The sequence below is a fragment of the Fistularia commersonii genome, chromosome 5, assembly GCF_037954325.1.
Source record: "Fistularia commersonii isolate RoL2024-O1a breed Wild chromosome 5, RoL_Fcom_v1.0, whole genome shotgun sequence".
Classification (NCBI taxonomy): Eukaryota; Metazoa; Chordata; class Actinopteri; order Syngnathiformes; family Fistulariidae; genus Fistularia; species Fistularia commersonii.
In genome coordinates this window covers 1,234,743-1,302,889 of record NC_141288.1, presented here as the reverse complement: position 1 = coordinate 1,302,889, position 68,147 = coordinate 1,234,743, and the positions used below count along the sequence as shown (strand labels likewise).

The 68,147-nt window shown below is 47.5% G+C and overlaps 5 protein-coding genes across 10 annotated transcripts; 3 read left to right on the top strand and 2 right to left on the bottom strand.

Annotated features, from left to right (window-relative positions):
- Positions 1 to 15,501: 15,501 nt before the first annotated feature.
- On the bottom strand, positions 15,502 to 20,875 carry mettl25 (methyltransferase like 25). Its single transcript, XM_086146310.1, has 12 exons — positions 20,596 to 20,875; positions 19,225 to 19,392; positions 19,042 to 19,148; positions 18,404 to 18,964; positions 18,084 to 18,231; positions 17,898 to 17,992; positions 17,782 to 17,811; positions 17,626 to 17,699; positions 16,758 to 16,851; positions 16,587 to 16,661; positions 15,909 to 15,980; positions 15,502 to 15,736 (listed from the first exon to the last, which is right to left on the bottom strand). The coding sequence occupies exons 1-12, from the start codon at positions 20,810 to 20,812 to the stop codon at positions 15,626 to 15,628; spliced, it is 1,752 nt and encodes a 583-aa protein (XP_086002436.1). The 5' UTR covers positions 20,813 to 20,875; the 3' UTR covers positions 15,502 to 15,625.
- A 292-nt stretch (positions 20,876 to 21,167) lies between these two features.
- On the top strand, positions 21,168 to 23,693 carry ccdc59 (coiled-coil domain containing 59). The gene is made up of 4 exons (XM_086146312.1): positions 21,168 to 21,328; positions 21,780 to 22,137; positions 22,844 to 22,952; positions 23,043 to 23,693. The coding sequence occupies exons 1-4, from the start codon at positions 21,181 to 21,183 to the stop codon at positions 23,205 to 23,207; spliced, it is 780 nt and encodes a 259-aa protein (XP_086002438.1). The 5' UTR covers positions 21,168 to 21,180; the 3' UTR covers positions 23,208 to 23,693.
- Positions 23,694 to 24,018: 325 nt separating this feature from the next.
- Positions 24,019 to 31,670, top strand: cracr2ab (calcium release activated channel regulator 2Ab). 3 transcript variants are annotated; one of them, XM_086146309.1, is made up of 18 exons: positions 24,019 to 24,048; positions 24,573 to 24,854; positions 26,058 to 26,169; positions 26,245 to 26,416; positions 26,499 to 26,645; positions 27,256 to 27,346; positions 27,416 to 27,511; positions 27,604 to 27,791; positions 28,113 to 28,184; positions 28,260 to 28,308; positions 28,382 to 28,464; positions 28,693 to 29,212; positions 29,549 to 29,687; positions 30,196 to 30,277; positions 30,352 to 30,466; positions 30,533 to 30,634; positions 30,715 to 30,791; positions 30,865 to 31,670. In XM_086146309.1, the coding sequence occupies exons 2-18, from the start codon at positions 24,645 to 24,647 to the stop codon at positions 30,950 to 30,952; spliced, it is 2,343 nt and encodes a 780-aa protein (XP_086002435.1). In that variant the 5' UTR covers positions 24,019 to 24,048; positions 24,573 to 24,644; the 3' UTR covers positions 30,953 to 31,670. The 3 variants fall into 3 exon arrangements, with proteins under 3 accessions (XP_086002435.1, XP_086002434.1, XP_086002433.1); XM_086146308.1 differs by having other exon boundaries at positions 28,600 to 29,212; positions 29,552 to 29,687; XM_086146307.1 differs by having other exon boundaries at positions 28,600 to 29,212.
- prmt8b (protein arginine methyltransferase 8b) lies at positions 31,664 to 44,209 on the bottom strand. Its single transcript, XM_086146311.1, has 10 exons — positions 43,637 to 44,209; positions 41,950 to 42,174; positions 39,551 to 39,706; positions 38,849 to 38,912; positions 37,235 to 37,377; positions 36,938 to 37,025; positions 35,742 to 35,857; positions 34,171 to 34,321; positions 32,248 to 32,369; positions 31,664 to 32,159 (listed from the first exon to the last, which is right to left on the bottom strand). Exons 1-10 carry the CDS (start codon positions 43,703 to 43,705, stop codon positions 32,076 to 32,078), a joined length of 1,218 nt encoding a protein of 405 aa, XP_086002437.1. The 5' UTR covers positions 43,706 to 44,209; the 3' UTR covers positions 31,664 to 32,075.
- A 5,129-nt stretch (positions 44,210 to 49,338) lies between these two features.
- On the top strand, positions 49,339 to 64,302 carry tspan11 (tetraspanin 11). 4 transcript variants are annotated; one of them, XR_015106118.1, is made up of 10 exons: positions 49,341 to 49,480; positions 50,722 to 50,838; positions 53,481 to 53,589; positions 55,374 to 55,565; positions 57,291 to 57,365; positions 58,513 to 58,617; positions 58,738 to 58,896; positions 58,988 to 59,074; positions 60,043 to 60,171; positions 62,001 to 64,302. XR_015106118.1 is itself a non-coding variant. In XM_086146306.1 (9 exons), the coding sequence occupies exons 2-9, from the start codon at positions 50,804 to 50,806 to the stop codon at positions 62,058 to 62,060; spliced, it is 822 nt and encodes a 273-aa protein (XP_086002432.1). In that variant the 5' UTR covers positions 49,341 to 49,480; positions 50,722 to 50,803; the 3' UTR covers positions 62,061 to 64,302. The 4 variants fall into 4 exon arrangements, 3 of the variants coding, with proteins under 3 accessions (XP_086002431.1, XP_086002432.1, XP_086002430.1); XM_086146306.1 differs by lacking the exon at positions 60,043 to 60,171; XM_086146304.1 differs by lacking the exons at positions 60,043 to 60,171; positions 62,001 to 64,302 and adding an exon at positions 59,163 to 60,036.
- Positions 64,303 to 68,147: the final 3,845 nt, after the last annotated feature.

Genomic DNA, 68,147 nt, shown 5'->3' with positions numbered 1-68,147 from the left:
GCGGCCCGTTTGTGCTAAAATGAGAAAACACCTTTTTAAGCACTTTTGGAAACAACCTGGCGTTTTGCATTTTGATTTCAATTTAGATACAGAAAGTTTACAACTTCTGCAAAACAGTAATTAGTCTGTCGATGTTTCTCTTATGCATTCAACGCTTGTAGACTCATCACATCAACACATTATATTCTAAACATTTGCTTTCCTTTAAACTTACTCCTCAGTGTAAAGAAAACATTGCATAAATCACACAATAAAACATACTTTTTAACTTAAGAAACAAAGTGCTTTGTGAAAACCATTACCGCTCGCTAACCGGCTTAAACCGAGCGGCGTAAAGTAAATAAAATCAGCGCAACATTTCTTGTAATGCTTGTTCAGCAGGCTACGCCTCCGGACGCGGCTAAAGCTAATCAGACAAACACAATAATAGAGGATAAACCAAGGTGGATTAAACATTAACGCTAAGTGCATTTGTAACTTGTAATAACTCCTAATACAATTCTCAACATCTACTCCGACCGGTTTTACGGGAATCCTTACTTTTCCCAGGCCGAGAGATTCTTAAACAACGGAAGAGTCAGGACGCCCGAGAAATAGCGCAACTTTATCTCGCGCGCAAGAGGGGAAAAGCATGGTCAGGGCGCCGTGACATTATCTTGCGTGCCGCTGGGTACAGGATGTTTTCAAAACATTCTGCGGTTTCTCCTTCGCACGTACGCCGCAATGAGACGCACCAACAATTCGGCCGTCCGTCGGCAAATGGTTGTCGGCTCCGTACGTCACTAGGAGATATCCGAATGAAAATTGCGAAGGATTCAACGGTCCATCAGTAAACAGATTTCCGTTACGCGCGTCATAAAGGAAGATATTCGAATGAGAAATAAAAACAATTTAGCAGTGAATAATTTTTCCACTACATCAGTGTTAATCTCCCTGCGTGGCTAGCAAGGTCTGATTTAGCGAAGGACAAAAACGCAAGTTTGATACGACAAAACTCCATATCGCAGTCTTGCTTTCGTGCGTCAACCTTTGTGGAAAGGTAACTTAAAACCTGAGTGGATGGGAAATAATCGTGTTTTAAATTATTATTTATCCTTTTTCATCCCGGATCCATCACAGGGTCACACATGGAAACCTACAACCTTCTCCCATCTGGAAGATGTAGGACCTCCAGCATGTTTTAGAACTGCAAGGAGAACCTGGAGAACCCCGGTCGACTAACTAACTACCGTAATTTCCAGGACGATAAACCGCGACTTTTTTCACGTAAACAACGATGCGGCTAATATATGGACTTTTTGGGGGGGGGGGGGGGGGCTAACGAGCTTCACGCCGCTAAAACATTTATCCTCGTCACATTGGACGAAATTCTGAGTCCGTTCAACTCCGACACCGAAGAAGACGACTTTGACAGTTTTGGTGCGCAGGAGGAAGACCGAGATAGCGATCGGCTAGCCGGTGCGGCTTATATAGAGGTGCGCCCAATAGTCAGGAAATTACGGTAACTATAGATGGTTTAAATCTGATCGTTTTCTAAGGAAACCAGGGGAATGCGATGGAAGAAGGTGTTTGTGTTGAACATCCGCAAGCTACGAGGAGAACCCAGAATACCCGACATCTTCATCGCACCTCCGGCCCGATAGATGAAACCTACCCTCCCCTCGTCCGTGTCTGTCAAAGCCCTCGACCCGGCCGACCTCCCTGTTCCAACGCTGCAGAACTTAATTTATGGCTGACAATTAATCAGAAGGAGCCCAAACACTCCGGCGTGACCGCCGGAGCGTGACAGCACCGGCAGAACAGGGAAAAAAAAAAAAAAAAACGCTCTCGCCCCGATTCGTCTCCCGGTCGACAATCTGGCGCCGTCACCCAGCATTTATCTGTCCCCGTACGCTTCCCCCCCAAAACCTCATTAATCTCTAATGGCTTATTTCTGTGTTCCCGGTCCGGCCTGTGTATGTTACCATTAATGGCTTTTCAATCTTACGCTATGGAGCGAAGCCCCCTGTTCTCAAACATCTTTTTTTTTTTTTTGGGTTAAAAGAAAATATATAGGATTCGATTTGAAATGGAAACCGCGCGATCGCTCTTGTAGCTATTTGATGTTGGACGCCGCGGATAATCGAGTACCAGATCTCCGGGGCGGGATGATGATGACAGAAAATGAAAACCAGAAAAAAAGAAAGATAATGGGACTCCACCAGAGGCGCTGGAGGAGCTCGTGTTGTTTTTTTTTTTTGGTTCGGGGGAAAAAAATCGACCTTGAAGAACATCGCCGTCCTCTCCCAACTCGTGTCGGGATTATCGGGATTTGCCTTCCGGTATTTAATCCCGCCGTTTCTCCTCCAGGGTCGGCTTGACGGGATCTCAAGCGAGGACTTCATCGTCCCGATCGACGAGGGAGTTCGCCGCCGATGTCGGAGACGAGAGGTGCGGGAGAGACCGGGTTCCGTCTGGTGAGTTTCTCCGGAAGTTCATCCCCGTGTTCCCGCCAGTCACCTTTCAACAATAGGATTAGCGGCGAGCCGGCCGGAAGAAAAGGCAGGGGAGCGGCGGATGAAAACTGCCCGGGATCGCCGCTATCGGCGCCGGAGCCTGAGCCCCGGAGATAGCCGCCGTCTTTCTGTTTGATTTGTTCTCTCTCATCCGGTCTGCGGCCCGCCGGCTCGGGGATGTTCACCCCGGCGCCGCCCCGACCCTTTTATCCGCCGTCTGAGAAGGGAAATAACTCCGTGACCACGAGCTGAACCGTCGTCTTCCCGCTCAGACGGCGAGGGCAAAGGAGGAGACGGCGGCGACCCGCCTACCTGAGGTTCCCCGTCTGGGGTCTGATGGCGGCGTGACCCGCGGCGCCGAAGTGAGCGGAGACAGAGACGTCGCTTTCCCGGCGAGACGCCACCGGATCCCGCGTGTTCGGAAAGGTTCGATCGATAAAGTAAATTACCGCCGCTGACCCGAAGACCTGATTGAGAAACACTTCCTGAAAAGCGACGGCGGGCGTCGGCTTCCCTCCGGGTCGGCCTGTAAACACGACTCGGCCCTTCGCAGGTGCTCGCTGTCGGTCCAGGAAGCGGTAAAGCAAATAAAAGCCCTGTCCGACAACACCAGCTGCAGTCCTGGGGTCTGCGATCGGGCGACACGCCGGGCGCCTCGATGTAAACACCAAGCAGCTGGACTCTGAGTTCGACACGTGGTCTTTAAAATGCAATCGATCATCGTCGAACGGGAGTCGGTTTGCGAGCAACAGACGGACGATCTGTGATTTCTTCGTAGCATCTGAGCCACTTCAGATTCGTTTGCAAACCCCGGCAGCTTCTCGAGCGGTGACCATCGAGGGTCGGGTTTCCCGCAGCGGACGATCGGAAATGTTTTGACGCCGCTAACGTTCATAGAAAGATGATTCACAGTCATGCTAGGTCACGTTCGCGCCCGCTAGAAACGCTTTGTGGCGTTTTTCATGTTCGGCGCCGGTTATCTCCACGCACATGCAGTAGGTTCATTGATTTTGTGTCAGCCGGGATTGGCTACAAAAACACGCTCGCTCACGTGAGGGCTAATGTGCTAGCAATTCGGACAAATTAAACGCAATATTTCCCGCGAAGGGCCGCGTTAGCAGTTTAGCCGCCCGACCGAAAGCGCTGGATGGAAAACAAACAGTTTGAGCGGGGCTTTAGCTTTGAGGGCTAATGTGCTAGCAAGTATCCGCGTAGCATGCATAGATGCACGATGACCAACCTAGCTGGGTAATTCGGACAAATTAAACTCAATATTTCCCGCGAAGGGCCGCCTTAGCAGTTTAGCCGCCCGACCGAAAGCGCTGGATGGAAAACAAACAGTTTGAGCGGGGCTTTAGCTTTGAGGGCTAATGTGCTAGCAAGTATCCGCTTTGCATGCATAGATGCACGATGACCAACCTAGCTGGGTAATTCGGACAAATTAAACTCAATATTTCCCGCGAAGGGCCGCCTTAGCAGTTTAGCCGCCCGACCGAAAGCGCTGGATGGAAAACAAACAGTCGCTTTGAGCAGGGCTTTAGCTTTAATCGCCGTCCTCCCGCCGCTACGTGATTAGCATCCATTTGCAATGCAGCCGCCGCTGCCTCCTCAGCAGAACCTCGGCGGGGGGGCCGTTCGTCACCCCTGTTTTTGGGCATCTATGCGTACAGATCAGCCTCGCCGTGGCCGTTCCCCCTTTGTTAATGGCCGCTGATGACTTTGCATCCTCTCCCAAAAGGTACCGCCGCTTTGTTATCATTAGCGGCCATTAAACGGGGTGCATTACTACCCCGCCTCTCAGTGGTCTCCATTATTCTAATTGGATGAATGTTGTTGTTTTTTTTGGTGGGTTTTTTTTTTTTTGGAGTACTGCAAAAGCGAGGGTTCTTTTCCGCCTCCCCTTTTTCTACTCGCCTGATGATTCGAATGTTGATCGCAGCTTCAGGAAACCACGCAGGAAAATCAGAGCGGCGAAGCAGCTGCGACGATATATGTTTCGTTTGCCTTTTATTTGGGTCAATTTGGTCGGAGCTGCCGGAGCGCCGGCCACATCGATGTCTGTATCGGAGTCTGCCGGCATACAGATGAGGAGGCGTCTGGTCTGAGAGGAGCTCTGTGATTTCCACTTAATGAGGTGGAGAATAGACCCCCGCTCCGAGCAGGTAAAGCCAGACCGCCTTGACCTTTAGCACCCCATAACCATCAGTCACGGGAAGTCGACAGGCCGCAAACAACTGGCGAGCCTTTAGCCCGGGGGTCGCGCAGGACGGGCGGGGGTGAAGGCAGAGTCAATTCTGACTTAATCTCAATTCAACGTCGGGCTTTAGAGCCGCTAAACCTTATTAACCACCATTTATTCACGTGTTTTTACTCCGTGTATTTCAAGCATTCATGATGGGTTGACATTCATTACATGACTTTACAATCATTTGGACGCTTTTAGCTAAAGCGACTCACAGTGGAGATGCCGGGGATGAACCTTCATGATCTCGCTCATCTCACACTCAGGGGCGCTGAGAAGAAGAAGTCCTTTTCTTGTCGCATTCAGTTCTACATAAAACGCAACATTAGCGAAATTCGTCGAACCGGTCGTGGATGAACCAGGAGCAGGAAGCTGCTCTCAGGTTCACTTACCTGGACATTCGTGATCTTGTGCTTATGGTTGGACTTTGGGAGGAACCTTGAGGAACCTGGAGACTCCGCCCGGAAAGGCTCCGACCATGCTAGCTTCCTGCTGTGAAGCAGTAGCGCTAACGTTGCACCGCAGACGGGCGAAATCTAAGTTCACTCCTACCCTCAAGAAGAAGAGGAGGAGGCCGGTGTCGGAGCGGGAGGGAGGATGGAACGACCGTGAGGAAAAAATAAAAAATAAAACAGGGCTGTAATTGAAATGGCACATCAAGACGGAGGCCGGCGGTCAGAAGATCAGATAAACAGAGACACGCCGGGCTAATGACGCCGCCAGAGACAGAAGTGACACAGGAAGCCAATAGGACGGACGCCGGAGGGCACGGGAGGTAATTACAAAGTAGTTAGCAGATTCTGGAAATGGAGTCAGACGCCGGGATTTTCCTTCATCCCTGTAAAAAGCAGCTTGGTAGCAAATCGTGCAGAAAGACAGAGAAGACTTTTTGGCAAACACCCGTGGTTTTTAAGCCATTTGCCCAGGAGAGCCTGTTAGATTCCCGGTAGCAGACGCCAAACTCGCAACTCGAGGGGCGTTCGCACCGACGTCACTTCTACCGATACTTCATCTGCTTTACATCGAGTCCAAAAAGCAGATCCCCCGCAGGTCCTCCTACAGGTGGGAGTTCTGTGAAGGCGTAGCCTGAAGCGCCGCATGTATCCCGCTTCTCTTTTGGCTCGGACGACCGAGCGTTAGCACCTCAGGACGGATTCATCCGTTCATTATCTACAACGCTGCACCTCTTCTGGAGCCGATTGGGCGAGATGCCTACTCTACAAGCATCCACCCTCGCATTCACGTGCCTGGAAATTTGGGGTCTCCAATTGCATGTTTTGGACCGCAAAGAGCCGGGAAAAACCCTTGGAGATACCGGGAGAACATGGAGGAGTGGATTACGTCTCATGGATTACAATTCTTGGACGATGAGCCGACAGGTAACCCTGCGTCAGGCGGTCGCCGGGACGACCCAACCGGGTTATGGTTTGTTTGTTTGTTTGTTTAGAAGTTTATTAAGACAGTGTACAAATACATTAAGCACAGAGGCAGAGATGTTTGTACCAGATTATAGCTCATAGCTCATTTCCATCTGTAGTCCTGGACAATACAAATATAAAACTGTATAAAATAGACAATATATATAAAATATACAGATAGGCAATAAAATAACTATACAATATATAAACAGGCAATAAAATATGTATTTTGCAAGTTGAAAGTGCTATTGTAGTGATATTGTTACTTTGGTCATCTGGGGGCCATCAGATGTTACCCAGAAGGGTAAAATACCCGTCTGGCATCGTTAGCGTTAGCATGTTTGGCGCTCCAGAATCCAATTTTTAACGGCCCGTGTAAAGGTGTGAAAATCAGTCATGTTCTTAAGATTGTCTGGAAGCCCATTCCATTCTTTTATGGCTTTACAGGAAAAGGCAGACTTTCTTTGAGGAACGTCGCAGTCTCCTCTAGACACCGACCTCAGCACTGGACTTGTGAGTTGGGAGCGAGGCTTGATGGAGGTCTTTAGAGGAGGTGGGGCGGCGTTATGGAAGATTTTGTGGACCAGACGGATATCAGAGAACCTGATCGAGTTGTCACGGTGACGTTGAAGCAGCGGGACGAAAAACGGGGAGGAGAAGGGAAAACAAAAGGCACGGGACGATGGATGGTGTGCATCCGTGTGGAGGAACCGGCGCCGCGACGCCTTTTCGCGGGAACTTTCACCCGACGCGATTTATGATCTTCCCGTCTCTCTCAACGCGACGTAGCTCATCGATCACACACACACACACACACACACACACCCAACTATCCGCCGGCCTTATGATAATGAGACGGATCTACCGCAGGATTCCACAGAGCGGCGTGGAAATCTCACACACTCGTTTGCAGCCGCTTCAATATTTCATTAGATTCCTGTTGTTGTTGTTTTTTTTTCCATTGGATGGTTGTATAATATGTTATTTGAAAGCCACAAACAGCGGTTGATCAATAGCACTATTTCATGTGACTGCACCGTTATGGTTCACAAGTGCCGGCGAACGCTCAATAAGACGCGACCTTCACCGAGGGCGCGGCGTGGTCAGGAGAGGAACGACGGCAAAACAATTATCCCGGCTCGTTTCCCCGACCGCCCGCCCGCCATACATCATTGTTTTATCAAAATCGAAAAAGGCCTTGCGGAGGCCGCCCGCCGAGCGCTCCTATGTCCGCAGATCGAAGGCTGATTATGGTTCCTGCCGCGGTTTAAGCGCCTCCCGTCCCCTCGCCGCGTCCCGTCCGACAGCAGCGCGAGTCGATACGAATAGAAACATCACGGCCTCCGCGCTCGGCTTTTTTATTGACGCAAGCCGACGCCGACGCGTTCAAATGTCCAGCGCGGACGACGCGTCAGGAATATCCTAGCATGAGTTGAAGCTCAGATCCGACAGTCGAACGTAGCATGACGGTTAGCGGTCCGGCTATGAATCGACTCTGGATCAGAAGAGAGAAGCCGAAAGAGAACGGACTCCCAAAAATTCTAAAATGTAACTGCTCTGGAGCTGGAGTTGGCATCGACCGAGTGGCAATCAAACGTAGCATGACTTAGCTTAGCTTGATGTATCTGGGTTCACTGTTTGAGGGTGGAGTGGAGCTGAACCCTGACCCCGATTGGAGCTACCGCTCCCAAATAGTCCGACTTGAGGTCGGTGAGTTTGGTTTGAGCTGGAGTTGTGGTTTGGATCGGGTTCAGGCTTTGGGTTCATGTGGGCTAATTAGCAAGTTTGTCCTCCATTCACAAAGAGATTGGATTTAGAAGACAAAAAAACAATCATGGTCATCGAGGTTAAGTTAGGTCAGGGTGTTACAGGCACCATCACCAGGTGGTGATACTCAATATCGTCTGTCTGAAGAACCGTATGAGATACAGTGATGGAAATCGGAGCCACCCCAACATTGTCTTGAGTGGGCTTTCCGACGGCACCAAACTTGTACAACTTTAGGTTCGGGTCGAGGGTTTGGCTGGAGCTCGGGTCAGAACTCTGGAACATTTAGGCTCTCCATTGGTAACAAGTTTGGGCGTCATTAACTCGATGATGTTTAGCCGCAAACCATCACGGTTGAGGTTAGCACGGGGCTATCTGAAGAACCGTATGACATACAGTGATTGAAATTGGACCTACTCCCACATGGTCAGGGACGGGCTTCCCGACGCCACCGCTGCCAAGTTCGTCCAGCTTTCTTTTGCAGAGTTGGGTTTAGGCCGGAGCTAGGGTGAGGGTCAGAGCTCCGGTCAACGGGAGCTTCCCGTTGGTACCGGCACCAAGTTTGTGCTCCATGAACTAGATGACTTGGTTACTTTTGACGGATTTAATAGAAAAATCATGTTCTTCAGGTGTGGAAGGCGTCTTATAGTCACCAAAGTTGGGACGCTTAAAGTTGTTTATCTGAACCGTAACAAATGGACAGATGAAAACTCGACCTGCCGCCACATCGTCCCCGGTCGGCTTTCCGAACCGTACCACTCCCGAGCTGGTCCAACCTTCAGTCGGAGAGTCGGGTTCAGGTTCGGCTATGTTTGGGTTCGTACGGACTTCCTCCGGGACCAAATTTGTGGTCATTTTTGGACCAAAAACCTTTACGACGCCTCCCTCCCAGATCGTTCTTGGCATTCATACACAATGCTAACATGCTAAGAAGCCACTTGTTGAAGCGGAGCGTCAAACGCCGGCAGCCCGCCTTCTAACTGGGTCGGGTCGAGGTCCGGATCAATCTTCCTTTCCCATTTCGGGGAAACACAAAGAGCTCAGAGCGTCTTCCCCCGGACTGGATGTGACAGTCATTAGATTGAAGCCGACGCGCCGCTATTAATATTTGAAAAGACGCCCTTCCACAAAGACTTCAAACATGGCGTTGTCCCGGCTCGCCCACACCAGACCGGTGAGCCCGCCCGGCTCCGGGAGGGACGCGTTACGTAATCATCAAATGTCGTGAAAGGAACGGGAGCGAAAGAGAAAGAAGGTCCGCTAGCCTTCGACTCTTTGTTTTCCACTTTGTCATCAGTAGCCTCCACGCGTAGACCAGCTGCCGTCACTCCCAGACGTTCGAAAGCCGGCGATTTTTGACGTCGTTGGAAGGGAATTTCGTTTCAGATGAGTTTGGTTGTTGGGTATCTTGATATCTCGATTTTTTTTTTTTTTTTTATTTATTTATTTATCTTTCTTTATTGTTTTTCATCTTGATTTTGAAACAAATTATTTTCATTGTATTTAATCATTTTTATTTTGGATTCAGCTGGAAGTGATGTTGAGGATCACGTGACATTTTGCAAATATTCAAAAGTGGGCAATTTGATCCGGTATTGATTTATTTGTTTAGATGCTGAACAGTCTTTTTCTCAATTTCATGCTGTTTTGCAGAACAGATTTATTAATTTCTAAGTAACTGCTCCATTACTTTATTCATGTTGTTTTTTATTATTATTTGTAGTCTTTCTTTAGAATTATATTTTGACAAAGCAATTTTTTGTCAAATTTTGAGCAATCTCTCACTTCAAGATTTTGAAGTGTTCTTGAATGTTTTTGACCTTTCTTGGATTTGTTTTTCCCCATTGTAATTTTTTTTTTTGCTGAGACTATTGGAAAAAGATAATTGATTTTCAATTTATTTCTTTATTTTCAATTTTGTCTACTTTTAAAGTTAAAAACCATGGTCAGTTTTCAGGTTGATTTGAATAATAACAATAATTAACAAATAATAATTATCATCATTTTGTCATTTTATTCAAACTGACAAATGACTTGGCAAATTCAAAAAATCTCTTTATTCACTGCAATTTTTTTTCTATCTCTTCTGTGTGTGTGTGTGTGTGTGTGTGTGTGTGTGTGTGTGTGTGTGTGGGAGGCTGGCTGGCTGCAGTGACTGCTGACTGTCTCACATTCCTGGATTCTTGCAGCCACAGCCAGTTTGACACCTTTAAATCAGGCAGAAGCAGCACAACGATGAAGATTGTTATGGGTCCGGTCCTCCCACAGGCCCATATATAAAAATAATCTCCAGGATTGTCGGCTAGAATCTGTGAGTGTGTTTGTGTGTGTGTGTGTGTGTGTGTGTGTGTGTGTGCGCGTCCAAGCAGCAGCCCTCATGTATCTTATAAAGTGGGCTTTGTGTTCAGCCACTGTTTGTCCAGGTCGAGACAATCAGGTCGTTTATCAAGCTGAATTATGGGCATTTCACAAACACACACACACACACACACACACTCACACTCTCACACACGCACAGGCACTCAGGTAAAAACACACTCGGAGGACTTTTAGGGGTCAGCAAGAGAAGATACTCCACCCACTGATCCATATCTTGAATTTGCAGGAATCATATGATCTGGATCATGTGACCGGATCCTTACTTTCTTTGCTCCTTTTAAATATATATATATATAATATTTTATGTTATTAATAATATAATACTTGTTTTATATATATTTTTATATATTTATATATTGTTTTTGTTTGAGTTTTTTTACTTAATTGGATTTCTTGATTAGCTTTCATCTGGATATATTTTAGTTTATCTTTTATATATCTATGATTGTAATTATTATTATCATCGTTATTATTGTTTTTTTTAATTATTATGTATAAGATGGTTTTAAAATTCAAGAAATCCCTTCCTGATTGATTTATTTCAAAAAATACATTCTCAAAATTCTCCAGAAAAATGCTGCAGCTCGGTGACATTTTCAATGTTTTGATTGAATAAAACTGCCAAATATTCATATTTTTCTTTAGTTCTTGGAAGAATGAGAATCCGTTGCTTTTATAAATGCATTAAATCATATTATTAGAAGGATTTGTAAAATCCGAAAGTCATAAATTGGTATGTAGATTAAACGATTATTGTGGGAAAATCAAAATAAATATTTATGAGACAAAAACTGCCTTGAATCTCAAACATGAAAAGACGGATCAACAAATATGGTGGAAGCTTTTACTGTTTAAATTTTAATTATTAATGCTTTTAAGCTGAAGACTGTAAATAAATCATTTGAGAAAATAGCTTATTTGAAATAACACAGAGACCAAAATGAAAGGAAAGATAAATAAATAACCAAAAGTAAATGAGGAAAAAAAGTCATATTAAAACAAATAAATAGATAAAGGAATGACAAATAAATGAAGATATTGAAAGGTTGTGATATAAATTTGTCAATAAATGAGTAAATACATTTATTAAATAATCCAACATCAGTAAAAAGGATATATGTCTGTTTAAAACGTGACAGACTGAGTTCATTTTATTTACTTGTTTTAAGTAAGTCTTGTATTCATGTACCTGAATTCAAACATAAATTAATATTTATAAGATATAGCTGGGTATAAACAATATCCAAGTACTTTGATTATTCAAAACTAAAAACAAAAATAGTTTTACAAAAAACTCAGATCATCTGCCCAAAAAAGTAGAAACATTTAAACAGAACATAAATATTTGAAAAGAAAAGCTAATCAGAAAAAAAAAAATCAGTAAATATTTGTCACTGAATTAATTATAAAAAGATATTGATTCTCAGGAAGGAGGGCAGGCAATAAAAATTAAATCAAACAAAGGATTTAAATAAAGGATAAATTAAAAGTTAGAAATCAGAGGACATGTTATGATAAAGAAAGTAAATAAAGAAAAATAAACAAGGTCATTTCAATAAATGAATGAAATAGTTTATTCATTTGTTTTTGTATTTGTCTATCAATTGATCAATTGAATTATTTCTTTCAAGTAATGAAAAATGGTAAATTAATAAACAAAAAAAACAAAACGTATGTGTAGTAATTTAAATGAATAAAATGATAAAGTGTTCAATAAATAAAGATAACAAATGAATCATTTAACAAAGCTGTTTGAATAAATTAGTAAATAAATAAACGAACAAAGTCAAATGTTTCCTTTGGTATTTTCTCTTCACTTGGAGAAAAAACAAAAACAAATAATAACATTCTTAAATAAATTATTAAGAAAATAAATGAAATGATCGGCTCATTTAAGTTTGATTTCTGTGACGGAGGATGAAAAGTCCCCGTCATCTCGGGGGTTTTTTGTCCTTTTTTGACACTTTTATGAAGCCCAATCTTTGCATTTTATTATTCTATTTCATTTTTAAATGAAAACAAAAAATGTTTATTTGTTTTCCATTTTATCGATGAATGTATTTGTTTGTCTGTCAATCCTTTATTACTTTACCTATAATGATCATGTGTATAGTTTTTTTTTTAATGTGTTTGTTTATTTTTGTTTATCAATTCATTTAAGCATTTATTCCTTTTTCTCTTCTGGAGATTCTATAGTTTGTCAATCAACCTGCCGGTAATTCTCACATTTCTTTGGGGAAATTTGATGAGAAATGTTCAAATTTTTTTTTTGTTCAAATTACTTTATGAATTTGAATGTGATTATTTCTGAAGAAATTTCACATCGTTTCAACTATTTTAAATTTTCTATATAAATATGAATGCATTATAAACATAAACAATAAACAAACATTTTTTAATTGAATATTGTTATGGAAAAAAATGCAATGTGTATTACTTATTATCTCACGCACACACACACACACACACACACACACACACACACTCACACACTAAGGTCTTTTCCGTCAAGATTTCTCGTCATATTTTCGTAATTTTTTATTCTTTTATTTTTGATTTTTCTTTTTCCTTTTTTTAATCTCTTACTTCCCGGAAGACAACATAAAGTACTGACATTATTTTGGGGGAAAAAAAATGATTGATGAAACTTTTGTATTTTATTCACACTTGTATTTTAAGTACTTCTATTTCAATGTTATTTTATTCTATTCAAGAAATGTCCCTATCGAATTTTCTGGGACGACAAAACTTACATAAAAAGTAAATGTTTTATTTATGTAATATTTCAAAAAATCTTTTTTTTTCCTTTTTACATATTTTCAAAAATGTATTTATTGATTGAAATATTTATGTTTTATTGTGCTGTTACTATTATGCATCACCCGTCAACAACACAGAATTCAGGTTTTCCAGGAAAAATACATTTGTTTTAATGTATTTTATTTCTTTTCAAAAGCAGCCAAACTATGATGTTTTGTTGTTGTTTTTTTCCTGAAACAAACAAACAAACAATATATTGTTTTAAAAGGATCACGTGATGATGTTTTTCTTCATCACATTTATTTTTCACACATTTGTATTTTTACGTCTCGTAACAAAAAAGATTCAACACTTTTTCATTGAAGTTGTTTTTTGATGTATTTATTATTTATTCTAATTTATCTTTCTGCTTGTTTCGTTTCATTTATTTTTATCTATGTATTTATTTTTGTTTAAATACGTGCTTGTTTCAATTTCATTCGTCATTTATTTGATTTAACTTGTTTTATAAATTCCCCGTCCTTTTTGAGGCTGACACACACACACACACACACACACACACACACACACACACACACACACACACACACACACACACACACACACTCGCCCCCCTCGAAACAGACTCTCCCCTCCGCACACACACCACACACATACTCAATCTCCCCTCTACTCCACACACACACACACACACATACTCAATCTCCCCTTCACACTCAAACACACACACACAAGCACACACATACTCAATCTCCCCTACACACACTCTCCCGTCCACACACACACACACTCACACACTCCCCTCCATATGCACACGCACACTCCCCTCCATATGCACACGCACACACACTCCCGTCCACACACACACACACTCCCCTCCACATACACGCACACACACTCCCCTCCAGACACACACACTCAATCTCCCCTCCACACACACACACACACACGCACACTCCCCTCCACATGCACACACACACACTCAACCCCCCCCCACACACACACGCACACACACACACACACACACACACACACACACACACACACACACACACTCCTCTCAAGCTCCAGTGAAGCAGCGTGAACCCCGACCGTGCGTGCGAACAGCCATGAATCACTATTAGTGGGTCGGAGGAGGAGGGACGACGGCGTCCACGTGCACGTGAGTGACCGAAAACGCGAACGTGTACGCGCCTCGGCTGGAAAAAATGAGGCCTGGCCGTGCGCGGATAAACAGCGACACCCAGCGGCCACATGCGGTACTGCAGGTCCGGCAAAAGGAAGATTAGACGGAATTTATGGGAAATAAAACGGGAAGATAAATAAAAGTTCGTCTGAGAATCGGAAAATTCATTAAAAAATTGATGAATTAATTGATACATGAATAAATAAATAAAGTGTCAACTTTCGACAATATAATTTCTTACCCATTCCAATAAAATCATTTATATTTTGCATTTCATCATCTTTTTCCAATTAGAGATCAATTTGCTAATCCGATTCCAGATTTACATTCTATCGTATCCTGCTTTTAACCGACTTCACGTCTATTTTTTGCCACTAGATGACGACATTAGCCGGTATTTGCAGCTTACGGTCCTCGTGGTATCGGGTCAGGATACATAGTTTGAAGACACAAGATAAATATATGAATAATATATTTGTATGGCGGCAACTTTGTGAGATAAATATTTATAAGGAATAATTCAAAGAAACATGTATTTATATCAATATAAGGCGTTCATCGTGTCCGAATTATAATGAACTCGTTGGGTTTTGGGTTTTTTCAAACATCTTTTCAATTCATTTTCTTAGTTTGAGAAGCCACACATCTCCAGGCAGACCTGGATGAAGGTGCTGAGGAGGAGAGGGTGCAGAAGATGGAAGAAACCGTCCTCATCCTGCTCCACGTTCGTGCACTTCTGCAAAGATCCGACCCACGCTGGACTCCGGGTGCCCAGATGGTCGAAGCAAATCCTCCCGTGCGTTATTCGATTATTTTGTTCGGTGCGATCGAAAAGGTGCGGAAGCGCCACGGACGGAGCGGATCGACCGAGGAAGCCGTCTTCATGTTTTCCTTCCCCTGCAGACTCGCTCCAGAAGGCCAAAGTCGGTCTCAACTAAGATAAAAAAGTAGCATCATCGGCAAAGACCTTGGAGCCACAACGTCCGAAGGACTGAAATTTCTGAAGGTCCAAGCAGAAATCAGTGAGAACGGAGGGGAAAGTGCCTGAGGAGGATCTGAGAGGACCTCCAGAGGAGACCAAACGTATCTCTGGTGTTCCAGAGATCAAGACAAAGACTCAGACGCAGAGCTGGACGCTGAAGAACAGCTCTCCAAGATGACCGGTCAGGACTCAAGAAGGTCCTCTGGCTTCCAAACTCCAGAAGGTCCCACAGACCCTGAATCCCGGGAGAAGAACGTCCGAGACGGGCACCATTCAGTGGAACGTGAGGCTTTTATTTTCAGTCGTGCAGAGAATAAAACCTGATTTAAAAAAAAAAAAAAGATCCCGCAGCTAAATGACGATAAAACCAAACATCAGATCGTCCTTGGAAGACTTTCACCGCTCGCAGGATCTCCGTCCGTGACTTTTGGTTCCCACGAGGGCGAAGCACCTTGGCGACAGCAGGGGGTCGAAGAGCTGCACCAGCGCGGCGAAAGACAGGTCCTCCTGCAGGACATGAAAACGTCCTCTGCTGAATCCCCTCGGAGACGGAACATCTGGACCGCGATCGTCGCCAGGTGTTTGCGCGGAGGACGAGCCCGTCCCCCTCGACGGAGGGAGAAGGTCAGGAGCCACCGGCCCGCTTTAACGCTTTCCGAGAACGGCGAGAAGGTTTTACCTGCTCTTTCAGGAAACACAGGCGGTCCAGGAGAATCAGGCCTTCGATGCACGGAGCCAGAGACACCTTCAGCTGCACAGACACACAGGGAGTACTTACAAGTGTGTGTGTGTGTGTGTGTGTGTGTGTGAGTGTGTGTCAGTGTGTGTGTGTTTGTGTGTGTGTGTGTGTGTGAGAGTGTGTGAGTGTGTGAGTGAGTGTGAGAGTGTATGAGTGTGTGAATGTGTGTGTGTGTGTGTGAGTGAGTGAGTGAGTGAGTGAGAGTGTGTGTTTGTGAGTGAGTGAGTGTCTGTGTTTGAGTGAGTGTGTGTGTGTGTGTTTGTGTGTGTTCACGGCAAACCGTTTGACCTCTAACTGTATCATTGTTTTTTTTTTTGGTCGGTTTATTTCTAACATTTTTTCAACTCGTTGAATCAAATAAACGTAAGATTTAAACCTAAAGAAACAAGAAAACTATAAAAGTCATAAAAATTTGGAAACATTTGGAAATGAAGAATTAAACGTTAGTTTTATATTTATCCATCACACTATTTTTAAATGCATTTTGGATTTTTTTTTTGAAAACGTGTTTAATGTTTCAATTTGTTTTTGTTTTTTTTTGAATTATTGATTGATGGATTGACCCCCAGGCCCGTCATCAATACAGCCGCCTCCTGGCCGACCCTCCAGCGCTCTCACCATGTTGAAAGCGTGCATCTGGCCCCGCCGGGGGCCGTAGGCGTCGAGGTAGCGCTGGATGTCGCCGTCGGAGAGCTGGAGGAGAGAGAACGGTGTCAATGCGTGAGAAAAGCACAGATTCCCATCGAGGGCTTATTCTCGTAACGTATTCCGGATTCTAGGTTTGTGGACCTTGGATCCGTCCAGCTCCAGCCTCCGCAGAGCCCGACGAACGTAGTCCACGAAGGACGTGGCCTTGGAGTAGACGTTCCCCACACGCTTTTCACTGCGAAGCAAACAGAAACTTACAAATGGTGTATTTTTGGAAATCTACCGTCATTTCCCGACTGTAAGCCGCTCCTTTTTTCCCACGCTTTCAACACGGTGGCTTAAACGAAGATGCGGCTAATTTATGGACTTTTTGGGCTGACGAGCTTCACGCCGCCAAAACATGTAGCCTCGTCGATTTTAACAGTTTTAACGCGCAGGAAGAAGACCAAGACAGCCATCAGCTGGCGGAGGACAAATGATTGGACTTTTCCCTGTGTTGTTTATTATTTGTACTTTGCTTCAGCCGTCTTACAGCCGCTGTTCCAAAAACAGCATTTCCAGTAAATATCTGTGGATGTTACCGGTATTTATTTAATTCACACTTTGGAAAAAAAAAAAATCTGCATAAATATCTCGTGTTACAACGCAGACAAGTGCGGCTTGTTTATGTACACATTTATGTATTTAATTTTAGCCGGTGCGGCTTATATTCAGGTGCGCTCAACAGAAAGTAGTAGTAAATTAGTTGAAAAAAAACTGTTTTGTCTCATTTTAAGGTGATTTTGTGTTAAATTTCTGATAGACTTTTTTTTTTCCTTTTTCAGGTCATTTAAAAAAAATAAGAAAATTCCATACGACATATTGGAAGTACCCTCCGCTTATATGGCCCTCCATTAATAACAATGACAATGAATGTATATAATCAATATTGATATTTCCTAATATTCATGACACGTGTCATATTTCAGGATGAGTCTACGCTTGGAGATGGAAAGCTCGTGAGTGTGACCTTCTGAAGGAGGCGTAGTGGTCCCTCAGGACAAGGTGGAGGACGGCCCTGTAGAACAGAGACTCCATCTGGATCTGCGAGATGAGACCAGGACGGCTGTTTTCAGCGACGCCGCTCAGACCAGCCAGCGTCCACAGAGCAGCGAATGTGACTCACCCCTTGGCCGACGGACACTCTGTCCAGCGCCTGTTTTTTTTTTAATTCAAAAACATCGAGCCAAATTATAAAGTGCAAACGAGAAAAATCCATTCTCGGAAATCTCACAAACTCACCAAACAAGCCGACATCCTGGCGTTCCGGCCGCAGAACCAGGAGCGCTGACGGAGGTACCGGCTCAGAGGGAACCCAAACACACCCTGAGGACACGCTAGCAGAAACAATAAGGGTGTTTTACGATCCCAGTGCGTGTGTGTGTGTGTGTGTGTGTGTGTGTGTGTGTGTGTGTGTGTGTGTGTTACCCTGTCCGGCAGGGTCAAACTCCTCGGACAGCTGGTGGTAGCAGCAGCCCACGCTGCAGACGGCGACCAGCTCTGGTTTGTCCACAAACATCCTGAGGGTGCTGGAGGCCAGGTCTCCACACGTGTGCAGCCCGACCACGACCGCGTCCTGGAGTTTGGATGGAGAGAAAGAGCCGCACGTCAATCGATGATGATCGATCCGAACGTTCGCCACAGCCGTGACGTCCCGCGCTCGGCTCGCTAATGCAAACTCCAGCTGTCGGGCCTCTGGATGTCTAGACTCCACGCAGAATTCCACACAACACTTCATCTCTGCTGACCTCCAGCTCGTCGATGAGCTCCCGGAGCTCTGTCTGCGCCGTGACGTAAGACGTGAGGGGCGAGAAGACGACCCCGGCGTTGCCCGCCGTGTTCCGAGCCTTCCTCTCCAGGTTCTCCCTCTTCCTCCTTTCCCTCTGCTCATGGCTCAGCGCAGTCGGGGGAACTCTGGAAGACGCCGTCTGCACCGCGTCCACTGACAGGGAACGGAGGAAGAGCTCCTCCACCTCAGCGTTTAGCTTTGAGCTCTGGTCAGGTAACTGCGTTACCCCTTCTTCTTCCTCTTCCTCCTCCTGAAAAACCGATTCTTCCCGCACGTCAGGTGATGAGCCATCTCCTGCGCTTTCTCCAGCCTCCATCATCTCCCTGCGTGCCAGCGGGGCTTCGCCTTGTGCCCCCGCCTTGTGTTTCTGATAGGCCTTGGAGAACTTCTTCAGCTTCCTGTTCCTCTCCTGAGCGCTGTGGGTGTTGGCGCTGGACGAGTCTATGCCGTAGACCCGGAGGCCGTGCCGCAGAGACAGGAAGGAGCTCAGGTAACCCTTCCCCGAGCCCACGTCGATCACCTGCGGGGCACAGACGCAAATCCGGTCACTCAAAAAGCCTCCGAGGCCTTCGGAACGATCGGATGCGTGTCGCTCGCCTGTTTGACACCGCAGCGTCGGGCCAGACAAGACACCACCTCCGACATGGACTGGACCTCGTGGGATTTCTTCGCATTCATGAACTCATCGGGCTCCAGCTCCACTCCTGGGTGTCGACAACACAAAGGTGATTATGGTCGAAGCGGACCGGGTTCAGGTTCCGTTCAGGTCGCCGTTCCTACCTGTGTCCGCAGGAGGACCGTGGCGTCCGAGGGCCAGCAGCAGCTCGTCCCTGCTCACCGAGGCCCCGAGGCCGGGCAGAGAGTGAGCCTTGGCGGCCCGGAGCAGCTCCTGGGGATCCACCAGCCGGTGAGTGTCGTTGCAGAACCCAAAGGTGGTCCCAGAAGGTTCTGTTCGGGCACACGCATCAGAATCAAGTTAAACTACATAAACCGAGTTTGCCCTCTAGCGGAACTAAGATAATTATGTGGAAAACGAATTCGTTATGATGGGATATTTATGCCCAAGCACTGAGTACATATCGCAACAACAACTGCATCATCAAACTATAAGACCTCCTTTATTTCCTTGTCTCCCACCGCGGCGGGCAGATGGTTCGAGTTTCACCCCAAAGCAACGGTTTCTGTTGAGAGGTGCCTTCGGCGCTGGAAAATTGCATTTTAAGAAACAGAAAACTATCTTTCTTCACCGCACATATGTTTGCTTTACCGCAGTTTTCATTTCAACGGTTCATAGGAAAACTGCTGACTTTGGACAAAAGTTCTTGGATAAAATCCTGAGTAAAAAAACAAAACAAAACAAATAATCATTGAGACCAATAGAAATAACTCCAAACTGTCGACGTCGGCTCGTTTCCCTGAAATGAAGGATCGGCGTAATTATCGTCGTGGCAACAAGAGGGTGCTTTTTGAAACAGAGTTTAAAGATAAACATCAAGTTCCCTCTGACTGTCAATTCGTATCCTTGTTTTTTGCGGTTTTTATTTCAAACAATGTTAAGAATAACAACGCTCTTTGTATTTATCACTGATAAAACAATGTGTAGTGACAAAAAAAAAATACTTTTAGACGTTACTTGCTAATATTCGGGTAATTGAAAGCAACTTTATAAAGATAATGACTTCATCATTTTCAGGTAATTCCTTTCCAATAGGAAATAAAAATACAAAGAAAAAGGAGTGGGATATTTGTTTTATTTCATTATTGCCCTATTTAGCGGAGACCAAATAAGCTAGGCTAACTATGACTAGGCTAACTCTTAGCTTGATGGATGTTATTTATCTTTCTGAATGTAAGCGTACGGCAGCACAGAACAGTCGACACCGTCATATTTAGGGAACAAGCAACACTGACGAGAAATGTGACGGTGAAACAAAATAAAATAAAGTTCATTAAGTGAAAGGGGTTCGAAAGAAACAACAGGGTTCTGTTGGACGAATAGTCGACCTTTGGTTACAGCCCTATTTGTAGTCGCAGCAAAATGAAGATGTTTAATTTAAGAGTACATCTCTGTAAAAAAGACTTTTCCAGTTTTGTACCTATAGTGTTTGGTTTATATTTATGAATTATTCAGAGTTGTCGTTCTTTTTTCACCTGGTCCTTTGCCCTCTGGCTCCCTCTGCTGTTCGTCGTTGGAGCCGAACGTCGACAGCACCTCTTCGGCTGTCACGGCCACGAAGCGCTCCCATACGTCGTGGGTATAAAACTCCACCGTGTGGGCGTTTGCGATGCTCAGAGTTTTAGACAGAAACCGCGTTACTTTGTCGATCAGTTGCTGGACGTCCGAGAGGCCGATCGGGGAGGATGTCATGTTTGAAAGCTCTCCGGAGCCGAGCGAAAGAATATCATGCTAGCGCAACCACGTCTGTAGGATGCCAGACCCTAAGAGACGATCACAGAGTCATCGATCGTACCCGGGAGTTATAAAAACGTTATGAATGTAGATTTGTGTTACTTTGAATGCTCTATATACGGATAATAATACTTTTCTGTCAAAAAAATCTAGCCCTGTGACTTATGGAGACAAATCCGAGCAGAAAACAACAGTTGTTCGCTCTGTGCTCGATATTTGCTGCCTTGTTTTGCTAGCTCTGACGTCATAATCCTGCGACCGCCCCGACTGACACGCGTGATCCGGGACGTAAACATTTTGATTCTCCCGGTGGAAAATCCACGCAAATGGCTCCGACCGAGCAACAAGCGAAGAAATACGCGTTCAAGTCGGAAGCAGGCAAATGGGGGAAAGCGAAGGGCGTCCCGTCTGGTGTCAAAAAGAAGAGGAAATGGGTCCCGGACAACAAAGTGTTTCAAGGAAGTATCAAAGAAGGTACGTCCTGCTAGCATGTGGTCAACAGGTACACTTCATTTCACTGTCATAACACAACGTTTAGCTTCTCTTTTATTGTCGATTATATGATATTATCATGTTTAAGCCATTAATTTTGTGTCTGTGTTCTGTCAACTCTTGTGCTGGTGTACACTTTTAATCAAATATTGCATATTTTAGTCCTCCTCATTGGATCTTTTAGTGAAATAACTTGTGTGAACTAGCTTGGTTGGTTCACTTTTATTCTTGATTTGGCTTTTCGTTTTATTCTAATGCTTGTTTTCACTTTCTCCAAATCAACATCTGTCATGCAATCATAAAATCTCTCTGTTTCATAAATTGGAAATGACACTCTAAAGCTCAGTACAATCTTCCAAATGATGAAACTCTCTTTCCTTGTGCGAGAGTCTCAACCTGAAGTTAAAATAGTTCTTTTCTTTCTCCTCTTAAGGTCAAGGGTTTGCTCTAATGAGGAAGCAGAAAGTCCAGCATGAATACAACAAGCTACTGCGTAAGGAGAAGAGGAAGGGCACCGCCGCCCCTAAACCTCTGTTTAAGGACGAATATCCTGAACACCTGAAACATCTATACTTGGCCGAGGAAGAGAAGCTGAGACAAGAAGCCTGGACGAACAGAGTGAACCGGAGTAAAGTGAGGATGAGAGGAAAGAACGAGGCCGAGGACGATGTTGAGAGCGACGCCGAAGCACGGCAGGCCGAAGCCGGGAGTCCTGATCCAGTCGGAGCTGAGCAGACGGAGGAGCCTGTCTCAGAGGAGCACCAAACAACAGCGGCAGCAAAGAAGGAAAGGTGAAAAGTGCTTCTTGCCTTAAAAAATCCAGAATGCTAATTTTTCTTCATTGTTAAATTGAAGTAGTGAGCTTCAGTTAGCTTAGCATCTCACTGCAAGCAACCCAAAGTCCTCAAAAGCCCGGTGGGAGTCAAATGCCAGGCTTCCTCTTCCTTCCAAAAGAACAAGTTCAACCAGAGACACACACTTGTAGAGAAAACCTGCAGGAATGGTGATTCTAGAAGGGACACCTCCTGTTTTTGTTTTCCCCCGAGTCCCTCAGACAACAAGCTCTCAGTGACCGCGAGGCCGTGATGATAGTTAAACCTGCCTGGCTGTGGCTTTAGAATAAAATCAAGTAAAAGGGATTGTGCAGAATTGTAAAATTGAAGGGTCTCAGCTAATATAAGCTACTTCTCTTTGCTCAAAGAAGAGCACATGAATGAGGCTCTGACTCAGACTTCCCTATGTCCTCCAGCTGAGCTTCTCAGGCTTTGAGTCTGTGATAGTGAAGCCTTTGTCCCTTTCGGTTTGCATCCTGAACTCTGGATGGGCCTCCAGAGTCCCTCCTGGGGCCCGCAGCTACACAATGTTTCACCCAGGAATGAAAGGGGAGCCATTTTGAGCCCTTCAGATGTTTTGGAGCCACAAACAACCTCATAATTCCCCAGAGATACCAGGAACGCCTCCTCACGCTGCCGCTAACTTGATTCTGCTCCCCACCAGCCTTCCAGTGAGCAACCGCATGAAGAAAAAAATGCAGCGGAAGACGTCCTACCAGAAGTCCAAGGAAGAGTTTGAGAGGATAAAAGAAAAGCGGCGCCAAAAGAAGGAGGTGGGATATTTCTTCTATTATTTACCAAAATTAACGAATGCCAACCGTCAGTTTGATGCTACCCGCTGTTTCTCTCCTTGAACACCTAAGGAGTACCTGAGGAACAAACAGCAACGGGAGGAAGCGATCCAGCGGTACAAGAAGAAGAAGACGGAGACCTTCCAGGTGCTGAGCAGAAAGACCAAGAAGGGACAGCCCAACCTCAACATCCGCATGGAGCTCCTGCTGCAGAAGATACAGGACGCTCAGAAGTGACTTTGCACAGGCGGACCGGCGAAACCGGGTCCGTGGGTCCGACCACCGCGCCGGCCTTTCCTCGTATTCCCCGCGGACTCGTGGCGGGTGTAACCACAAGGGGGCGGTGAAACCCGCAGAGAGGCAGGACCACTTTTTCGAATCAATAAATGTGTGACTTTTCCACAACAACGTGGTTTATTTTGGTTACAAGATGGTAAACAAGTTGTTTCACGGGTGAATCGGAGTCGTGTCTTTTCCGCGGAAACCTCAACCGCCGCGTCGTCTCAACCCCCGATTGAATTTAGGGTTTGTTTTATGGAGAAATTCAGGTCCCTTGATGTTGTTTATGTATTTAAATCATGGAAAGTGGAGGTCACACACCGGATCACAAACAGATAATGCTCTGCTTGTTTTCTTCCGATACCTTTCATTTGCGTGTAACAAGACGGCTGAGCCTCACTCGTCCCACTCAAATACGTAACTAATAAAATTGTGACATTTCCACGCCGAGTTTTTCTTTTTTTTTTTGTTTTTCCAGCTCCCGTCTTTCAGCCGCTGAGGTTTGCAGATTGTACTCTTTTTTTTTTTCCTGCCTCGTAAGAACTTCCCGACCGGGATCCAGCTGGTCACGATCCCACTGTCGTAGATCCAGACGAGCTGCATACGTGTCGGGGTTCAGGCTGAGCAGAGTTCCCTCCGCAGGCCCCTCTGTGCCGGCGAACGGACGCAAGCTGCGCGGCCTCGGGCTGCTTCCTCATGACATCACATGGTTACAGAATGACTTCTCCTGCATTCATCCGTGAGTCAAGACTTCCCGAGCAGAGAGCGACGCCGAGCTGCTGCGCCGACGCTCACAGCGGTAAGGGGCTTCTGGTTTTTTGTTTTCTCTGTGAAGACTTGCGTGTTTCTTGAAGGTTATGGTCTCGCTTTTGGATTGTGGTTTCTGAAAAACAAAAAGAGGGGGGGAAATTGTATGTCACTGCAGCCAAAGAGCAGAGGCTGGGCGGGTTTGTTTTTGCCATTTTCTCAAAGGCCCCGGAGCCTGCTTCATCCTCTTCTCGGTGATTCGGGGAGTTTGTCCGCCGCCGCTCCTTATAAGGGACGAAGAGCGGACGGAAACATCAGGTCATCGGGTCAGCCGGACGAGATGAGGAAGAGGACGCGTCCCGTCTCCGACTCCGTCTGCGACCGCCTTCCGTCGCAGCTTACCCCGTCATGTGTTCTGCACGGCGGGGTCTTAAGATAATCCTTTACACTGTGTTTACATACCTCCGGAGGTTCGGGGCTCACTGGGTGGAGAGGAAGCGGACGCTTCTGATCGCTTGTGCGACCGTAACTTCTCCGTTCACCTCCACGCGCCGCTTGTCGCGCTTTCTTTCGTAGGGGCCTCGCGTCTGCCGCCGGGGGATACTTCCTGCTTGTCGTCATGGTGACCGGGACAGCCCAGAGCCGCGGATGCGGGCCGGCGCCGAGGCCCGATGCCTGATTCCGCTCTGGGCTCCCGCCGGCGCGGTGCACATGGAGGGGGAGGAGAACCGGGTGAACGGCCTGAGGCCGAGCAGCGGCTCCGACTGGGGTGGGATCACCCTGCTGGACAAGACCAGGGAGTTCTTCCAAACCTGTGACGTGGAGGGCAAAGGCTTCATCACCCGCACCGACATGAGGGTAGGAGAAGCTTTTTATTCATCAATACTGAAAATGTGATTCCTGAGGCGCTCGCTTGTTGTCATCCGGCCATTTTCTCCGCACAATAATTATAACAGTATAATAACCGTTTTCTTGGACGATCGGTTCATTGGAAATTAAATGGTCCCAAAATGACCCGAGAGGGAATCTGACATCACTTCGGGATGATTTTTTTTAGTGAACCGAGAACGAGCGGGACATGAACATAAAGGTGATTAAAAAAAAAAAATGCATCTGAATTGTTTAAAGCCATAATCAATACAAGAAATGCATTTGAAATACTAGATACATAAATAGATCATTATATACTGTGCAATATTCAGAACTGTGCAATATTTCATTTCATAACAGCTACACTACAATTTTTTCTTTTATCATACTATTGTGCACTCCTCACCTCACTTGTTACTAAGACACTTATAGTTTTATCACTTGTTTACGAAGACACTTTATAGTTTCACTGAGACACTTTATAGTTTATAGTTTACTTTTATTTCTAATTCCGCCTTTTCTTTTTATCATTTATTACTGTCATATTTTCTGTAACTCTGGCACAACAATTTCCTTCGGGATTAATAAAGTTGTTCTTATCTTATCTTATCTTATACAAACACACAAAAACATAAATAAATAAATAGAAAAAAGATAAATACCCAAATACCTAAATCATAGTAAATACATCAATAAATAATTGAATGAATAAATGAATTACCAGTAAATTGCAGGGGAAAAAAATTCAATCATTCTTAAAGTGCTTGCAAAATAGCTGAGATTTAAAAAAACAAAAAAGATCCTAAAATGTACTGAATAATCAACCGCAGTGCTGTTCGAGTTCGGGACGCGTCCTGTTCGCTGCAGGATGTTTCCGATCGCGTCAGAAAATCATCAATAATAGATTATTCGTTCGTTCACGTTCGTTCCTACGCAGGATATTTTCTCTCCCTCGAGCAGCTCCGCGGAGGTTTGTGTCTCCTGGAAACAGCCTTTATTTCCTACATCTCTTATCTCCGCCGTTGAGGAATCTGCTTATAACACACTCCCGAGCGCCGGAGAGGCCGAGCACCATTGATGGAAATGTTTACCGGTCCAGGTTTCGCTCTCTCTCTCTCTCGCTGTCGGCTCAAACCAATAATAAGATCGGGACAATAAACAAACCTCCCGTCTGTGTGTTTTCTCCTGCAGAGGCTCCACAGGGAGCTGCCTCTGTCCGCAGAGGAGCTGGAGGACGTGTTCGACTCTCTGGACAAAAAGCGTTCGGGCTACCTGACGCTGGAGGCCTTCACCGGAGGATTCAGTGGGTCCACCCTTTTTTTTTGTCCCCCCCCCCCCTTAGCTAAATGCTAAGCTAACGCGCTTTCATTTCGCTCAGGTCAGTTTCTTCACGGTCGGAGGATCTCCGTGGCGGACGAGCAGGGCCCGACCCCCAAGGAGACCCTGTATCAGACCCAGTGGGAGGCCAAGCTGTCGGCGGCGGAGGACGAGGAGGAGCGTCACTTCAGCATGCTCCTGGAGAACCTGGGGGCCGGCAACGTCTTCGAAGAGTACGTGATTTTCTTCGGTTTTTTTTTTTCCGCCCTCGGACGCGAGAACGATGATCTCAATGACGTGACGGCGCCCCTGCAGCCCGGGCGAGGTGCGAAGCCTGTGGGCTCAGCTGAGGCGAGACGAGCCCCACCTGCTGTCCAACTTCGAGGAGTTCCTGGCCAGGGTCACGCACCAGATCAAGGAGGCCCACCAGGAGAGGAAGGAGATGGAGAGCGCCCTGCAGAGGTCGGGATGTCGCCGAGACATAGAAAAGGCGCATTCGGGGATTGAGGGAACGGTGGAGGCTTTCCTGCCGTCGGAGACGCGTTCCCACACTTAACGGCGAGGTTTATGTTCGCGCTCCGGCCCTAAGCCCTCGCCGCCGGAGGGCCTCCCGTGGATTTACCTGTAATTCTCTATAGAACGACCCTTTGTCCGTGTCAAGTGACCGCTAATCCCCGGGGGGGGGGGAAGGACGCGGCTCGGGAAGAGCGTTTCTCAGGGGAACCCACCAGCTAGCGGTCGCGTAGATAACATGCATGTTTATTTGTAAGAAAAGTGTGTGTGTGTGTGTGTGTATGTAAAACATGAGGCCGGTGGTTTTCCCCTGGCACGGCGTGGTACTGCATTACAGCTTGTTATTCCTCCAGACTTTGCTAATTGGCTGCCCGCTTCTTGTCGGGGGGGGGAATGTAAATACCGCTCAGTATTCTTTTGAACATGTGTGTGTTCAAGCGTTGACGCGTAATTACAGATGAAGAGAGAGAGAGTCGGACGACGAGGGACGTTTCGACGGCGCGTCTTTCTCGGACGAACCGTCCCTGAGCGCCGATCTCCCGGCTTTTTCCGTCCGCAGGAAAGCGGCGACGCACGACAGCGAGATCCGCTACCTGTACGAGGAGATGGAGGCGCAGATCAAGAACGAAAAAGACAGGCTGCTTCTGAAGGTGAGACGTCCCGACGACGATGAGGACGCGAAGTCCTGGCCCGCGTCCTCAACCCTCTGAGCCTTGCAGGACTCGGAGCGCCTCCAGACGCGCAGCCAGGACTTGGAGCACCAGCTGTACTCGAAGGAGAAGGAGCTGGAGCAGCTGTTCCAGAAGCAGAAGAGAGTGAGCGGACGCGTGGAGAACATCTAGACGCCCGGATTGAAGTCTGAAAGCGGTCACTCGTTTCTCTCTCCGCTCTGCGTTTCCTCCTCCAGCTGGAGCTGGAGTGCCACGAGCTGAGCAGCGAGAAGAAGGAGAGCCACGTGGAGAACGTCAAGCTGAAGACGACCAACGAAGAGCTGTCCAGGGCCCTGGAGAGCAGCAGCCAGGAGCTGGCGCTGGCTCAGGAGCAGCTGGCCGTGCTGCAGGAACAGGCGGCACGGCTGCACCAGGAGAAGGAGATGTGGGTCCACGGACGGGCTGCGATACACCTTCAGTCTGGAGAACATTCACGGCTGTGGAAAAACAAACATCCCACGAGTCCCGGCTCGTCATTACAGCACACACACACACACGTTCATACATACACAAAATAACACACACACACACACACGTGGGTATGCATGCATAAATTCACGCTTTTATGAATGCATGCAAACATACATATTCATACAGACATAAATACACACGTATGAATGCTTATATACACGCACACACACACACGTGCATGCGTGCATACATGGTGGAGGGAAGGATGGAAGTATAAATTCTAACTTCTCCGCAGGGAAATGTATCGCATAACGGAGGGTCTGCAGAGGGAGAAGCAGAGTCTCATGAAACAGCTGGACCTCCTCAGGTAGAGTCCAGACGTCTCAAAAACGCCCCCAAAAATCCCGCCGGTTTCAACCGGTTTCTGTTTCCACCCCGGCAGAGAGATGAACAAGCATCTGAAGGACGAGCGCGACATCTGCTGCGGCGTGGTGAGTACGCCGCCCTCGCCGTCACGAGACCCTCGACCGAGACCCGGCGTAACGAATCCCGTGTTTGAAGCAGCCTCGGACGTCCCTGAGGAAGAAGCAGAAGCAGAGAGCCGGACTGGACCAACTCCTGAACCCCTCCGGCCAGCCGGCAAAAAGGTGAATCTCGCGCCGCCGCGACGAATCACGTCGCGAGAGGAAAACCAGAGGATATGATTTGACGAGACGGAATCCAGAACATCGACCCGAATTCTGATCCCCCGTATATCCTCTGCTTCTCCTCTGTTTCCAAAGATCCCCACTGCCGGTGGACGGGTCCTTCCAGTCTCTGGAGGCTTTGCCCATCGAGCACCTTCAAATCGTGTTTGTTGCTTCCTCCTCCTGTAGCGAGGACGACTCCGCCGCCGCCGCCGTCGACCCGGCCCCGACCGCTCCCCCGCGGCGCCCGGCGCCGAGGAAGACCTCGGGCCTGGCCAACGGCTACGCCGACCCGGCCGGGGTCGCCGACGCCCGAGCGAAGAAGCCGCCGAGCAAGACGGCGAGCGCTAGGAGGGTGTCGGGGAGGGAAAGGAGAAAAGCCGGGGTGGAGGACGACGTCCTGGACGCCCCACCGGACGGCTGGCCTCTCCGCAGAGTCATCTCCATCGAGGAGGACCACCTGCCCCACCTGCTCCAGGGGGGAGCCCAGCTGCTGCACCAGCTGAGCGAGGAGGAGGACGAGGAGGACGAGGAAGCGGCGCAGAGCGACGTCGAAGCCGCCGGCGGTAGCGTAGCGGTAGCGGACGGAGCGGCGACGTCGAAACGTGCGCCCGCGGCGGCTCCGCCGTCGAGGAAGCACCGCTCCCACCGAGGGAAGAACATCCCAGCGTCTCCACGAGGTCAACCCGTGGGGAAGGAGACCCAGCACGTACGTACCTCTGAGACAGGAGCGCAAATCCAACACATTTGGCAGACGCTCCTATCCAAAGCGACTTACAATAGAGGACATAAGCACTGTAAATAACACTTGCAAACACAAGATGCACAGGAAATATACAGATATTTTTTTTTTTTTTTGGACGAAGACGTACATAAACGTACACACACACACACACACACACTGCATAGCCTGACTTGGTGCCTAACCTGATCTGGGGCGGCTCAAGCATCACCGGACACTCATTCTGTAAGGTGGCGACGGAAAAGTCCAGGAAAACACATTTTCCCAAAGGCCTTCCATGTGGTTTTTCCTGATCTTCACCAGAAGGCGAAGGAGGCGCCGTTCGTGGCCCCGGACCGACTCTTCAAGGTCGTCCTCGTGGGCAACTCCAGCGTCGGCAAGACGTCCCTGCTGCGCACCTTCTGTGAGGGCCACTTCCAGCCGTGGACCACCGCCACTGTGGGTGAGACGAGAAGAGACACGATCAGAGTGTGTTTGTGCACGTTGCGGATCAGCGTCCAGCAACAGACATGTGTGTGTGTGTGTGTGTGTGTGTGTGTGTGTGTGTTTGGACATGAGCGGATCCGGAGAGGGATTTGCTGGAGGATCACATGAGAGGGCTTGGGAAGTCACACCGCCCGTCCAGACCCGGCACACATTGTACCGCAGATTATGTCACTTTTGATGAATTCCTCTCCTCGCTTTCATCTTTTCCAGTCCTCGCTCGCCGCTCTGCTGAGCCACGGCGGCTCGCCGGCGCCCCCTGGTGGCGGCGCAGGATTAGTGCAGTTCAAACCGCCGGACACGATCAATTCGGCCGTAGATTTAAGGCCGGCGAGCACCAGAAGCTCCTCGGTGGGGTCTCCGTGTTCTCCGGTTTCGTGCAAAAACGTGCGAATGAGAGGGTGGACGGTTGCACGTCTCCAAATGTAGCCTCTGTGATGGACAGGCGAACCCTTCCTCTCGCCCAGGTATCGACTACAGCGTGAAGACGCTGACGCTGGACAACATGCAGGTCGCCATGCAGCTGTGGGACACGGCGGGTCAGGAGAGGTGAATCCAGAGAATCGCTCGCTACAAAACATCCGGGCTTTCCATTTTAAAATTGTGTTCTTTTTGTCGCACAGGTACCGCAGCATCACCAAGCAGTTTTTCCGGAAGGCCGACGGCGTGGTGCTGATGTACGACGTCACGGTGGAGGAGAGCTTCAGGGCGGTGCGGCCCTGGCTTTCCAACGTCCAGGTGCGCGCGGCGCCTTCCGGGGAGAAACACGTGATTTAGCAGAATTAACTGGTATGTGGTTCTCAGGAGGCGGCGGGGGAGGGGGTTCCCGTCCTCCTGCTGGGGAACAAAATGGACATGCACGCCGAAAGGGAGGTGTCCTTCCAGGAGGCCGAGCAACTGGCTCACGTAAGTGGATTCCGCGGCCCTTCGCTTAAGTTTTCCGCCGCCGCCGCCGCCGTCCACGACGTTGTTTTCTCCCCACGTAGGAGAGCAAGGTGATGTTCTTCGAGGTGAGCGCCTACACCGGCCGGAACGTGCTGGAGGCTCTCACGCACCTGGCCAGGTAGGAGGAACCGGACCCGTGTTTTTCGAGAAGCGGCGGTGCGTTTCTCAACCGCTGTCCGTCCGTCCGTCAGGGTGCTGATGGAGCAGGAGGACAAGGTGAGGGACACCACCGTCATCCTCACCGCCCAGCCGGCCAAGAGGAGAGCCTGCTGCAAGTGAAGATCCGAGCAGAACCTCCGGGGGAACATCTGTCTCTCCGTTGTTTGGTTTTTTTTTCTTTTTTTTTGTATTCTTGACTCTGGTTTCAGAGACGGCGGCTCCGAGGAGGAAGAGCAGAAGGTCGCGTGTAAATAAGGAAAATCGGACAAGCTTAGAATCCTATTCTGACTCGATGAACTTTTAAAAACTGGATTTTAACCTTCAAGTTTTTTCTTTCTTCTCTCGGTCACCTTTAGTTCTCGTCAAATTAATCTTTTTTTTTTTTTTTTTTTAAATACCGCCGATGTGATTACCATGATTCATTTATCTCTCCCAAATGTACGCTGCTCAAAAAAATAAAGGGAACGCTAAAACAACACATCCTAGATCTGAATGAATGAAATATTCTTATTAAACGCACTTTTCTTTACATCATCAAATGTTCTGACAACAAATTCACACCAAATTTATCGACCTGTTGGCCAATCCAACATTGATGTGAGATAAACAAGTCAAAATCAATCAGTGTTGATCAATCAGTGGACAGTTTGATTGACTTGGGAATTACATTGTGTTGTTTGAGTGTTCCGTCTATTATTTTGGAGCAGTTTATATGTGGAATAACTGATTCATACCTTTGCTTTTAAATCTGGACATTTTAATCGTCAAAACGTTCCTTTTGTCTCACCGGAAAGCGAGGTCACACACACACACACACACACACACAACATATTGCGTTCGTCTCTTGCTTTTATTGTGGCACCAAAGTACAGTTTGACCTCCTCGGCAGGAGGACGTCTCGGACGTTTCTTGAAATCCCGGCTGGGGGGGGTGGGGGGGGCAGACGCTCTCACATGCAGAGGAGCAAATCAATAAAGGATAAAACCACGGCGACCTACTGCGTTTGCAATCACGACTAGTGTTCCACGGACGAAAATGGAGTGTTTGAGCCTGGATTTTAGCTGCACGTAACGCAACGCCGTCCGTTGCGTTGAACCCAAAACGGCTCTGAGGAGGAGAGGAACGTGGGACGTGACATTCGGCGCCGTCCAGTCCGTCCAGCTGGTGGCGCTATTGCTAATTGTGATGACATCGCGTAGGCTGGTTCGATGGCATCGGCGCCGGCGCCGCGGGCCAGCTCCTCCTAGCGCATCTTGTAGTCGTGGGAGATGGCGGCTTCGCACAGCTGCCCTTTGAGGTCCAGCTCCAGGGTGAACTCCAGGTCGCGCTGCCAGGAGGAGGAGGAGGAGGAGGAGGAACGTCAGACACACTCGCTCCGGATCCGGCGGGGAATCCGAATCCGGCGAGAAACTTACCACGTTCTTCTCGTTGGGCCTGAGGGCGATGCTGCCGTAGATCTCCTCGCCCTTTTTGACGGTCAGGTAGTCCTCCAGGTAGAAGACCGTCTGCTTCCAGTGAGTGCTGGGGGCGTCCGGAGCTGAGGGCGCGCAGGGAAAATGGACAGAAACGTAATAAAACACCATCTAAAAGGCCCCGACGACAAAGACCAACTCTCTGAGAAGACACTCGAGCGGTGAGGAACACCACAGAAGAAGGAAGGACCGGAAAGAAGAAATGTCTGCATCTCTCACTCCAGCAGTATTCAAACATTTGTTCTCTCATGATCATGTAAAAATATGTAAAAAACCACGGTATGTAAAAATGTAAAAAAATGTTAAAACAGTAAAAAAATGTAAAAAAAAAAATAAAAAAAAATCAGCACCGCCTTCCCTGCGGTCCCAAGCTGTGATTGGTCGAGAAGAGGGTTCACCCTCACATCCTGGACAATGTAGGGTCTCCGATGAACCTCCTGCATGTGTTTGGACCATGAGGAGAACCTGGAGCCTCCACACAGGAAGCCCACCTGTGGAAAACCGAGCCAGGACCTTCTGGCTGAGAGCCGGAGGAGCTCTGAGAGTTGTTGACGTTCCTCATGAGTGTCCAAAACCTCTGCATATCTCCTCAGAGGTGGGTGACGAGGAGAGCCGAGCTGTTTGGTGAAGCTCCGCCTCCAGCCGCACACACACACACACACACACACACACACACGCCGCCAAACATAGATCCTCCTCTACACGGCGTTATGTAACACTAATGTGTTAACAGGAGCTTACGTAACTCCTCAACACCTCCGTATACAAGCGCTCCGAGGCCTCCAGGCGGGAGCAGATGTTTGACCTCGGGGCCCAGCGGAGTGACCGCCTCGTTCTACCCGTCTTCTGATTTCAGGTGAGAAGAACGGTGATGAACTGCAGGGATGTCCCCGAAAACTTGCCGTGTCATTTCTGCTTGTTTTTTTTTTTTTTTTCAGGTGCCGCTTCGTGCTACTTCAAAAGTACCGGGCGAGTGTTTCTCCGGGGAGCTTCCAGAGTGGAACTCCAACACGCCGGCCCCTCGGGAGTCCACATTTCTTCTTTTCGTGCCACTTAAATGGAAAGTAGCCTGAGCGGAGACGATCTGTGGGAATATATTTATAGAAATGGGATTTGCTTCCGATTCTCCCGCTCCTTCTCGGGCTGGAGATGAGATCATGACCATCGTCCTCGGCCCGCCGGTCACCTGAGCGCCGCTCTTTCAGACGTCCTGACGCCTAAAGGGCCTTCAGCAGACTAACGCGCTTCGTATTCTTCGGCCAATATTAGTTCTGAAATCCTAAATTCGTCATCCTGAGCTCGAGGTCAGAGGTCGGAGGGTCGCTTGAAAACAACTGATGTTTTTCACTTTTCCCTCCGACGGTGTGGAAACATTTAAATGAGAAAAATCTGACCTTGAATTCAATGAGGTTAATTTTTTGAGCATAGACTCTTTTTCGGGGGGAGTCGATAATGACGAGCGAATGTTTCGTGGGGTTTTCCGGAAGCGCGCAGGAGTCGCCATGACGATCCCGTCGGTGAACGGCAGCCGCCCCTTGATCGCGTCCACCTGTTTCCCAATCAACGGTACGGCTGCGCTGCCGAGCCGGTATCGACCCCGTGCCTGCTCTGAACTCCAGACTTCAACCTTCAGCCCTGGTCTGCTGCCGCTCCCTCTCCGAGGCAGGTTCGCCATGTCTTTATTTCCTCTTCAGCCATTGTTTTTTTCATCGTTTCGACAGCTAATCTGGCTTCCGATTAGAAAATCTGCGGTTAGATCCCCCTTGAGTAAACAGCGATAATTTATTACCGGAGCCAGAGGGGTTTCTCCCGCTGACGGTTCCTCCACACCGGCTAAAACCAGAAAGGCCACGAAGGCGGGCTCACCGGTGGAGAAGCCCGTCTTCTTGTGACACTTGGTGAACTCGATGTTGAAGTAGGTGACCAGGGCGTGGACGTAATCGTTGCGCTGGATCTGCAGGCAGAACGCTGAGGTAAAGGACAGGTCCTCGGGCTTGACCGTGTAGATGTCCACTTCCTGGGGGGGGGAGGAGAAGGAAGGAACTGCGTTGGAAGAGACGGGCCGGCGTTCCAGATTAATGGGAGTGATTATTATGCATGCGTGCGTGTGAAAACCCACAGGTTGAATCACGGCTGGCGAACGAAGCCTGCTCGCAGTACACATGCTGTGTGGGCGTCCTCCCTCACGTCTACAGGGGAGGGTGTGTGTGTGTGTGTGTGTGTGTGTGTCAAGGCCCGCCCAGTGAATAAAGAGTCCTATTTCTAAGGGTGACTGACGGTTGGTCCAAAATAGAATTGAAAACCTGCCTTTCTGTGCTTTGCGTGTAGATAAAGTGGTATCTAAGGAGGGGGTTCTGCGACGCAACCTGTTCATCTGTCCCCGCGACGCGAATCACTCTGTCATTAGGCGTCGGTGTGACAGATTGTCATTTAACACCCCCGTCCTCTGCCACCAGAACGGGCCGGTGCGACGCGCAGCAAATTCAAGGAGCAGACGACGAGGTTTCCGAGGAGCGGCTTTGTCTTTTTTTTTTTTTTTTTTTTTTTTTAGCGCCTTCGGTATGAACGACAGCTTGAATTAAGGAGCTGAATATATACATGAGAAGGTGATATAAGCGGCGAGGATGGATCGTACATGCGAGCCGCTAACTCCCACGTGCATGTTAGTCGCGTCCTTGCGCACAAAGGAGTGCGGGTGCTTCTCGGAGGGACGGAGAACCCGCCGGTGATTCAGCGGCAGCTCTTCGGTGACATTTCGCCGAACACCGGCTCAGGACGGCCACCACTGTTTGAGTCACAGGCTGCAGAGTGGGGCCGGGGGTGGGAAGGAAGGATTCAGAGGCTCGGGTTGAGAAATGAGAAGGATGGAGGACGGACACCACGGGAAGAGTGGATGAACGACAAACCAAAACTTTATGGCCCCGGCGGAAGCTTTACTAAGCCTCTGATCATCCGGGAGGTCGGAGGAAACCGCTTTGCATGCAAATTAGACCAGGCTGCAGACGCCGCTGCAGACTCGGGGCTTGGACGAGGCCATACTCGCCAAAAGCGCAAAGCTGGACGAAAGCCTTTTTGGATTTTGATTCATCTCAGGAGCCAAAACGGATGGCTAAACTGATAAATTTCCATTTCACGGCACGCTTGAATGAGAAACAGCAGTAATATACTAGAAATAGCCTCTTCTCGAGCGGCGCAAGTTACCATTGCATCTTCTGTGATCAATAGAGAGAGTTTCCACATCTGTGATGGACACGTTTTTGGAATCACCAGAGAAGAAGGGCCACGCCATGAGAGCAGATCCTTCAACTCCATCCAAAGAGCCACATCGAGTTCTGCTTTCACATCAGATCCAGTTTTCCTTGACCGATCCGGTCTTAAGATGTGTCGCGACCGAATTGAGCCGCAAATACAGAAGCGGCGACCGGCGGCCCGCTCACCTTGAGGAGGCAGGCGTTGGTGACCACCTGCTTGGGATCCACCACGTCCACCAGAGGCTCCTTGATGGCCACGTTGCGAATGCAGCTCATGTCGAAGCCGTAGACGTTTTCCCACCCTGTGGAAGGAGAAGAGCTCACACCTGCGGCGCTTGGCGTGCAAACACATGAAGGCCGGCCTCCTCGCCGAGCCTCTGCTCTGTGTGTCCCTGCCGAGCTGTCAGCACAGGAGAAAAGGTAGCCGGGAAAATAAAGCGGAGTGCTTAACCCTGCCAGGAAGAACGGGCCCGCACTCAAGCTGTCGGGCTGTCGATACAGACCTTATCCGGGGGGGAAGGCGAGCCTCCTCGTCTCAAAATAGACACCGGCTTCCGCGTCTGGCAGCCTTTTATCATCATTTAACCTGAAAAGTATTAAAAGCACGTCCCTTTGCCGCGTTCCGCCGCCTCACCTCGCTTTGTCTGGCAAGCAGACGCTACGCCTGTTGGGGAGAAGGTGGAAACTGCCAACATCGCCGAGACATATAAGGCTCGGAGGAGACGGGAGACCTTCACATAGAAGGCCACCTGTGAAGCCAGGCGACGGGCCGTGACGGTGAACCACACCTCTAATATTTGTGTCCTGATCTGCAGCGGCTCTGCGCCGTGGATAATGTACGCTGGGAAGCGGAGTGCTTCCAGGGGAGCGGAGTGGGCAGGGCCGCTTCACAGATGCCCACAAAACCTTTTTGTCCACGGGTCGCTCGGCGGTTCGGCTGATCGGCAAACCTGAAGCCCATTATCAGCTGCCTTAATGCGCCCGGGCTGAACGGGTCACGGTGTCGTGACAATAAGAGGCATATTTTCCACCATGGACAGCGGCTACTTTAACAAGTGATTACCTCGGAGGCTCCCAAAGCGAGGCTACATTACTGTAAGCTGTAATTACACCACCAGAATTTATCCAGATGAACGTTTTCATGTGACAACGCGACTCCTAAGGTGTTCAAAATCAGCCTTTCGTCACCTAAGAGTTATGCGTGCGCAATGGCGGACGGAGGGGCCGACCGACCTCCGGCACCGGACACGGAAAGATCTGAAAGTGATGCAAACACAACTCGCCGTGTTTGCGTTTGCAGCGTTTGCAGCGTTTGCAGACGTCTCACGATCGCTGCGCGGAGAGACGGAGAGATGTGGCAGGAGGCGAGGGGAATCACTCACAGTGAATCTTAAAGTCCTTGTACTGCCTGTCCTCGATGGCCACCACATAAAGAGCTGCCCTGTCGGGGAACATCAGGCCCCCGGGTTTCTAAATGCAAGAAGAGCGTTAGAATCAGGACACACACTTTCTTATCGTAACATGAGGCGTGTTCGGAGGAGGCGGGCAGATCCTGAGGCAGCAAACAAATCGGAGACCTCTGAGACCTTCGCTTCATCACTACCTGTGGTGTTTCTCTGTGGAAAGCTCTCGCACACACACACACACATAAAACACACATGCGTCCTCTAGAGCCATACCAGCCACTTGTCCCTGGCGAAGATGACTGTGTTGAGCATGGACTCGTAGAAGAGGCAGTAGCCCATCCACTCGGAAATGATGATATCCACCTTCTCCACCGGCAGCTCCACCTCCTCCACCTTGCCCTTGAAGATGGTAATGACTGCGTGGAGAGCAGGGAGCAAATTATAGCCCGTCATCCTCGCCGCATAAAAGCAAATCAGACACGGGTTGTATTTTCGGCTGACATTTTTCATGCTGTAAATGACGACGTCCTAAATAAGGTGCTCCTCTGGTCCATCCGGGTTTCATGCATTCTTCTGTTTGATTTTCTTTTTCTTTTTTTTTCCCACGAAAGACTTTAGAAACTGTGATTCCAGCTTGCGTCATAGTGTTGGGTTTCTGTAGCTCATCTTCAAGAGTGTGGTCCACACTTGATCTTTGTGGATAATGTGATGAGAAAACGACAGTCATTTCCGGACTATAAGCTGCTACTTTTTTCCCACGCTTTGAACGACGATGCGGCTAATTTATGTTTTCTTCGGGTGGGACCAATGAGCTTCACGCCGCCAAAACCTTTTAGGTGAAATGGCCGTGAAATGTTCGTGTCAATATTTCGTGTTACAACATGGACACCTGCGGCTTATAGACAAGTGAGATCTATATTAGTACATATATTTATTTGGTTATTTACTTTTAGCCGGTGCGGCTTATGTTCAGGCGCGCTCAAAAGAGCAACGCCAGACGTGACAAGGCAGAGGATCATTTGAGAAATGAATACTTTCCAGACGGGTTCATTTAAAGTATTCCTCATTAAGCAGTACCTAGCGTTTTGTACTAACACCTTACAATTTGGTTTTCAATGCAGATCCGAATGGCTTTTGAACTGCTACGCAGCTAATTGTCCAGAACAGCAACCCGGCTGGCATGGCAACCATTATCACACCCCCGGTATTCTGCTCATCCGGCTGATGCTTTTTTCATCTCGAATTTTCAAATAAGGTAAGTCTGACGTTTATTACTTCTCTCTTTTTTATTTTTTTTTGATAATTATGCCGGCATATAATGTCTAAATATGGTGCTGTTCATAAGAAGGATGTGTTGGGGGTTTAGAGACAATCTATTGCTAATTTTAAGGTATGTTTTAGGCCAATTCTCACCTTTTCAAGTAAGCAGATGTCCAATTCATTGGTAACTTTACGTTAACTTTGAACGAATTCACGATTGCTTTGTTGATTTTAGCTCCTCTGGCTTTCCACCCGCTCTTCAAGTTTGTCTATTTGACGCATGAGAGCCCCGTCCGTACATTTTCCTTCTGGACGGTCTCAAATGTAGCCACCGTTGTGTAAACCTTGAAGTGTGAGGTTTGCGTCGACGCGCCCGAGTGTGTAGATACAGGACGATAAAACAAGAATCATCCCGACGGCAAACTGCAAGTTATGAAATCCGTTTTCTGTGGAGTTCAGGGTGGTGGTTTATGACGGTAATCATCAGCGCTGCGGAGGAATCTCTGACTGATGGCAGAGACGACGGTTCTCTGACATCAGAGCAGCCGGTAAACCATTGTAACGACGGGTTACAGAAATGGAAATGCTACTTTTAGTCAGAGGAGACGTAAAGCATCCCTGGCTTACCGTTGTGGAGGTGATTCGACTTTATGATCTTCTCCGAGTACTCGGATATACTTGAACATTCAATCTGTGGGCAAAAGCAACGGCGTTACATGACTAGTTTCCTTACTTCCCTCTTTCCTGAGGGGAAATATGTTGATTTAACCGGCGCGGGTTCTCGCTAGCATCACTCCTCCCCCGTACAAAGGTTAACCTTTGGGGTAACATAGCAGGGAGAGATTTAATCAAACTCTGCTCATCTGTTGAAACAGTCATGTCTCTGGTTGCCCATCTCGCGCTCCAGGCTGCTAAACTCATACATCAATTTGCTCTCCCGTCCAAAAGTGTAATAATGCATATGAATCACGCGTAACTGTGGGAGCCGGCGCGGCTGCGAATGTGTAACCCGTGACTCGCAGCCCGAACGGGACCAAGACGCCTCTTATTGCTCCTGCGTTCATGTGAAAGATTGACAATCTCTGGACGGAGCACGGGAGGCAGACTCTAGAAGAAATCTTGAACAAGTGTGTGTGTTTGAGTGTATCAGGTGTGATAATGCAGTCCAAAAAAAGCAAGGGATGGAAGGGAGAGGAGGGCCAGCAGGGGCAGATGCATTATAACACACATGTGGGGTTCCTCTTCTACTTGTATATACACGACTATTCGTCTGTGTGTGTGTGTGTGTGTGTGTGTGTGTGTGTGTGTGTGTGTGTGTGCCTCACTTACCCCGTACACATGCTTGGCACCAGCATTGGCAGCAAACATGGAAAGGATCCCCGTGCCGCTGCCAACATCCAGGACGATCTTATCCTTGAACACGTGCTTGTTGTGGTACATGGCGTTGCGATAGGTCAGCGTCCGCACCTCGTCTTTGAGCATCTCCTGTTCAAATGCCAGAGAAAGCGGAGTGTCGACGCCCGGGACGATGATACAGATGGCGCAGTGAGAAACGCAAACGGGTAGCCTTTTACACCGAGGGTGCGATTACGAACGTCAACATCGGCTGCTTTCTAGTGCTGAGAACTGTCCGGCTCTGATGGACCAGAGGAACCTCTTAGTTCTGCTTTCCCACGATTCCACCGGTCACCTCGGTCGCACGAGTTTCTATGGAAGCCTAAAAAAGAGCTTCGGAGAAGGAGCCGAGCGCCACGGTCCCTGGCTCCTCTGCTGTCCCCGATGCACACAGAAACGGCCTCGTTCCTGAAAAGGCTCTCGGACCTGGAAAAAGGTCTCTCCAATGAAAAAGGAGCTATAGACAGACGTGAGGATATAATAAAGGGGTCCTGATACTTTGCTTGAAAGTATTTCGCTATAAAACAGTGCCTGCTGTTGGCAGGTTACCGTGACCGCATTATGTCCACGTGTGCGAGTGAGAACCTTGAGCACGTGGTTTACACAGAGATCGACGACAGCGGTATTTAGGCCAGATGTCTCTGTGATCGGCACGTTCCCTCAAATAGACAGGGGTGCGTCGCCGTGCCTTCGGGGACCACCTGGCGCCCTGGGCCCTTTCACACATCCCACCCGCCTCCTTCCAAGCTGCGCACTCTTAATCAGGGCACTCTTTGTCTGCAAGCCGACAAAAAAAAAAAAAAAAAAAAAAGACCTGACCCATATGCTAAATATGGACACTGTTTTAAAAAGGTCTTGATGTTCTAAAACTTTCCCACCTCCAGCTCTTCCAAAATGGAGATCATTAGCAAGAGTGAGAGTCTGCAGTTTTGCAGGTTCACTCTGGGCACGTTTTAAGAGATGGAGAGCTTCTGAATTTATGGAGTGATGAAGATGTGGACCGCTGCCATGCATCTCAAGCGGAAGTGGCTGAAGAGGAGGACTCTTCTATAGCCAGCTAATGCAGACGAGCGAGGAGCTCGCTGTCTCCCGCAGTCCTTCAGATAAAGCCTCTGGTTTTAAGGTTTACACAGCAAAGACCTCAAAGGTCTGCTGTAGAGGTCGCTTTCCAAGACCTTTCTAGGTTAATCCCAGAAGACTTTTCTCTTTCCCTCTCCAACTCCTGTGTTCTTCTTTTGACCTCGGGGTTTATTGCTAAATTTTAACCCAGTGTGTTGCTAATATGTGGTCACATCCTGTTATCTCATGTTTTGTTTTTTTTTATTATCGAAACCGTTTCCCGTCAAAGTGCCTTTTTCCAGGAGACATAAATTCCACGTTTACAGTTTGATAAAACACAAAGCAGCGAGGGACGTCAAACTGAGAACCTCTGAGGGTGCTGCAGAGTTGTTCATGAGCAGACAGTGGTTCCTGAGACTTGCGTTCAGATTTTTATCCACGTGCCACTTTGGGACTGCAGAAATTTTTAACAGATCCTACAACTTTTTCAGGAACGAAGCTTTTGCTTGGTGCATTCGGGCAGCGGAGGAACCCGGGACCATGGACCTCAGCTCCTTGAACCGTTGAAGCTCCTACTCAGACGCAGGGTCTCTTTCTATTCTTGACATCAGTCATAAAAGTCATAAACCAGGTCCATGACCAGATACTTCTGCGGACTGCGGAGCACCAGCTTCAAAAACTACGGTGCTCAGCTGATCACTGGTCAATGGACAGAACTTGAGCAGCAAAGAGGTCCAAGCTCTTCTGGCCGGCTCCGCCACTAGGGCTCACAGAGGAACATTTACATTTTGGCTAGGATAAGTGTGTGTGAGTTAGCTGAGGGCTAACACAGGGAAAAAAATAAAGAGTCGGTCAGCTTCCACCTCCATGCTGTCTGCGTCACCATCAGCGGTTTGTTTTTGAGCGATGAGCTTAAGGTGCACGTCTTCAACCCTCGTGTCACACCGGCCCCTACCGTGGCCCCTCAGTGCCTGCAGGAATACACTGGAGGAGGCTACTTAGTGGAGCCAAAGTTCTCCGTTCCTGGAGCAGTTGTTTTGGAGGTGCACCATCTGGACATTGTCATATTTGACCTTCCACTGGCTGATTTGCTGTTCCTAAACATTATACGTCCTTCTCGTCTGCTGCCCAGCACATTGAAGGACGATTTGTCAGTCAGTGAAAAGACTCCTCAGTAGATGTAAGATTGGTGGATGATGGAAGCGTGCATCATCACCGCTGAGACGTACAAGGTCAGGCTCAAACGCCTCCTGCGCGCTGCTCGGCCCGCTTACCTCGTGGATGCCAAAATGGGCGTACGAGTCAAAGTAGTAGTCGCGCGACGTCATTTCCTCCGGGCTGATGAACTTGGCGATCTTTCCTCGACCCGGACAGGTGGACAGGGACGCTACGTGGGGCGTGTGGGGGACACATGGCACGTGGTGGGTGGCAGGCACTGGTTTGGGGAGCGAGGGGGGCTGGGCAGGCTGAGGCAGGGGGGAGGTGACCGGCTGCTGCCGCTGGGACAGGAGAGAGAAACAGAAAATAAAGCAAATACGGGTGAGAATCCAAAATTCACGGCTTCATCGTCCACGCACACTGAACGGATTATCAAGCCAGGGGCTTGGAACGATTTCCCCATCCGGTGCCGCATCTTGGCTTATTTAACTCCACAGAGATGTCAAGGTGATCTCCAGGTAGCTGCCTGGTCATCTTTGAATAATTCCTGATTGAATTCTCACGCGTCAGTCCGTGGCGGCTTAACCGAGAGGCATTGATCGGTTGCGGTTTCGTCAATCCCCGATCCATGTAAACTGGACCGACAACACTTTAGTGACTTGTCTCTGGAGGTTCTCTGTCCTCCATCTGACGATGGCAACTGGTTTCTGGCTTCCTAACCACCCCAGAGGTTCTTCAGATGGCTCAGGTGTGGCCGTTGGTCTAAGTTGAGAGTTCGTTCTGTCGATGCGTGGGTTGTTGTGTTTATGTGTGTGTCATTATGTGTGTGTGTCGCTTGGGGTACATCGGAGGAACTCACCTGAATTGGAGGCTAACGTGGAAAACAAATCCTTGTAAAACTGGAGACCTTCACACACACACACACACACACACACACACACACTGGATCTGCACTCTGCAACTCAGTCCAGTCATGCTTGACACATATGGGGTGGTGGTGGTAGAGCTAGTGTACCTCCAAATAGAAGGTCTCCCGTCGTACCCTCATGCAAGAATGTGTACCCACAGTCGCTGGACAATTGGGGCGGTTAGTATTTTGCAGCAGCGTGTGTGTGTCTCTGTGTGTGTGTGTGAGTGTAATAAATGCTATATAAGTGCAGACCATTAGCCTCACCATCACCTGCACAGGAACTCATCCAAGTGAGACGCTTCCCCCCAAAAAGGACACACACGTTAAACCACCACAACTCACTCATTCACGTAAGAAATCCCCCTTCCGCGGTCTGTTAGAAGCAGAGAAGCTCCTGGATGAAGATGAAGAGGAGAAAGTAACACTTCTCAGTTGAAGGACACCGAGTTGGAATCCTCACAAGCAGAGGGACTATTTTACGCGGCGTATTGATTTTTTTCCGGTTGCTGGAATTAGCGAGTGGACGGAGAGCCCCGGCCGGCGAGAGCCGGCGCGGTCCGCTTCAGCACCAAGGACAGCGGAGAGGATATCACCCACCCTCCGTGAACCGAATTAAGAGAGATTTTAAATAGAAAAGGGGTTAAAAAAAGGGGGTCGATAACCGCTCACATCTACAGCTACCGCGGTCGTCCGCTAGCCAGTCCGCCCGCCCGCCCGCTCGCTCGCTCGCTCGCTCGCTCGCTTTAAACAAAAAAACAAAAAAAGCGCTAATTAAACACAAAAAACGGGATTAAAAACATCACCCGCGGGTTAAACTCGACGCCGGATGCGCGTTTTAATGAAATTAAAAGGTCGAACAAGTCCCCCCCGGAAGGTTTCCCCCACCCCCCTACCTCGGAGCTGTCCGCCTCCGCCATCTTCCGCCGCAGCAGCAAACACCGCGACGACTGGCCCAGTCCCATGAGAGCCGGCGAGATTTGGACCGAGACCCGCCGAGACTTTAGCGGCCGCCGCCGGAAGCCGCGGCTCGGATCCGGTCAGCGCCGCCGGGCATCCCCGGGACGAGCGTTTCTGTCTCTCCAATTCAATTATTTTCTTTTATTTCTTTTTGGGGCTCCCGATTTCACCGGGAAAAGTTGCTCCATTTGGCTGTCAGGTGGGAGGAATCGGGCGGTTGTTATTGGCCGGAGCGCTGCGGGGTTGCGAGTTCGACGCCGGCCGGGAACCGCATTTCCACGCACACGGGAATAAAAGTGTCGCGACCCAGTTTTCTTTCAAACCCCCAAAAAAGGAGAAAAAAAAAAAAGAAATCTGTAAGCCGCAGACAGGATGGCGCACAGTTCTCGCTCCAGAAAAATAAAAAGCAAAACAGGGTGCAAAGTGTGATGAGTCACCCGCTAAAGTTTTGATAAAAGAAGAATGACGGTTGCTTCTGTCGGGGATAGAATCTGCCCTGCAAAACAGACGAGAAAGAAAGAAAGAAAAAGAGAGAGAGAAAGAGAGGGAGGGAAGGAGAGAAGGAGAGAGGCGGGCTCTCTCTGCAGCAGAAACGTGCAAAGTAGGTTGTGGGAGTTTTTCATCATGAGGGCTGCACTTTGCACTTTCAAGCGTTTTCCCTTTCATGGAAAGATATCGATATAGGATTTTAATGACCTGGAAAAATGTCCCTGCTTTCGCATATTTGGATCCGTTTTGACCGGTGAAGGTCACGGTGAGGACCGCGTGTAAAATCCCACAGCTGTGATTCCCTTTTCCGCCGGCAGGGACGCGGCTGTTTGGTTTTTTAGATGATGGCCTGTGTTTTTATGTGAGGTGACATTTGACCGAGTGTGTTCCGGCCTTTTAACAAATAACACGTGCGGCGAAGAGGTTAAGAGGTGAAAGACAAGGTCAAGAAACTTCCGGAGACAACATTGTGACAATTCACGCGGCATACAATCCTTCGCCGTCTCATTCACATTTAGTGTCTCCAGTCAACCGCCTGCATGTTTCCCCCGAATTTGTCAATCATTTTTTAAAACCGCATGAAAAATGTCGAAAGTCGCAACGTGACGGGAGATTCCTCCAGGCGTTTCTTCACAAATGCGCCGTCTGCTGATATATTTATGTGAAGCACGGAGCGACGCCTTCTGGTTTTTAAAATCTCAGGGATCATTGACATGTTTGATTTCCACGGTTATTAGTGGACTAATATCCCTTAATGTTGTGTGAAAGTCTGCAGTATTAGCCTAATTTCAGATCTATTTCAAGGTAGGAAAATGTGGGCTTTAGTCCAATTAATGAAAGCCAATGAAACGGCGTGGGTTTCACAGTGATGGATGGGCTCCGTCGGCGGTGCTTAAGAACATCAGCCCACGCCTCACACTCGGTGGAGAATGCATATATTCACTTCATCTCGCACCGCCGCACACCGCTGCGGGGGCAGGAACCATGAAGCAGCAGGCAGGAGCTAAACCAGCGGGGAGAAAGCTATTGATTGATATGCTAACGTCACAAATATATGTAATAAACATATGTGCGTCCGATAATGAACAATAAACTTGAGCAACATGTTTCAGCTAAACACACAGCTACTCCAGAGATACAACTGATAGCATCCAAGTAGGTCTTCTTCTTCTTCTCAGCTCCCTTCAGGGGTCATCTTCATCCATCTGAACTTCTCCGCTGCATCTTCTCCTCTCACACCAACTGACTTTCTCTCTCCATCCATAAACCTCCTCTCCGGTCTTCCTCTACACCTCCAACCTCAGCGTCCTTCTACGCAGATCTTCTCCATCCCTCCTCTGTCCATCTCTAGAGGAACCTCCAGCATCTTCACCTTTGCTGCCTCCAACTCCGCCTCCTTCCTTGGAGTCTGGAAACCAGACACCATATCAGGAGGTCCTACTTCTTGACCCTACATGTATATGATTCACAGTAATACTCCTTTAGCGCTACGCTTTAACTTTAGCACAGATTACCGCCTCAGAGAGTGCAGATTCAGAGGAGAGACAGCAAATATTCCAGCGCTTCAAGCAGATGAATGTAAATCAAATGATGGTAGAACACGGCCTTGTATTGACGCTGTCCAGATGACGTCCTCGGTCTCTGGCGTTCGTCGTCCGCCCTGACAGTGACTTGGCTCTTCGGATGCTCAGGACACTCTTCATGTTTCCAGTTGGTCCGTTGGCAGACGCTGCATCTGCTCTAAAGATTGTTTAAAAGTTCCAGCGGCATGGGAAATTTTCGCTAATTTGTTCTCCGTACAGCTTTTCCTGCATGCGAGGTCACGAGGGGGCGGAGCCTATCCCAGACCTGGCTCACCTATAGACATACAACATTCGCCTTCTCATTCACACTCCTGAATTTTGTGTCTCGTGAGAATTTTTCACGGCGTCTCGCAGGGCGGGTTGCAGCTCACGCTGGCTTTGCTCCAGTCCTTGTTGGACAACGGGGCGATGGTGAGGAGCTCTTGAAGAAGGCGGTGCTGGTGATGCCGTTATGGTTTCTGAGACAAAGCGTGCAGATGAAGGCCCCGTCAGTTTCCGCCGTCATCTTCTGGGCCTTTATTGGGAGACCAAGAGGAAAAGAGATTTCGTAAAGGTTGCATTGTGATAGGAATAGGCAATGGTGGGCCATCAGGTCCTCCAAGGCCTTCTCTGCCGGCCCAAAAATATCTGAAATGCAGGCTGCTTTAAATTATATTTTGCCAATGAATACTGTCAAAGTCAAAGAAATCTGCCTGGATGCCTGCAGAATCAGATTCACAGGCGCTCCGGCAAAAAATAAGTGTGGATGAAACTGTTGCTTCAACCAATGAGATTTTGAGTTGCGACACCAGGGCCTTCTAGAGGGCTATGGTAATGTCAGCGTGTCACACGCCCTCTGGCTGAATAGTCAGAGTGTACTAGCCAGAGCTAGCAGGCTGCATCTGTAGCAAGCTGCACAAACACAAATCTAGTTGTGTTGATATAATAGCTAATTAGTAAACCCATGATGGCTGAAGGAAGAGAAGAAATTGATGTAGTTGCAGATTTACTGTCAAAGCCATTTTCGAGACAGACTTTTCATGAAAAGCCGGACATTGTTAAGAGAGGTGCTGTTTTGAGCCACACTGGGTTTGTAAATCCAGCTTGCATGATAAAGGCAGCGACGAAACACCGGATCGCTGCCGGACACCAAAAAGCAACGGTGCCGTCCAGAACTTTTGGGGAAACCAGGAACTTTCATTTTGAGGACACGATAAAAGTGCTGAATCACGAGTCAGCACTGCGATGTAACAGCTCTTTATACTGCATTTCTGCATAATAAGCTGCTTTTTTATAGCCATTAAAAAAAAAAGGATGGATTGAGAAATGGAGTACTACCCAAGGCCAAGGTGTGAAATACTTGGCCAACTACTGAGAATAGGTGATTGCGTGCAGATGTTTTGTTTTCCTACTTGTGGCTTCTTCTTCCAAGTCCATCTCCAGTTGAGTTCTACCAGCAGAGGTCAGGCACGACAAGCTACCGCGTTAAATCCTTGGATTTGCAACATGGGACCCCAGAACTCCCGCTGGGTTGCTACTTTGCTCTTCAACACGGAACACAGGCACCATTTACATCAGGAAGGCAGTAAACCAACCACCGCAGTGTGACACGGGACAGTGGGACGCCGGCCAGGCATGGAAATGAACCGGCTGGCGTTTGGGGGGGGGGGACACATTTCTCTTTGTCCTACCCAAAATATCCCATGGAATGTCAGTGGTTTCCTTGACCTGATTGGGATTCGTGCTCCAGAGCAGGAAAACAAAAAAATCAGACGTTTGTTTCTGTTATTCTGGGAGTCTGAGCAATTGCGTGAAACAATTACGAGATATCAAGAAAATGCATGCCTACGATAAATTCATGCGGGTTTTTTTTTTTCTCTTTGGAGTATTTCCTTTTTCATTTATTTTTCTCTTCTACATAGTTTTAGATGAGATTCAACTTTATTGTCCCTGACAGAATGCTGTACTCACACAATGACATGACGCTTTGGCATTCAGTCGGTCAGTGCCAACAGCAATTAAAAAGTGCCATATTTATTCATTCATTCATCATCAATACTGCTTATTCTACAGGAAGATAGGTGGGGTTCACACTGGACCGGTCGATCACAGCCCTACATCTTCAGTCATTCTCCCATTATTTTATTTGATTTTATTCCATACTATATACTGACATTTTAATGCTTTTAAATCCACATTTTTTTCTCACCTGCAATTTGTTCTCTTCACTGACTCGATTTTGCACTAAACTGTACAGAAAACTCTACTGCTTCTCAAGATTCGATTCAAATGACACATATTTATACATTTCAGGTTTTTATGTTATTAAATGTTTGTCATCCTTTCACCTCTGTACCAGTAGATTGCATCTGCGTGCACTTTATGTTGTGTTGTTTAATGTTTATCGTGCACTTTACCGTTAATGCACTTTATTATGATTATTTTCACAGTGGGAAAGCGAGAAATGTTTTCTTGATCCCTCTGTATGTCTAGTACATGTGGAGAAATGAACAAAAAAAGCTGACTTTGACTGTTTTACCCTCTCATGTACTCATTATATAGACACATGCAACCATTCACCCTCTATTTCATGTCGTGTAGAGGAGCCATTATATATTTTCAGGTATATATACATCAATTCAGTTCATAGTATTTACAGTACAACTGCATGAATATAAATATACAATGCTTTTATTATGTTTTGTTTTATCTTTGCTCGTGGTGTGTTTCATCATGACCCTGCAACAGTGCAGTTATGAGCGTGTGTGTGTGTGTGAGCTGTGTGAAAGAGGCTGTTCTTCGGCCTGGAGGAGTGATTTCCGGACAAACTGATTAATCTACTGAGATGTTGACATTCTCGATGAAGATTAGCGAGCTTAAAAATAAAACGTGACAATGTATTCCTTGCCAGATATCATTTGTTGTTGTTTCATCCATTTCTATTTTCGGCCCATGGATCCAATTCTTTTGACGACAGGAAAATCAATGCCGATAATTACGCCTCTCCTTTTTACGACCCCGGGGAGCCACCGTTCCACTTTAAGTAATGAACGGCAGCTTGAGGAGAAGTCTCGGTGCCGCGAGGTGGACGACTGACGTTGGTGCACATAGACGTGTACGCGGCGCGCCATCCTTCTGGAGATGGTGTTCCTCAGAAGTATCATTCCTTTATCTTCAGTAAAGTCATGCTTACACCATGGTGAAATTCATGTAGGGTTGTTTGACTCAGTTGCAACCAGGGGCCTGCAGAGAGGGTCTGAGTTCTGCAGGGCTGGAAATGTTGTTTCCTCCTGTCACCCCATGTTGACCTTCTCCACATGTTCTCTCCGTGCTGCCTTCATGACTATCAGAATTATCGACATCTACAACTATTCCGTCAGAGCAGAGTATATTTCTCACATAGTGTCCGTCCCATGAAATTGCAACAAACTGTAAAGTTAACTGACCTACATAAATAGACATTTTTCAATAGAACATATATATTTACATTCCCTTTTCAAGACTATTTCTATGAACCGCTATGCAACATCTATACTGACGAAAAAGCGGCAGAGTCTTTAAAATCCGAGGTGAACCTGAAGGCACCATCCGCGTCGTCCCGCTGCGGGGAGCCGCAGAGCAACAAGCCCGGCTTCACTTGACTCTTGCCCGCGGCACCGCAGCGCTCTCCGGCCGGTGGGGAAAAATAAATAAATCTCGGCGATATCCTTCCTTCTCCACCTCGGTCCGGTGAGTATATGTCCCGCAGTGAGGCGGTACCGTCCGTGTCGACGGGGAAATAACCGTCGCATCCGCGGCGCGGGTGGATGAAGAGCTTTGCTTTCCTCCCGGATGCTGGAGCCCGTTTCCACCCCGCGATTGTCGGACAGAAAACGGACGGGAAGTTCGAGGGATGGAACTTAAAATCACGGAGTTTTTTGTTATTTTTGAGTTTTGCGGCCTCGGTTCGACACCTGTGGAGGCCAAAATCTGAAACCCCGCCGAACAAACTCCCTTTTTTTAAAAAAAAAATGTCCGGGTAGAAACTAGCTAACATTAGGGGTTAGCTATTTAAATTATACTGCCAAGCTAACAGTCGTCAAGCTAACTTACTTTTTTTCCTTTGGTCAAGCTAACTTTATTTTTGTGCCAGTTAAAAGTGTTTCCATCCTCCAATGTCGAGTTTCTTTATAAACTCTTGTTTGTGTCTATATTAATAATTTTCCTCTCATTTTTTGACTTTTAAATTTAATTCAATTTTTTTAAATCTTCGCTTGGAGCTCCTCCTGGTTTGTGACGTCGCAAATGACTCCACACCTGTCCGGGTTCAGTATATGACTGATGCCAGAAACACAACAGAAATACGAAATAAACAAAGAAAATAACAACTTTGTGGGATATGAAATGTCTCCAAAGGAGGAGATTAAGTTTAATAGATGTTTCAAAGTGGCAAATGCTGATACCTGTCGTGGACACACCAATTAGCACAGGGGTGTCAAACTCAGGGCCACATGTAGCAATAACAGTGCAAATGTAACCAGATGTAATGTAGAATAAATGTAAGTACTCCTTCATGTTGAATAACTCTGAATTTATTTCTCATTCAAATCCAGAATGTTACGTCATGCATTTTTCACAGCTTTCCATCGGCATCAACTTTTCTCTTCCTGGACATTTAGGGGTTAATTTTTATCTCTCAATTCCACTTGTTGAAAATGGCATTGATATGGATACACTGTGATTTAATGGCTGGACGCCGTCACTTTGCGGGTAACGTGATCGGCATGAATCGTGGGAAATGTAGTTTTGGTCAATGCACGCGTTTGACTTGTTTATTTCGAGACAATCAGACCTTTTAAGAGTTCTCGCGGTCCAAGTGTGGCCCGCGGGCCTTGAGTTTGAAACATGCTTTATTTCATCACATTCAATGCAAATTGGTTGTAGCTCAACCCAAGTTTGACGATTTGGTCTCTGGTTCCTCCTGTCTGCAGGCAAGACACCCTGGTTGCTCCTGGTGGTCTGGTTTGCTGCCTCGCACGTCGGCTCTGCGGCCATCGGTGTGTGAGACGGTGAATGCGAGTCGCAGTAAAACCCTGCAGAATCGAAAGGTGATAAAAGCGCTTTATGTGGAGGCCATTTAGCGCGCGCAATTTTTCAGCATGCGAGCTACTTAAAAAAAAATGTCCAAATCAAAATGACCTATCCGGTACAAAAGAGCAAAAGATACATTTATTATAAATATATTGAAAATTCTTTCTATGTACAATGTATGTTGGTGTACCTCGCATAACTGCATGAACCCATTTTGCACGATACAAGTCCACATTTTTTCGTCATGACCTGCACTGAATGGAATCAACCGGGCATGTGTAGTCCAGACATGAGCTACTGAAAGCCAGCCTCAAGCACGCTTCCAAATGATCTTGTTAGTGTTTATAAACAGTCCAAAAATGCCGCTCTACGTGTCCCTTCCTGGGTACAGGGATGGTAGACCAGCAGATTAGGTAAACGCACTTCGAAAATGACGTGGTTAAAAAAATAAAAAAGTCTTCCTTCCACTCCCTATGGAAGTGGTAAGTTTTTGGCTTCTGACTTGGTCAGGCTCCCGCACTCATTTTAATCCCCTTTCTCACTTTTAAAAGAAATTTCATAGTATTGCCTTGATTCTCAGCCCTAGGGTTGACAAAGTAAACAATTCAACATCTAGCAAAACGAAAAGGAAAATGTCCTGCAAGCTCTTTTTGAGCTAGTTGACAATAACAAAATGTGCAGAAGAATTATCACAAACTCAGGATGACTTTTCAATGCCTGAACTAACCACCAAATACACACACACGCGAATGTATATGTGTCTTTATTTATTGATGTATGTATGTATATAAACCGAGACTGGATTTACTTTGTAAAATATCCAATACAGCGTTATGATGTAAAAGTTTCATATATTATATGTTGTACAATTGGCAAATTTAAGAGTAGTTGTATAAAAACCTCGGCCGCCTTAAATACTCTGCAGGAGAAAATTTAAATATTGTAGGATACGTGGGTGAATTCAGACTCCGTGGTGGATGTGGTTCAAGGTTTTGAAGAAACCAGGTCTGGTTTCATCAATCAAGTTTACAGTGAGATCAGGATGGTCTAAAGCATTGAAACATGATCCTTATTTCCAGTGTTATACACAGTCAAAATGAAACTAACATATTTTCCTTTTGCTTTGGGTTCAGAATACAAAGAAACCCTTGGGTGGAAAGGAAAAGACTTAGTGATGGGTTTCAGCTCAGCGGAGCCCACAATACTGAGCTTCAGGCCCCGGGGGTTATTTCACTAACTGAGCAAGCCTGCTTTATTCTTCCCGCTCATATTCAGTGTATAAATCAAACTCGGAAAGCTCTGCATTATCTCCCTGGTTAGGATAGCAATCTCATATCCCTACCTGCACAAACTGTAAGAGATGATACAACTACCTGGTCAGAAAAACAACAACACTGCTTCATTTCCTGCGGCACTCTGCGCCGAAGGATATGCATGGATCAATGTCACCGCTCTAAGTGCTTCCCATCTCTCGGCCTTTTATTTACAGAAGTAAAACCGTGTGCTCAATTAATCATTCAGGTTTTTATGGTCTGTAGAGCACCATGAATAATTAAAAAAAAGTTGTTGTTTTGGGCCACAATAGAGCCCGATAACGCCGGCCGTGACCAGATTGTGGCATCAGCGCGTGGGATCTGGTCACAAGTGGGTTGTTGAATTTTCAAGTGTGTGTGTGTGTGTGTGTGTGTGCTCGCTCTTTGTATGAAACCGTCCCTGGAATGACTACTTGTGATACACTTTCGCTTCTCTGTATGCAAAATAAGCACCCAAGTGTGTCCACTCATCAAGACACAATGTGTTCGCTTTTAAACGTGTGTTCTTTATGTTTATTACAAGGATCGCCGCTGTCCGTGGTCTTGTAACCGCGCTGTTAATTTTTTCTTTTTTTCCATGACATTTTATATGCAGCTGTATTGAATAGGTCCTAAAATTTGGCCACATTTCATGCACAGTAATCACCTGGCAGACAAGCCAGGCCCCGAGGGGCTTTTATTGATCCTGACCAACTCTGGCAGCCTCACTTCACTTATCTGCCAGTGTTAGCGTTTTTGTCTTTTTCTGCTATTCCATTTAATATCTCAGATGAGGGCGTTCTCATTGCAGAGGAACAGAATTCCATCACGTTTTTCATCTGATTTGTGGTGAGGGGCTATTTGTCACGCTGCATCTATCCTTGGAGTACTTTCAACCAGCTCCTTCATCAGTGATCATGGCGTTCACGGTGAATTGGCCATGCTCTTGTTTTCATGTGTCCTGTGCTGTATTTGGATTCTGCGGAAATCGAGATTAATGACGAAATGTGAGGTTTGCGATGAGGCGGGATCCTTTCAGTATTTCATCAAAATTATACGTTTTTGTCAAGTCAAGGTTGATATCACAGAGCAAAATCTACATTCGACTGCTTTCAGCAATCGATATTGGCGCTCTCATTCTCACTGGGGCAATTCGGGGTCTCCAATGAACCCACGGTTCAAAAAACAATGTTTTGGACTATGGGAGGAACCCCACACAGAAATAGGGAAGAACTTGGAGACTTCACACAGAACTTTTGTGCTGTGAGGCGGTAGAGCTAACCACTGCACCACCATGCCGCCCTTCTCATAATTGTTATATTTAATGTTGAATTCTTCATGTACTCAAAAAGAATCTACCTTTTTAGAACCGAAGCGGAGGGGAGGAGGATGTCGGCCTTTCATAAAGACGACCAGGAGGACTGGCTCACCGTGTGCCTCAAGTACCTGCTCTTTGTTTTCAACTTCTTGTTCTGGGTAAGTAGGAGGTCTCCCCTTCAGGACACCTCCAGACAGCATCTCACAAAACGTAGAGCATCACGTCCGCAGAACTTAGTCTTGGTGGGATAGGAATGTTGAAAAAATATCTAAATAAAAACATCGATAACTGTTTTCAAAAAATAAGAAAGAAGCCTGTTACCAAGGGTCAAATGGGACATGAGAAGACCTCATGGTCTTAAAGGACAATTTTCATCCGTTTACTTAAATGTATCGATTTTCTTTCACAAGCAACCCCCCGTCTACTTGTTTCCTCCGAGAACTTCCGCGAACTTTAATATCCTCTTTGTAGGGTGCGGCAAGTTCACATGGTTGAGTGTTTTTGCAATTTCCCCCCCCAAAAAAGGCATTTCTGACAACAAGCTGTGTGAAACAACACAAAGCGCCATGCGTGAAGGGAGATCGAAAAAAGCTTGTGGGGTTTAAAAGCCGAGCCTGCAGCTCTGGCCAAAAGTGAGCCCCGGACTTTTCTTTCTTTTTCTTCAAGGACTTGTCAGTGTGCATTGGAGAACGGTGCATCAAACCCACTCTGGCGCCGTACTTTAGTGATATTGCGGTTTGATGCATAAATATAATGCTCTTACCGCGAGTCTGCCGAGTGTCCGGGGTCACTTTGAAACTTTCCCTCTGAGGCGGAGGTGTGCTGTGAAAACAGCGAGTGTGTGTGTGTGTGTGTGTGTGTGTGTGTGTGTGTGTGTGTGTGTGTGTGGAGGGTACAAAGAATGCATCCAGTACTATCTGGAGTTGGGGTAAGAAAAAAACAAAACAAAACAAAACAATATTCCCATCAGCAGGCGGAATCACATGTGCCAGTTCCGTGCCGCTGATGGATGACGTGATGAGGTCACCAGTTGTAAATGTAAATAACTTGCCGTTTTTCAGTATTCTTTAGGGAAACAAAGGAAGGAAAGACAGGAAGTACATACGCCCAGCTTACTTTGCCTCAGGGATGCATAATGGTGGTGTTGTTGAGAAACTAAATGCAAGATTTTGCTGGTCACTTATTTCAGGAAGAATTATGACAGAATGTCAATGAAATGTTTGTGAAGCGAAGCAGACAGCTCAGACGGTCTTCGACGCCGTAACTGGGCGGACGTAGTTATTTTGCTTTGACAAGAAGGGACGGGAGATACTCTAGCAGGCATTTCCTCCCCGAAAACACTTAATGGCACTGATGAGAGGAGCAGATCTGCACGCCTGCCTGGCCTGTCTTGTGAGGAAGTTGTCACGACGGCCAGAGTTCTGACGAATCTGCCGGTTATTCCTCAGGCCTTGGCGTTGGCCCCCGCGTGCTTTTTGTTAAAGTCGTCTTTACACATTTTCCTCCGTGTTGATTTCGTGTTACTCAGAATCTCCCGCTGGAATACAGATGGCCTTCGTTTCATTGTGTGTGCAGTCGGGCGCTGCAGCTCGCCAGCTCTGCAACACGAGTGGGCCGGTAAAGTACCTTCCCAGAGTTCAAGCATTTCTCGAAGCTATAATGAACACGCTTTGACTCACAATGTTCTGCGTTAACAATGCTACACCGATGACTTGAATCGCCAAAACATTGATCACGTTGTTAAAGAAGAGTACCGCATATGTAAGACAGGGACGAACCAACTGAAACGCGGCTCTTCTGAAGGGGCTTCAGCAGAATGGAACCAGCCTAGATGCTGATTGCAACCACTGCACAGCAGGAAGAGGTTTTGGCTGTATGTCTGCCCTCAAACACATCGTGACGCCTTTCCTCTCTCTCGCCCCCTCCCCGCTTTCTCTTCCAGGTGGGAGGAACCGCAGTTTTGGCTGTGGGTGTTTGGACACTGGTAGAGAAGAGCGAGTACTTGAGCCTGCTGGCGTCCAGCACTTTTGCTGCCTCGGCCTACATCCTCATGGTGGCCGGTAGCCTGGTGGTGGTCACGGGCTTCCTGGGCTGCTGCGCTGTTCTCAGGGAGCAGAGGAGCTGCCTGTCCATGGTGAGACTCGGGAGTTTCAGGAAAAATAGTGAACAGTCTGCAATCTGTAACCTTGAAATCCAAACATTCATGAAGTATACGGCTCCAACAAAACTTCAATGTAACGCCAAGTCAATCACACTCGTGTGAAATCAAACTGTCCACTTTGGAAGCAACACAGATTCATTTTGACTTGTTTAAAGGGAATTACATCCAAGTTGGATCAGCCTGTAGTGTGTTTTTCCTCTTTAATTTGGAGCAGATGCCAAATCCAGACCTCCATGGGTTCATACGTTTGATTTCCATTGATCATCTCTGTGGGATTTTGTGTAAAGAACAAAGCATTTCATAAGACTATTTCATTCATTCATATCTAGGATATGTATTTTTAGTGTTCCCTTTATTTTTTGAGCAGTGCACTTTTTCCTATCTGACAGGAGTTTAAATCAGTAGATGATTAGCAGAATTTATATACATATATTTATAACGTGGCCTCCGAATATGTCGATAAAATTGTTTTTCCATGCATTTTTCAACGCTGCGTCTTTGACATATTTGAAATGGGCTTTGCGGGGGTAAACAGACAGCTTCGTTATCCCCGTCGTGAAGAGTTGAAGGCCAGTCTATTACTGGATTCTGACAAATGGCAATGACAGGGCCCCACAATGTCCTCATTATTTCACAGAGACAGGAACCCAATGGGAGAGAGGCAGGTGGCAGGTGAGCGCTCAGTGCTGCAGGACTATTTATAGGCCCCTGTTCTGTCTGCCGATGGAGCGGCGCAGAAGTGAAGAGGTGGATGTGTGGAGGCTTCGTTCGGAGCCCCTCTGGACCATCGCATCGGCGTGCTGTTAATAAACGCCGCTATCGAAACGCTCGTCTGTTTACGTACTCGGACGTCGAAGTTGAAATTGCATGTGGGCAGCAGGCATGTGGAGATCTTTTTTTTTAATCTTATAATCTTGTAACCAGCAGATAAAGAACAGGCTGTTTTTGTTGTTTGTTTGTTTTTTTTTCCCCTCTGTGATATGATTACCGCAAAGCGGGAATAGGATTTAGCGTCCGTGTGATTAATATTAAATCTCGTAGATTATTTCTTCCCCTAAGCTGTTTATCTGACCAATTGTTTGCTTGGAAGCTGCATCGGCCTCGATCACAGCAGCACTTTGATCAAACCGTTGTTTCCCGCTTTGTAACAGGTGGGCCTTATTACGAACGTGTGTTTGTGTGGCACACAAACTATTTCAGGGATTCTTGTTTTGCTTTGGCAAAGCCGCAGCTCTGACGGTGATGGTTCAGCAGCGACCTGTCAGCGCATGCAGCAAAGCGGTGGGCGACGTGTTCACGAGGCAGCTTACATAACTACGATCTGCATCTCACCGACACTCAAACATTGTTTGTTCTATTTCTAGGCTGAAATGATTGTGGTTTTTCCATCTTTTCTCCCAAGAAATCCGAATACGTTGCTTCCCCGGCGGTGTTTGGGAGTCAGGTTGTTTCCGCAAAGTCAATTAGGACGCGTCTGGGAGAGTGCCCGAGATGCCCGAGATGCCCGAGGTCAATCTGATTTTACAGCCCGCCGAGGGCCTTTCCAAGGGCCTCTCTGGTTGCTTCCTCATAACCTTGTGTGAGAAGTGACAGATGCATCGCAGTGACAGTTGTCACGGGCCTGAGCGGCGTTCTCAAATGAGCCCAGCGAAGGGAGGCGGGCGCCGTTTACGACTCTTTCTCTTTTCTCATCCACAGTATTTCTTCAGTCTGCTGTTGATCTTCTTGATCGAGCTGGTCGCCGGAGTTCTGGCTTATGTTTATTACCAGAGGGTGAGTCATCCCTTATTTTTCGACAGTAATTGATTTCGGTCCTCATTGTCACGGCGTAGACTTTTGCATTTGCTCAAACGCACATCAAGAGGAATGAAACGAGAAGTCCGTAAGTGCTGCTCAAACACAGCTACAGATATTAGCCTCTTTATCCAAACAGTTCCTCCGTGTTTTTTTGCTCAGGGCCCCTCTTTTTGCCTCCTATTAGCGATTTCACTCTACATTTTCTGCACGGCGGCCAAATCTCTGCAGCGGACACGTCGTTTGTCATGAATTCTCGGTATGCACGCGGCGATGCACACAGAAGCTCACAGCCGCACTCTCGTCGTCCATTTTCCTCCTTACCCTCCCACTCTTTCCTCACTCTTATCAGCTCAAAACTTGCTATTTCTCCCCCGCATTCCCAGTCCTACGGTTGCAGCTGTGTGAATGAAAGGGGCCCGAGTGGAACGGTGAGCGGAGATAAAGAAGGCGGGGGATTTTAAGTACCGACGGTCAACAGTGCAGAACCATGGAGTGTGGAGAAGAGGGGGGAGAAAAGTGTGCGAGCAGGTAGTAACGGGTGGAGGAAATGGTCAGGGGTGATGAAAGACTGTCAGCCAGAATGAAAGGAAAGGTGGGGAAGACATGTTGTCTGGTTTGGAGGATACAGGAGGCAGAGCGGGAGGCTGCAGAGGGGAAGAAGTCGATGGTTCCTCTTTGGGAGTGAGGAGGATGGAGAGGCTCGGGAGTTGATCCATCAGAGGGACGGCATGTGTTCTGGAGATCAAGTCTGGCTGAGATGGTTTGGACATGGGCAGAGGAGGGACGGAGGAAGACCAGACAGGAGGTTGGTGGGTAGAGGGGAAGAGGACAGGAAGTGAGTTGGTGTGAGAGGAGAGCGTGACATATTCCCGTTTTGGGTTTTCTCATGTGTTCAGTCTCTAAAAAAATAGAAATAAAGAACATTTCCTCAAAACCAAGCATCCCACTGAGCGAGCTTATCTGACACACAATAAGCAAGTCAAGGCACTTGAGCATCACATTAGATCACTACATGTTTATATTTTTTATTGATCACCCTTCCAAATTGCCACTTTTCACACGCACAGTCTGTTTCTGAATGTTTGCACACTCTTTATGTCTCTATTACGTGTCTAAATGGCAGCTGAGTGAGGAGTTGAACCTGCATCTCAGCCAGACCATGACAGGCAACTACGCCCAGCCGGGGAAGGAGGCCGTCACAGTGGCCGTGGACAAACTGCAGCAAGAAGTAGGGACTACATTCAAGTTCCTGACGTTTGGTTCCTTTAAAACACATTTTCTTTACACTCGTATTTGGCGGTTTAAGAAGATTTACCGGATTTGCATCCATCCCTCCCTCCCTCCACAGTTCAAGTGCTGCGGCAGCAAAAACTACACCGACTGGCTCCTGAGCGCGTACGCCTCGTCAAAGCCCGCCGACGGCAGGCTGGTGCCCGACAGCTGCTGCAAAACTGTCACCCCTTACTGTGGGACAAGAGTCCACCCCTCCAACATCTACAAGGTGGAGGTCAGTAAATGAACGCGGCTCGGCTCGCAGAGTTATGCCCGTTACTGACCGGATCGGAGCGTCTAATGAAGTCCGGCCTTTAACCGCGCAGGGCGGCTGCATCACCAAGCTGGAGCAGTTTCTGGCGGACCACCTGCTGGTCATCGGAGCGGTGGGGATCGGAGTGGCCTGCCTGCAGGTAAGCCGGCCGTCCCGCGTATCCACGGGCGCTCCAAAGAGACGAATAGGATTGCCTTTTTGTTTTGTCCTCCTCTGTTGAACAAAAGCTTCCAGACCACAGGCCGGAAACGTTTCCCATTACTGGGAATGTACGAGGTCAACTCGGAATAAACGCCGCTCCCCTCGCCCCTGCATCTGCATCTCAGCCCGGCCGCCCATCATCATCATCTGATTTCGCTCAATCCCGTTATCTGATTTGTCCGAGTCCGAGCTGGACTCCTGCTTTTACAGCCGACGGATCCAACGGACGCATTAAACCCTGCTGTTTTATATTTATTTCAATGCTGAGCTAGCCAACTGCCCTTTTTTATAGCTTCGCTTCACCCCTTTGTAATTAACTTAAAAGAAATTTGAGACCAAACAAACCCGCATTTATGACTTTCCTGGTATTTATATGATTGACCAGAGACCATTCAGTCCCACGGGGTCTTTGACCCTCTGACACGCACCATCTTTAAACTAATATACATTAGAAAAGGAAACTCACATCTGATGTCCCGTCTTCAAGCTAGATGAGGATTTGTGTTTTTTTGAAGAGTTGAAAGCACAATGAATGCAAAACCACCGGTGCGATGAAACCCCTTGATGTCTCTCGCTACTTACTTGGGAATTTAGCAACGCGGCTTTCAATTAGCCCCCGCTTTCATCTGGAATTGTAAGTATGTTCGCTAATTAAAGAGATTTGATGCAAAATACGCCGCTCGGATATCCAGCGCTGCAAATGCATGTAAACAGAAATCCATCCCGGTTGGATTCATTAAGACGCGTCGTCCTAATGTCGCTGTCCCGTCTCTCATCCGTCTCACTGAAATGTTCATTTCTCTAACGTCATGTTTGATTACAGTTTAGCTGCGTCTTTAGGCCTGACCTACATGTGTGTGTCTTGTGGTGGACACTAACCTGTGTGTGTGTGTCGTGTCACCATAGTTGGTCGGGGCGGTCTCGACAGCCTGCTTTATCTATCTGCTTTACAAAGAAGAGGAGGACGACTTCGGTACATTGTGATTTAGCGCTAGAGCGACTTTTGTTCTTTAATGGACATGGAGAGATAACAAGGTTTGAGGGGCCGTTGTGGAAATTTGATGTCTGCATGCTCGTCCTTGTGTGACCTCCTTATGTGAACGTGGAATCTGAAAGGCCCGCGCACACAATGCCATATCTGCTCTTTTGTGATCCCGGCTGAATGCGAAGCATGTAGCTGCCTGGCTTTTGCTTTTGCGTCGCAAAGCTGCCCCTCCCTTCGCTCTCGTAATGGACACTCGTGACCGACGAGGATGCACGAGACGGGCCGGGCTAAACGGTGCCGCGTTAATACATTGAGATAAGTAACATGTGCCGCCGCGCCTCCCTCTCTGCTCCGAGGCACGCCCGCTTCCATGAATATCACACCGAGTGTAATTCCAGGGATGTTTTTAGGTCCGACTTGAGACACACGACGTAGGCATGTCTGGCATGTCCTGAGAACACACACACGTCCCGTTATGCATCGGAGCCACTGGTCCAGACCAGGGGTCGGCAACCCTTAACACCAAAGAGCCATTTGGACCCGGTTTCCTCAGAAAAGAAAACACTGGGAGCCGCAATTACTTTTTGACGTCTAAAATAAAGGCACCACTGTATAAGTTGCTCTTAATTACCTTTATACTTTGAATAAATAAGTGTGTAGTTTCTGAAGTTCTCAAAGTATTACAGAGAAAATTAAATTTTATTTATGTAATGAACTCATTTTGAGCTTTGGGCTTTCTGAGCGTGTAGCGGAGCCTTGACCTGAATTTTAAAAATAAATCAGGAAAAAAATCACTGTGTAAGTAAACAATAAAAAATAAATATTTGCAAAATATCTTCATAAATATTTATTTTACCTGGTTTATGGGACTTCTGCTCCTGAACTTCTGCGCACAGCATCTGCAAATCGGGACTTTACCGGCTGGCGGGGTGTACCGGCAAGTGTGACGTTATTTTGAGCGGCGAAAAATTATAAATATAATTTTATTTAACATTTCAAGATCACAATAATCTTCCAACTTAGAACTAAAAGTAAAAAAAAAAAGGAATTAACACAAATTAAATACACTTCAATTAAATAGTTATTCATATGCCCAAGACTCTCGGAGCCGCAGTGTAAAGATGAGAGAGCGGCGGGTTGCCGACCCCTGGACTAGATCTTTCCCTCAAACAGTTGAATTATGGTCTGCTGAACGCGTTTGCCAGCAAATCAGTTCAACTTAATTTTTCAATCCTCCCAAACAGTGTCACTAAGTGTTCAACAAGTGCAGGTAGATCGATTTTTTTTTTTGTGCAACGTCCTCTGCAAAGACAAAATGAGTCACTATTTCTCAAGCACCAAAATATAGGTTTTAGAAAAGCTAGCCGGACCACCTGGCTTCTCTTCTTTTGCCTCGTTCCATAACAAACCTGTCCGATGCCCCCGAGACGCCCGCTCTCCTCCCGGGCTTACTCGTCCTTTATTATTGTCAGAATGAGCCGGTGCACGTCGCCCACCTGCTCCATGATGCTCTCTCGCTGAGCTTTTCGATATTTAAAGATGGAATCCTGGCACTCGCCTGTTTTTGTCCGTCAAGTCTGGCAGGCCCTGCTGCTTCCGCCAGGATTCGTCCCTGTTCACTTCTGCACGTCCCTCCATGCATGCAGAGCACAAGGCACTTCAAAACAAACCAGAAACCCAGATTGCTGCATTTTAAGAAAACACCAGCAACTCACAGCTGATTCACATCTGCCATCCCCATGGTAACGGGACCGTCGGTCTGCACCCCCCCCCCGCCCTCACCTTTCACCCCTCCTCTACATCCAACAGCCTTGGCGCTTCCTTCAACCCTCCACGGTGACTCAGCCGCACTCTTTGACCCGCCGCTTCCTGTTTTCAGATCTGTGGGATGGTGTTGACATGCTGCTTGCACAGAAGGATCAAGATGGAGTCTTACTGAGCGCGCCGGGCCTCCGCCGCGCGACACCCTCCGCACACAGATGGCGCGGAGGGTGTCGCTTTTTGACTCGCTGATGCCGAACGTCATCTTCTAAAATTCAAACGCTCACCCGCGGGGAAGGAGGGGGGAAATGCACGGCCTCGTTCCAGGTCATCAGCGTCGCAGTGGGAACGAGTCGGTGCCAGTGAGCGACCTTGCTAAGGTGAACCTTTCCAAAAAAAAAAACAAACTAAAAACTAGCAGTGGAGGCTTCCTGTTGCGTCGCTCCTGGTCACGCAGCTTTTTTTTTTTTTACTAACAATGCTGCAAATGTATCTCCTGCAGTTTTTGTGGTGCAGAAACGGGGGATTCTGTCGTCCTCCTCCTCCTCACCCAGATGCTTAAATAACACATTAAACACATTTAGCATGTTTTGTCAAACTTAGCCGGCGAATGTCTGTCTGTCAGCAGCGTTCACGCCGTCCAGCGACGTGCCTGAAGTCCGTCCACAGAAGCTCGTTACACTTTTATTTTAATAGCTTTATTTTTATGTTCCATTATATGAGGATTATATTACTTACATCAGGGATGCAGGTATTAATGTTGCATCTGCAGGATCATTACTGGAGGTTAGCAGGTTTATGGAGAGGAAGGAAGGGGGAAGAAAGGCCCTTGAGACTGGAGAGTGGGTCGACACTGTCCCCTGGTGGATGGTTCTAGTAGTCCACTGCGTTCTGAGGAGCAAATCCAAATCCTGTTCCTTATTAACATTGGATAAAGAAAAATAGACAAGTAATGACTTCAAAATGAACCCAGCTCCCTTAAAACGTGTCATTGAACGTGCAGGAAAACGAACCCCGGTGGAGAAAAAGTACCTGAAAGCGCTTTTACAAAATCAGCCCGACTTCGAAATTTGACGACGAAAGTATCATCAGTCGGAGGACCGGGATCACAATACTTCAGACGGCCGCTGAAAATTTACCGTAAAATAATCTGGAAGAATTGGCCCACGGCGGCGCAGATAACCTACTTGAGAGGCGAAGGATCCGGGGGATACGAGTGAATCGGACAGAAAGAGCTTTAAAAGGCCTTTTTTGAATTGCGATACAGGCGACAAATCGAAGATTTAGAGACGAACTGGCCGCAACACAGACGATACCATCGATAACATCACCAACAACTATGAATTTATAACTGTTAAAGGCCAACTTGTGTCATGCATTTGTCGTCTGCTCAAAGAGGCAGCTGCAGTTTAGAGTTGTATGTTTGAAAGTAACATCTATAACCTCCACACTTTGGTCATTGGAGGCGTTGTGATGAGCAGCGACCGCTAGAGGGAGACAAAGCACCGTGTTTGGTGAAAATATAAAGTATATATATTTATATTTATAATGACAGGACACCCAAAATGTGATTTGGGATAGAATAGTTTCACGTGAAAAGTGGTTTTCATTAAAAAAGCTGGGAAAAGAGGAGGACAGAATGCGCTCCCAACAAACAGGTGCTGTTTTTAAAGAGATTCTAACGAAACGTTCGATTCCAGGCTCGTATCTTTTTTCTTTTTTTTTTAATGCAAAAGAAACAAAGATGATAGTTTGTGTAAATAATTGGGGTGATTTGACTCACACAATCACACAGAGTTTCAGTTTAAAGAAGGACAAACCCAAATCGGAGGTCCTCCACGTTCCAACTCAGAAGGTTTTTCAGTGTTCTCCTTTAAAACGGCATTGATTTATGAGGCCTCAGCGGTCTTGTGGAGGGAAAGTCTCCGAGCTGTAAGTTAACTTGTGAGTCTGATACTATTGTATGTCTTCTATTGCTACCAGATGACCCACTTTGAAGCGCCGCTTTTCCCCCACGGCTCGTACGAGACGCTCCATTCGTAAATACCGCTCTGTCACCGTCACCCGTTTCGGGGGAGAAAAAAAAAAAAAAAAAAAAAGACTTTCCAGGGAACTTTGGATGTCGCTAGAACGCTTTATCGCCTCTGTGAGCATGTAGACTTTGTCAGCTCCTTTTCGTCTCCGTCAGTTTTACGAGGACGGCCCTCGTTTGCTGCGGGAAAGAAAACCGAGAACCGGAAGCGGCGCTTGAAATACACACCTTTTAAGGCCTCTGCATCATAAACACTAAGATAGACATGGACTGCAGTTCCCTTTCAGCTGCCTTCACGCTTTTCTAACCAGAGGAGAACGGCCACGGGTGTTCTGTCTGTCTTGACTTTTCGCTGAATTCTCATTAAAATGTATTTTGGCGCCACAAAGCTGTCGTGTCAGTGAATGCACCTGTGTCCAGTGTTTACCCGGAAACCGGACCGGAGTCAGGGCGATGGAGGAAAGCGGCGCGGTGGAGGTTAAACTGTTGCGGTGTCCACCTGTAGGAGCCTGGTTGTCAAAGGTTGATTTAGCTAGTTAGTTACTTTTAAGAAGTTGAGTTTGGAAAACTGTGCTTGAGGCTTTCGGGTCATTTCTCCATCACCCTTTAAGTTATTTGGAGACGGTTTTAAGGTGATCCCTGTTTGGAGGAACATGTGAACGGTGGACCTGGTGATATGTTTTTCCCAATATCACCGTTGGAACGGCAGCTGGTCTGGACCGTTCACTGTAAGATGATCAACAGAAACCCAAGAAACACAACCTTTTAGCGGTGCAGGAACCTCGATGTTGGCGGCCTTCCGCCTCGACCAGTATGGGCAGCGCCAACAGTTGCAAACAGTTGCACACCAATAGCTGAAAAGAAACAGTAGCTTTAATATTCGTAAAAAGACGTAACATTAGTGGACACCTGGCGAGACGGCGCAGTAGATCATCGCAGGATATCCCTTAGCCGGGTGAGCCGATGGCAGCTATGCTAATGCTAACTATAGCTTTCTGGAAAAAAAAATGTTTTAAAACCTATTCTTAAAGAAAGAGAAGGTGTCCGCCCCTCCTGGATGGATCATCTAAAGATCTCCAGGAAGCCCTACGTCCTGGAGATACGGGTTCCTAGAGTTCGTTGAGATGTGCTGAGCCATTGAAGGCTTTTTGGGCAAGAAGATGGGAAATATCCGCCGAGATCTCATTTGTTTCCGGTGCCGCGGAGGACATTTTATGCCCATCGGGTTTCTAATCTCCCAAGATTAACAATCCCAGTGGACCCCAATGAGGCGGAACTTCATCGATTTACAAGAAGCAACTTTCTCTAGATGTGCCGTCCTCCTGCCGACTGTCAAACTCTGACTCACCCGTCAGCCATTTCGGCTCTGGCCAAAAATGCGTTGGACCCGTTTGTGTTTTTTCATGAATCAGTGGCCTGGGAAGGCGGGCGAGGAGCCGGAGGGCCGACATGGCAGGGAAGACGGAAACCTCCCATTTGCTTTTAATGACTCAAATACTCGTGTTTGGCACGAGCGTGGGAACCCGGGCGAACCCAGGGCTATTTGTGTGTGTCGCGAAGGCCGCGGTGCCTTGACGCATTTCCTCGAAAGGGCCTCAAAACGCCGGCTCCGCAAACGCTCATCATTCACTAAAGACGGAGGAAATCCCTCAACTTCTCCGCGGAAGCAAAAAGTCATGGATGGTTTTGGCCTCTGGAGTCCCCACGTCGCCCCGCTCGGTTTCTCAGAGGTCTTTCCTTTCCGTGTCACAGGGTTCGCAAACGGCTGATGCGACTCGCGGATCTTCATTTACCCTCTTTCCGTGCTACGACACGTTAGCTTGTGGCTATCGGAAGCGGTCTGAATAATTAATACGGTTGTTAAAGGAAAGTGATCATCTGTCGAAAAGCCCCCGCAGATAAAATGCTTCGTGTCCAGCGAGAAGAAGCTGTGAAAACAGACCGGAGAGCGTGGCGTGTTCGATCTGTCGCCGGTCCCGGTTTGATGGTCTGCAACCCTCACAGTTGGACCAGTGAGAGGGAGGATCTGGACAAGAAGAACCATCATTTTGTATCTGCAACAAATGGCCTTCACTCGGCTTGTACAGTCGTAGCGCACTTCCGTTCGGCGCTTTTCATTCATTCGTTTTCGACGCCGCTTCTCCCGCAAATTGGCGCAAGGTGGGTTTCAGCCTATACCAGGAACCGCAGACGTTCATCCGTTCTGTCCTACTTCTGGATTATTTAGAGGAACCCGATGCAGAACATCGGAACATGGAGACTCCGCACCTTCCTGTGGGAATCCAGCCTTAGCGGAAGCGCTAACCGCTGCGCCGCCGTGCTGTCAGATGTTAATTAACTCATAATAGGAGCGTTTTTAGATCCGGTATCTTCGGAGACCTTGGATGAATGTTGATTTAGAGAACGTTAATTGACATCATATCGATGCTAATTCGCTACGTTACGCTGAGCATTGAAAACAACACGTCGTAATGTCACGGTTACGGCGAAGGCCTCCCAGTTTCCCCAAGGAAAGCTGTGGTTTCTGAGGTATCTGTGTGTGTGTGTGTGTGTGTGTGTGTGTGTGTGGGCGGGTCTGCCTTTGTGGGAGATTTAGTTTAGATGGAAACAAACTTTGGAAAGTGTTTCAAGACGACTTTGCAAAAGCCTGCTGCCCGATGATGATGATGATGATGATGATGAGCGCGGCGTTGATGAGGGCGCTGATTGATACCAAACAGATGGCGGGGATGTTGGAAGGTCACGCATCCATGCTTCCACGAGCGGTACGCAGGTACGCCGGGGCGACCAGGTCGAAAGCTGATGAACGGGAATCCGAGCGGAGAGGTTTGGCAGTGGCCGGTCTCTCACGGAGTCACGGACAGTGAGATGACCACTTGTGAAGAAAATGATGGGAGAAAGTGTAGCCTGGTGCTAAAATGTACTAGCAGGTGAAAGACCTGGTGGTAGAAGGAGGTGGATTGGAGGAGTTCTTGGGGTCAACAGTCCAGGGAGTTGGAGAAAGTGGGAAAGAGGTGAAGAAACGAGTTCAAGCAGGTTGGAATGGGTGGAGAAAAGTGTCAGATAGAAGATCGGCCGGGAGGAAACGAAGCTGGAGGAGACAGATGGTCTACAAACACTGACAGTGACCAGAAGACAGGAGGCAGAGCTGGAGGTCGCAGAGATGGTTGTCTTTGTTGGTTGTCAGGAAGTCCATCAGAAGGACGGCACATAGAGAGTTGGATGTTTTGGACTTAAACTGGGACGTTTGGGTCATGGACAGAGGAGGGATAGTCATTATATCGGTAGACGGGTGCAGGACTTGTAGGTCTAGACCAGCGGTCGGCAACCCGAAACACCCAAAGAGCCATTTGGACTCGGTTTCCTCGGAAAAGAAAACACTGGGAGCCGCAATTACTGTTTGACGTCTAAAATAAAGGTACCACTGTATATATTGCTTTTTATTACCTTTACACTTTGTGAATTTCAGAAGCAACACACTTCACACTTGTTTATACAAAGTATTACGGAGAAAAATAAATTTTTATTTGTGTAATGAACTCATTTTGAGCTTTGGGCTTTCAGAGCGTGTAGCGGAGCCTTGACCTGAATTTTAGAAATAAATCAAGAAAAAAATCACTGTGTCAGTAAACAATAAAAAATAAAAATTTGGAAAATATCTTCATAAATATTTATTTTACCTGGTTTATGGGACTTCTGCTCCTGAACTTCTGCGCACAGCATCTGCAAATCGGGACTTTACCGGCTTCCGCAAGTGTGACGTTATTTTGAGCGGCAAAAAATAATAAATGTAATTTTATTTAATAATTCAAGATCACAATAATCTTCCAACTTAGAACTAAAAGTGAAAAAAAAAGGAATTAACGCAAATGAAATACACTTCAATTAAATATTTATAATTTATTCTCCCAAGCCACTCGGAGCCGCAGTGTAAAGATGAAAATGAAGATGAAAACCTCCTGCATGGATTTTTCCCCGAAATCTAAAGATCTAGAAAAGCCTGTGAACACACGAACCTCGCTGGGTTTCTTCTGAACGGCGAGAGGTGGAGGTTCTGGACTTGTACATCCCGAGGCGTTCGGCGTGAAAACCTCCCGGTAGGAAAAGCTGGGAGTTGGTGAAGTTCGAGACACCGAATGTACCTTAATTTCCCGGACGATAAGCTGCGACTTTTTTCACGTAAACAACGATGCGGCTAATATGTGGACTTTTTTTCGGGTGGGGGACGCTAAC

Bases quoted from the DNA above. Each gene is read 5' to 3' on its own strand.
- mettl25 (XM_086146310.1), bottom strand. From the start codon at position 20,812: ATGACATCCTCCCCGATCGGCCTCTCGGACGTCCAGCAACTGATCGAC. The intron at 17,812-17,897 runs GTGAGTTTGTGA...AAAAAAAAACAG, and splicing joins CCAGGATGTCGGCTTGTTTG to GCGCTGGACAGAGTGTCCGT. The intron at 15,981-16,586 runs GTGAGAGCGCTG...GTGTCTGTGCAG, and splicing joins AGATGCACGCTTTCAACATG to CTGAAGGTGTCTCTGGCTCC.
- ccdc59 (XM_086146312.1), top strand. From the start codon at position 21,181: ATGGCTCCGACCGAGCAACAAGCGAAGAAATACGCGTTCAAGTCGGAA. The intron at 21,329-21,779 runs GTACGTCCTGCT...TCTCCTCTTAAG, and splicing joins TCAAGGAAGTATCAAAGAAG to GTCAAGGGTTTGCTCTAATG. The intron at 22,138-22,843 runs GTGAAAAGTGCT...GCTCCCCACCAG, and splicing joins GCGGCAGCAAAGAAGGAAAG to CCTTCCAGTGAGCAACCGCA.
- cracr2ab (XM_086146307.1), top strand. From the start codon at position 24,645: ATGCGGGCCGGCGCCGAGGCCCGATGCCTGATTCCGCTCTGGGCTCCC. The intron at 28,185-28,259 runs GTAGAGTCCAGA...CCACCCCGGCAG, and splicing joins AAACAGCTGGACCTCCTCAG to AGAGATGAACAAGCATCTGA. The intron at 30,635-30,714 runs GTAAGTGGATTC...CTCCCCACGTAG, and splicing joins AGGCCGAGCAACTGGCTCAC to GAGAGCAAGGTGATGTTCTT.
- prmt8b (XM_086146311.1), bottom strand. From the start codon at position 43,705: ATGGGACTGGGCCAGTCGTCGCGGTGTTTGCTGCTGCGGCGGAAGATG. The intron at 42,175-43,636 runs GTAGGGGGGTGG...CTCCTGTCCCAG, and splicing joins CGGAGGCGGACAGCTCCGAG to CGGCAGCAGCCGGTCACCTC. The intron at 37,378-38,848 runs GTAAGCCAGGGA...CTCTCCACGCAG, and splicing joins GTCGAATCACCTCCACAACG to TCATTACCATCTTCAAGGGC.
- tspan11 (XM_086146304.1), top strand. From the start codon at position 50,804: ATGCGAGTCGCAGTAAAACCCTGCAGAATCGAAAG. The intron at 50,839-53,480 runs GTGATAAAAGCG...CTACCTTTTTAG, and splicing joins AAACCCTGCAGAATCGAAAG to AACCGAAGCGGAGGGGAGGA. The intron at 58,618-58,737 runs GTAGGGACTACA...CTCCCTCCACAG, and splicing joins TGGACAAACTGCAGCAAGAA to TTCAAGTGCTGCGGCAGCAA.